Source organism: Gossypium hirsutum, chromosome A09 (genome assembly GCF_007990345.1).
Source record: "Gossypium hirsutum isolate 1008001.06 chromosome A09, Gossypium_hirsutum_v2.1, whole genome shotgun sequence".
NCBI lineage: Eukaryota > Viridiplantae > Streptophyta > Magnoliopsida > Malvales > Malvaceae > Gossypium > Gossypium hirsutum.
In genome coordinates, this window is record NC_053432.1 from 65,641,788 (window position 1) to 65,713,876 (window position 72,089).

General features: G+C 33.2%; 5 protein-coding genes, 1 long non-coding RNA gene and 1 other non-coding gene across 7 annotated transcripts in view; 3 read left to right on the forward strand and 4 right to left on the reverse strand.

Moving 5' to 3' along the window:
• Positions 1–4,730: 4,730 nt before the first annotated feature.
• LOC107889172 (60S ribosomal protein L10a-1) lies at positions 4,731–7,032 on the forward strand. The gene is made up of 6 exons (XM_016813531.2): positions 4,731–5,083; positions 5,191–5,239; positions 5,828–6,047; positions 6,211–6,376; positions 6,505–6,710; positions 6,802–7,032. The coding sequence occupies exons 2-6, from the start codon at positions 5,235–5,237 to the stop codon at positions 6,853–6,855; spliced, it is 651 nt and encodes a 216-aa protein (XP_016669020.1). The 5' UTR covers positions 4,731–5,083; positions 5,191–5,234; the 3' UTR covers positions 6,856–7,032.
• Positions 7,033–7,784: 752 nt separating this feature from the next.
• On the forward strand, positions 7,785–7,874 carry TRNAY-GUA (transfer RNA tyrosine (anticodon GUA)). Its single transcript is given in 2 exon segments — positions 7,785–7,821; positions 7,839–7,874. It is a non-coding gene; the product is annotated as a tRNA-Tyr (tRNA).
• Positions 7,875–10,539: 2,665 nt separating this feature from the next.
• On the reverse strand, positions 10,540–11,482 carry LOC107889173 (uncharacterized). The gene is made up of 2 exons (XR_001681674.2): positions 11,290–11,482; positions 10,540–10,962 (listed from the first exon to the last, which is right to left on the reverse strand). It is a non-coding gene; the product is annotated as an uncharacterized lncRNA (long non-coding RNA).
• Positions 11,483–24,786: 13,304 nt separating this feature from the next.
• LOC107889174 (110 kDa U5 small nuclear ribonucleoprotein component CLO) lies at positions 24,787–30,268 on the reverse strand. The gene is given in 12 exon segments (XM_016813532.2): positions 24,787–25,103; positions 25,235–25,441; positions 25,670–25,780; positions 26,188–26,386; positions 26,478–26,563; positions 26,709–26,867; positions 26,991–27,089; positions 27,216–28,378; positions 28,381–28,408; positions 28,506–28,574; positions 28,898–29,664; positions 30,094–30,268. Coding segments are annotated over 11 exon segments (2,970 nt in total). The 5' UTR covers positions 29,648–29,664; positions 30,094–30,268; the 3' UTR covers positions 24,787–25,004.
• Positions 30,269–30,786: 518 nt separating this feature from the next.
• LOC107889175 (putative pentatricopeptide repeat-containing protein At3g15130) lies at positions 30,787–32,926 on the reverse strand. The gene has a single exon (XM_016813533.2). It carries the CDS (start codon positions 32,759–32,761, stop codon positions 30,965–30,967), a length of 1,797 nt encoding a protein of 598 aa, XP_016669022.1. The 5' UTR covers positions 32,762–32,926; the 3' UTR covers positions 30,787–30,964.
• Positions 32,927–33,579: 653 nt separating this feature from the next.
• LOC107890056 (F-box protein At5g49610) lies at positions 33,580–34,725 on the reverse strand. The gene has a single exon (XM_041076189.1). It carries the CDS (start codon positions 34,723–34,725, stop codon positions 33,580–33,582), a length of 1,146 nt encoding a protein of 381 aa, XP_040932123.1.
• Positions 34,726–67,452: 32,727 nt separating this feature from the next.
• Positions 67,453–72,089, forward strand: part of LOC107889176 (rho GTPase-activating protein 5) — a 4,866-nt gene continuing 229 nt past the window's right edge. The window contains exons 1-5 of the mRNA XM_016813534.2: positions 67,453–68,413; positions 70,334–70,454; positions 70,670–70,789; positions 71,066–71,296; positions 71,514–72,089. The exon at positions 71,514–72,089 is cut by the window's right edge and continues 229 nt beyond it. Coding sequence (XP_016669023.1) covers positions 68,004–68,413; positions 70,334–70,454; positions 70,670–70,789; positions 71,066–71,296; positions 71,514–72,089 — 1,458 coding nt within the window. The 5' untranslated portion in view covers positions 67,453–68,003. The remainder of the gene's footprint in view (positions 68,414–70,333; positions 70,455–70,669; positions 70,790–71,065; positions 71,297–71,513) is intronic.

The window sequence follows — 72,089 nt, forward strand, 5'->3', positions numbered from 1 at the left end:
TTGAAATGGTTAGTTAGATGTTTTTGAATGAAAATGATGATGAAATGGTCTTAATTGGAAACATGTATCTTGTTGAAATGGTTGATTTGAAGTATGGATTGTTTGTACAAGTGTTATAAAAATGGTACCATTTGGACTTTTTGAAAATAAATGGTCACGTTGTGATGTTGGGACCTTAACGTCACGACGAGATCAAGTCAATAAGTTGTGTCGCGACGAGGAACCCCAGAAGTCACGACGTCAACCTGATAGTTTGCAAACTTTACAATTTAATTCTAATTTGACCCTGAGTTAGAAAAAAACGCTTTCGTAAGCTCGTATAAGACCCAGAAATGATTATATAGAATATCGTGAATGTGTAATCTACTTGCCAATATGTGTAAATGGTTAAAGTGTGTAGTAATTGATCGTAGTTGCTGTAGCAACAAATATGACATCCTATAACTCAGACTCGATGACCAGATCTGGTATGAGGTATTACAGTGAAAGGGGAGAAATGGGTTTTTCATTTCCAGTTTTTTTTTCTTTTATTATATTATAAGTATAATAAAAATCTTCATTAAAATTAACCCAATTAAAAGCCATTGAAAAGAAAAACACTTATCAAGTGTTGATTGGATAAAATTTGTATACTTAATGATGTTAAACCTAGATACTTATATGTTTAACGGAAACAAAAAATAAGTACCTAATTGGAACAAAAAAAATGTACCTAAACCTTAAACCTTACCAGAAAAAAAGTACAATGCATATTTATTCCTCCTTATGATAACACCACTTAGTATCTTAAAACCTATGTGTTTGAATCTTGCATAAACTTTTCAAATAATCACTCAAACAAATTTGTTAAATGTTTATATCATCATTTTTTTGGAGGATATGAGTGGTGAAGAATTTTGGGTAAAAATGGTTTGATCATTCTTTAATATATACCATCCTTTCAACTAAACTATGCATATAACATTATATTCATACACTTTTGTTGGACTTTTTATCTAAAAATAGGCCACACATTTAATAGAATATGTGCTATTACCAAGATACGGCAATACTTTTCTAGCACTAAGATATAGTACTTTGAGATCAACTTAGATGTGTGACTTTCAGACCAAGGATTTCTTTATCATCCTATTAAAAATTATATATTTCCTTTATTCACATCTCTCAATCTTATAACCACTGGGGGACTCAATAGATGTGCTTTATCTATATAACATTTTTTAATATCATATTTGTAGTTGTCGATTTATGGGAATGTTTCTATATAGTAAGTGCTCGATATGCAAGTTGAGACAAATTTTATTTTCCACGTTCTTTTATCTTAAATCATTTCTTTAAATAATTTATTATTTCGTAAATCATAACAAACTTTAATCATGATCATTTATAAAAATATATATGAGTAAATTATATCATTTTATAATATTCTTTTAACTATTATTCACATTTACCATATATGCCCAAATCATTTCAATTAGTATAAATACTTATAGGAACGTATTAAACGATTTCTTGAAATTTTCTATATGCTTTTAGGATTCTAGATTCTTTAGAGATTTCAATATCTACTCAACTATATAGTGATTTATATAAAAGGTTATAACAACAACCATTAGACATATGTTAAATTTTTCATGAACTATCAGACAAAAAGATATTTAAAGTTTATTGCATTCACCACAAAAACAACATTGTATCCTTTCATAATCAATGCCAGGACTTTGCAAAAATCATCATATTACAATTCGTGGCTTATATCTTAAAATTTCAATATTCTTATTTTGTTTTCGCAAGATTATCAAATTGTACCCTCAATGACTTTACACATTTAGATATTTGGACTACTAGTTCAAAAACTTCATAATTTAGAAGTGATTTAATTCTACTTGACAAGTTTATATTCAAGTTTCTTATTTCTTTAATTATTTTAACAATAATATTATATGTAAAACCACTATTGACAATTTTTCGTTTCATTCCATATTTTTTCATGATAATATAGCTTATTGAGATCTCTTCATTTTCACAATTTTTGCTTTCATGTACTTAATTCCCTTCTAGAATTCTAATGATTAATTATTTCGTGAATCTCTTCTAGAGCACTTACCAAAATTATATGACCATTTTAATTTATTGCGTGCTTTTTTGAACCAATTAATCTAACATGGTTTAGGCATCCATTGTTTTCATTTATTCTAATATCTGGCGTGTTGGTAATTCAATTCAGATAAAAACATTAGCGTATTAATAACACATTAAACCTACTTTCCATGAAAAAATAACACGTCACCTTTTGTGTATTTAAATATGACAAATCAAACTGTTACAAATAATGCTTATTAATAACTAGTAACATAAATATATTTCTTTTTTTTAAAGATAAATAATATTTTATTACAAAAAGAATTTATATTGGTATGATGAAAAATCGCCACAATTTTTTTGAGATGTCACAAAAATATTTCCCACCAAAATTTTTTAGAGGTAAATTTTTGTGCCAAACATATAATAATGTAAATTTATGACATTTGTTGATATTATGATATAAGATATACTATCAACCATTAAATGTGATGATTAATTGTTTCCATCACATTTGTGGTATATTCTGTGATGGCTGTTTTAAGTGCCACATAGAAAATTTGTCGTTAATTGATACATATGTTGTAGTGTTAATAACATATCATCATCATAAGTTTGTCAAAAAAAATGCCAAGACTCCATGTTTTCTTTCTCCACAATCACAAATGCTATCAAAATGGTGTTTCGGTTCTTGTCTTAAGCAACAACAATTAGAAGGATTTGCGTATAATTACTATACATCCAAGTCCCATTTATTTGGACAATCGGCTTAGAAATTGGCCATGCCTTAATCGATGGAATATTTTCATGCCCTCCATTAGTTGATCGAATGGATCGCATGCAACGAGGGTTTGTAATTCGACTACAGTACTTGGTGCAAACTGTTTCATTGCCACTAACCATGACAACAACTCATTGTACGAGTTGTCTCAATCTTCATATAATCGGGAAATGACCTTTTGTTTCACATACCAAGCTTTCTGATAACTGACAATGTATTTATACCGAGATTGCATGTCGACGATCAGAACAACAACTAGATTAGTCAGGCTTACCTTTACCGATGACAAATTAAGTTTGAATCTAATTTTTGATGATCCTATGAAAGCCGAGCTAAAATGTATGTGTGGGGTATGTTCTATTTTTAGATTTTCCAAACTTTTGTCATCTTCCTTAGCCTAGCCCTCACTCTCCAATTACACCTATTCTCGTATACTTCCAGCACTCGCCAACTTACAAAGTCAGTGAAGATATTGTAGTTTTATAATTAACACCAGCTTTGATGTTATAGTGCTTGATGGCTACTACAACTACATCATTTGATAGAAATCATGCCCATAGATATATATTTTCGAATTTTGCAACTAAACTTATCATATAGCTTGGCTCTATATTAGGATATTTCAAAATTTATAATACCTCAATTTCATTTATGTCAATGTTATGCATGTGAGATGGAGATTCGTGGAGACAAAGAATGATACAACCTCCTTCAACTTTTGAGAAGTTTACAACAATGTTGTCATTGGCATAATTGTCATCATCATCGTTGTCGTCGTCGTCGACGTTGGCATTAGGAACACCTTTGATTTAGGGATCACTAGATTCATTAATATCTTTGTCTTCATCTAAAAGTTCGTATCACTCGTCGTCAATGTTCAAATTAATAGGAATCAACGATGTTGATAGTGCAACATACTAGTACAGACTGTTTAATGATTCGTTCGAGTCAAGATCTAACCTACATATAGACAATCGTCTTCCTATTAGTGCATATGGCAGCTTTGCATATGGGGCCTCAACCTTGTATAGTTCACATATAGTTAGAGAAATATTAAAGACAAGCATGGATGGACTTGAAATATCACCTACTACGCAACCTTGCTAGGCATCATACAACTCAACGTATTGCATCATTTTCGAATGAAAAATGGGCTGATATCATAGTCGCGACATCATAATCATCATCAAGCTCAAGTGTGCCATAGATGAGTGGATTTAACAATGTTTTAAATCTATACACCAATATAGGCAACATCCCCCGTCATTGACCTGCGATTTTTGAATTGATCTTTGACGCTAGTTCATCAAGTTTGACAGTTGTATCGGAACACTTACTTATTTGATGTCTCGATTGAAAAACAATGTCAACTTCAATGTTACAAATTTCTCCATTATAATAGATTGTTACAAAGAATTTGTTGGCTATCTTTGAACCTTAGACTTGTAAAAAATTAATAGCAATAAATTAATATAAATTAACAATACTTAATATAAATATAAAAAATTAGAAATACTTACTTAATATTCTCAAAATTAAATAAATGCTTAAAACAAAATTAAAGGTTGTCATAGTAAGGTGGAGTGAAATTGTAGACTCGAAAATGTGGCTATCTTCATTTTTTTTTCTTGCCTAAAACTCCTTATATGTTTTGAAGTGGGAACATAGAGGGTTTTATATAACTTTGGGGGTAGATTTGCCAATCATATCGACAAAGACTACCATTCCCATACACATAGTTTCACCAATCATATCGAGCTAGGACAAAAGCATCAACCATTCCCATACACATGCAGGCAACAAGCAACATCCTGGGTAGCCCCAAACCCAAGTATAAATTATCACGTGTCTTCCTCTTCTTCATCTTCACCTTCTTTATTATTAGTCTTCAAAAAAGCCTACTTACTTTCACCATTGCAATACACTCTTTCCCTAACTTAAGTATCATACAACATCTCGAAATACAACGTCTGATGAATCTGGGCAGAAAATCCGAAAAAGCATAAATAAAATGTTATTCACTATTTTGGGCTGAAGAAAGTAATTTGGGTAGACCGAATCCAAACCAAAGTCTCAGCCCGAATGAATTGGGTTTAAACTTTCCGTTGGCCCAATTCAATATAATTTCAATACTTAGCTAGGGTTTATTACTTTTGCTGATATTATATATTTCTCCTCAACCGCAAATTTCATAGTGCGGCTAGGGTTTTCTCTTCTCTGGTAGTTTCTCTATATCCCTGAACGACTCCATTTTTCTTGTTAGATCTAGTTCTGATACGTCATTTTTTTTGTTAATTTCTGGATGACTTGATAACTTTGTTTTACAGGTAAATGTTATAGTTTTGTTCGTGGAAAGAACAGAGATTCAGAGATGAGGTAATTTTTAAATTCTGTCGTTTTATTTTTCTTTCATTTTTATCTTTTGGGGTTATCTGCTCATGCTTTGTTTTCTTTGTAACAAGTTGAATCTAAGTTACCCAATTTTATAGATGTTTGTTTTTCTGATAAATTCCTCTTCATTATTAAGTTGTTTATTAGGATTTTAATCTTGTTTTATATTTAATGGACTTGAACTAGACGAGTTTTAGCTCCTTTTAGTCGTTTGTGTTTTATAGGATGACCTGTTTCGTACTTTCATCTCTGAAAATAGGAAATGGTCTTGTTGCTAAGTGGTAGTGGTTTTCACTCTTAGACGACACTTTATGTTTTGGCTAATTGATTAGACTGGTTTTATGCCATTCAATGTCTTTATGTTGGAAAATTTTAACTTAGGCTCTGTAAACCTTGTTAGTTGTGAATTTGGATTACAGTGATGGTTAGTGTTTATGTTATTGTCTGGAGAACTGCGTCGAACAAAGCATAGTATTCGGGTGTTCATTGTATGATTAAGAGTTGTTTATGTTGCTTGTATTGACTTGTTTAGAGTTTTATTTCCTAAAAGATTTTTGGTTTTGTCATTTACAGTAAGCTTCAGAGTGATGCCCTTAGAGAAGCTATTTCAACCATTGTAGCTCAGTCCAAGGAGAAGCAGCGTAAGTTTATTGAGACTATTGAACTCCAGATTGGGTTGAAAAACTATGATCCCCAAAAAGACAAGCGTTTCAGTGGTTCCGTGAAGTTGCCACACATTCCTCGACCTAAAATGAAGATCTGCATGCTTGGAGATGCCCAGCATGTTGAAGAGGTGATTTTGCAGTATTCTCTGATAAAGCTTTGTTCGCTTACATTGCTTGAAACTGTCCTTTGTTTTTTGGACTCAAGCATAGGAGTTATGTGAAAGTCTCTACCTTTGAGTTCTGATTTGTGCAATGAGATTAGTTGTTTAAATGGTTTAATTTGTACTGCAGGCAGAGAAGATAGGTTTGGATTATATGGATGTTGAAGCACTGAAGAAGCTAAACAAGAACAAGAAGTTGGTCAAAAAGCTTGCCAAGAAGTATCATGCTTTTTTGGCTTCTGAATCTGTTATCAAGCAGATCCCTCGTCTCCTGGGTCCTGGTCTCAACAAAGCCGGCAAGTATTGCATCTGTTTTTAGCAAATTTTAGGTGATGCTGGGGAGGCTAAGTTAATGGGATTTGCCTGTGTCTGTTGTGATTTTTGAGCTGAGATGTTACATAGCTGATTTTATGCATGAATGCAGGGAAATTCCCAACCCTTGTTACTCACCAGGAATCGCTAGAGTCCAAAGTGAATGAGACCAAGGCGATGGTTAAGTTCCAGCTGAAGAAGGTTCTTTGCATGGGAGTTGCCGTTGGGAATGTTGCGATGGAGGAGAAGCAGATCTTCCAAAATGTGCAAATGAGCGTCAATTTCCTGGTTTCATTGTTGAAGAAAAACTGGCAAAACGTAGGTTTTCTTAGCTTTTGTTTGTTTAGGTTGCCTGGTTACTCCTTCCATACAAAGTTCATCTTTCTTAATGAATTTGTGTTAATTGCAGGTGAGGTGCCTCTACTTGAAGAGTACCATGGGCCCATCAAACAGGATCTTTTGAATTGGTAGTTACCCATGTGTTAAGAGTTTTGTATGTGGACAAATTTTCTGCTATGTTTTGTCGTTGGAATCTTAGAGTTGTGATTTTGAGACATTGGAAGTTTTGTTTTGCATATCAACATAAAATGTCAATTTCCATCTTTTTTTTTAATGAATGGTGGCATATTGGATTGGCTCATTGGATGGCGGAAAATAGTTATTTGGGAATGGTTGTGGCTGTGGTTTTGCTGGAAAATGTTGTTCTGCATAGTAGAGTTTTAATGAACTACATTCATTACACCATGACCGCTGATAATCATTTAGAAATATCATCTCGGAATTCTAGCTAGCTAGGGATGGTAACAAGACGTCAAAACATATGTTATATAATTTTAAATATTAAAAATGTAACTTTATATTTTTATAAAATTAAAGTTAATCATTAAAAATATAAAAATAATTGTAGAAGAAAAGAAAAAGGATATTTTAATACTAGTATTGAAAATGGAAGACTTTCTGCTCACTAATTTCAACAAAATTTTGCACAATGGATAGGTATAATTGTAGTTAATTATTCAACTAATGAGTTATTTGAAGAGTTGTAGTTAAATTGAAATTTAAAAATTTAATCAAAATTTGTCGAATCTAATATGACAATTAAGAGTATTAATAATTACTGCTTTATAAAAAAAAAATATGAATTTTAACAACTACTGTAGAAAATTCCAAAATAAAATACCATTTTCTAATCGTCTTCGTAGAAGTATATTTCAAAACTAACTTCCTCTGATATCATTGTAGTATGTAAATTAATTATATATTCTTTTTCTACAACTAGTTTTTTAATTCTGTAAGTGATTAAAAATCTCCGTATTTTATATATTTTTCACTTGCAAAAATTTAGAAACCTAAAACAGAATCTCAAAAACAAATTTGAGAAGTTTCTCGTAGCCGACCTTAGCTCAGTTGGTAGAGCGGAGGACTGTAGTGGTAAAAGTCAGAGCAATCCTTAGGTCGCTGGTTCGAATCCGGCAGGTCGGAATTTTTTTTAACTATACTTTTATAATTGGGTTAATATGCGCTTTGATATCTTAATTTTGCTTCAATGTTCAATTTAGCAACCGGGTCTTTTTTTTTTTATCAATTTGGTACATATGTTTGGTAGAGCGGAGGACTGTAGTGGTAAATGTCAGAGCAATCGTTAGGTCGCTGGTTCGAATCCAGCAGGTCAGAACCTTTTTTAACTATACTTTTATAATTGGGTTAATATACTCTTTGATATCTTAATTTTGCTTCAATGTTCAATTTAGCAACCAGGTCTTTTTTATTATTATCAATTTGGTACATATGTTTGATTTCAATATTCATTTTGATACTTCAAATATTTTTGGTTCCAATTAAAAGTTTAGCTTTAATGTTGAAATTGGTATTTGAGTGTTTTAGTCCCAATTATATACTTGTGGTTTTTTAAACTAGAGCACAAGTGTTAAATATTTATTGGGCTATATGATACCATTTAATCTAAGTACCAAATTGAACATTGAAAAACAAGAAACTCAGGTGACAAGTTGAAAAAAAAATTCAGGTACCAAGTTGAGCATTGAAGCCAAACTTAGGTACCAATGATATATTAATCATTTATAATTCTACCATTAAATATTAGGACTTAATATATCATTTGGTACCCAATTTTGACACTTTTTTTTCAATATGATACTTGTGTTTTTTTGTCCAATATTATACTCATATTTGGTAAACACTAAAAAGTTAACACCGTTAGAAACTAAAATTAAGCAAGATTATAAGTGCCATAAGTACCATGAAAAAAAATAAAGACCATCACATTGAAAAACCATAAGTACCATAAATACCACACTGGACAAAAAAAAACATGAGTACCATATTCGAAAAAAAAAGTACTGAACTTGAGCACTGAATAATATATTGAGCCAAATATTTATAAAGTTGAAAAACCATCTCAAATGATTAAAAAAAAAAGTCGATTGAGCTTTAGCTCAATTTGCATCATTGATATTGCAGCAATGAGTAGGATGCAGGTTCGAGCATACTTAAGTTATTTTTCTCTAATTTAAAAGTTGGGGAGAGATTATTTGTAAAAGTAGGCATTATAACACCCTTTGCCCAAGATAAATTGATAACTACAAAAAAATTATTATTTAGGGTAAACTATAAAAATATCTTATGCTTATTTATAATTTTGTATGTATTTTTATAAAATATTATGCTTTTTGTCGAAAAATGAGCATTTGAATATTTTTTTTTATTTTTCAACTTTTTTAAAATTTTAACAATCAAGACTAAATTGACGGAATGCGTAAAGTTGAGGACTAAATTTGTTGAAACTTTATAGTTTTAGAATTAAATTTGTTATTTTTCCAATAAGAGAAGGCCATTGTTAGTGATTTAATGGAGGAGTGACCAAAATTGTAACACCTTGTACTCGACCTGGTAGCCAGGTCTGAGCTACAGTGCATCACGTTCATTGCCGAAGCAACTACAGTCAATTCATAATTAAATTTATACAATTGGCATGATAATTATCAACAAGTATACATTCCTTATTCAAACTAAAGTAGACTTATATTTCATTTATATATGCACCTAATCACATACAACAAATCCACCATATATATATTATTACTAGAGTATAAGATATAACATTTGATTATAACATCATTCAACTACCACAAAACCTAACCTATTAGGTACATGCCAAATATAAGTAATGTTGAAAACTAACAAATATGACTAAGGCCGAGATTATGGATCAAATGCTTTGGTCGATGCATAGAAATCCTAAATTAGATCTAACCTGTGCATAGAGAAAGCAATCTGTATGCTGAGTAAAACATTTATTGGGTTTTCTATAATTTAAATAGATACTATTAACATTAACAATTCTACATAAATAAACGTGTATATCTATATGCTTATATTTACCATATACTTATAACTTAAAGTTACCAAGCTTAACATTGTCGATAATAAACTTGTTATGTGAACAAAGCTAACACTTCTTCCTGCTTCAATACAATTCAAGAGACAAATCATTATACTTGTAATAATAATTTAAAACTAATCTGTATAATAAACTTGTTATGTGAACAAAGCTAACACTTCTTCCTGCTTCAATACAATTCAAGAGACAAATCATTATACTTGTAATAATAATTTAAAACTAATCTGTAACACTTCGTAATTCAACCCAATAGTCAAGTCTGATCGCGGAACCAAGCTACAAAACCACAGATAACAGAATAAAACGCTTACCATTTATAGAAATTAATTTCATTTAAACATCAAATCGTGTCATAATTCCATGATTAGAGTTTACAAAAGCTCTTAGGTTGACCTAAGAACAAATAAGGACTAAACTGGAAACTATATAAATAAAAATGGAAATTTTGCAAAATAAAGATCACACAAACATGTAAGTCACTATGGCCGTGTGAACCAAAATCGATTAATTCTTCCAATAGTCACACAGTTGTGTCACCAACCCGTATGTCACACACACGGCTATGTGGTCAAACCATGTGGTTCCGAAACTCCTACATTCCAATCATTACACAATTGTGTCACCAGCTCGTGTGGTACAAAAATGTACCACTTTGATCCTTAAAGTCAAATATTCCAAAACCTCAAAACATACATTTTTGTAAACTAAAAACCTGCACAAAGCATCTCAAAACCAAGCCAAAACATGTTATATATAATTCTCTTAAACATCTAACCAATATGCCACATTGACACTGTAACAGGCCAATTTGCCCGGCCCCTTTGAAACCCAAAATAAATAAATAAATAAACAAAAACCCAAATAAAATTATAACAGTCCATCATATGTCCTTTTACAGACTTTGACCCAAACTAATACCCCAAACCGAACCCTATACAAGCCCAAATCAATACCCAATCCCCAAATAAAACCCACGGTCCAAAGACAATGGTCCAACACCCAAAAATGAGCCCAAACGGCCCCAAATACTGAAACCAAGACAGAAACCCTAGCAGTTCCTGCTTGCACCGCAGCAGCCCCGGCCTCCGTACCGCCTCCGTACCCTCAGCAGCGCCATGCTCTCGTACACACGCCAACACCACCCCGTACCTGCAAATACAGAAAAACGACAGCAGCAAATTCAAACAAAAATTGTATTTCTTTCTTTTTATTTCCTTTTAATTCTTTTTTCTTTTTTTCGGCTATAAAGCCAGGATCTTTAATCCTTGTAATGGGTTAAAAAAAGGAACGCACAAAAATAGTAGCAATACAAAGCAATCAAAAGCAGAGGAGGTGATTTCCGCTATCCACTTTCCTATGGTCTTTTCTTTCCTTTTACTAGTATTTGCTCACATCTTTCATCGATATATTTCAAAAAAAAAAATAAACAAAAGAGAAGGAAAAGCGAAAGAAATCTTTCTTTCTATCAGTATTTACCTTGCGAATCCGTCTTCGATCCTCTGTCGTTTCGTCGAAATCGAAGCTAGGGGGTTTTGAGGTCGAAGAACAATACGCCAAAACCCGAAACACAAAACGTCGTTCTCGATGGCGATTTGGTGTTTGAGGAGGCACTTTAGGGTTTGGCTAAAGGAAAGGGATAGCAAAGAGTGGGAGAAGGTGGCTAGGGTTCAGCCGAGCAGGCTTAAGTGAGCCTTTATAGCGAATCAAAAACGGCGCCGTTTGAGCATGCTTCAATGGCTCTGAAACGGTGCCGTGTACCAAGGTCCGACCCGATCCGGCTCCTAACCCTCAGGATCCGCGCGTTTGCTGCGGTAAAGGGAAAGTTTCACATTTAGTCCCTTCCTTTCGCGTTGGTGCTCAATTAGGTCTAGTCCAGATTCCTTTATTTTCTTAAATCCGACCTGTAATCTGCGTGCGTTTGCATTTTAATCCGTGCTTGTGTGCTGCGTTTTGGGAGCCTGGAATATTTCCAGTTTGAGCCCCTGCGCTTTTGCACGCTTTACCTATTGGCCCTTTTACTTTTAAGTAACCTGTTTCATTTGTAAATTTCCCCTTTTTTAATTTGATTTTAATTAGGTTTGTATTAGTATACCTTATTATTTTAACGTTTATTTAACATTTTTGTTCGTATGTTAATTCTTTTATTTTATATGATTATATCGAATTTTTTTTCGTAGTAATTGATTCAAATTTTTATATACTCATATATTCGTATTATTTTGATATTCTATACTTGTTATAGATTTTGAGGGTCCATTTAGTTTCTACATATGTGTCAAATTATTTTAATACCTTACTTTATAAAATCATTATCTTGAGATTCGTATTTGTATTATTTTAGTTATTATATATTGTCTCATTTAAATTCTTTTGCGTATACTATCTTAATGGTTAAATCATTATTTTAAAACTCATTTTTTTTCTCATAAAATTATTGTTCTAAAATTTTTGATGTTGTATTCTTTTGGTACATTAATTAGTATTTCATCTAAGTATTTTATTATATATATATATATTCGTACGTATGTAGTAAAATAATTTAATCATGTATACGTTTCTATGATATTTTTACAAATAATTATTTCTAAGTTTATTTATATATATACATATATATACATAATTTGTAAATTTGTTATGTTTTAAAGATTACATCTTATTATACATTTTTATTATTATTTTTATATACTTTACACATAATTTAATTTTTTTTATAAATTGTCAATTTTAAACCAATATTCTTTAATATTTGGTATATTGTTCGATCAAAATATTCATCTCCCTACGTATATTTTAATAATCAAGTATATATCTCTAGTTTTTTTTTAATCCATTCATTCATGTATTACACATTGTGTGTTTATTAGTATTTCAAACTAGTTGTATACCACACTTTCTTTATTCTTATCTTATCTTGTATATCTTGCATTGATCATACCATATTAGGTTTTGTATATTATTGTGACATACTATCGTGTATTGTTTTATTTTGTTTTGTGCGATGCATTGTTATTATAATTTTTGTTTTATATTGTCATGTTAATTATTCTCCATGCATAATTGAAATTGAGCTATATTTCCAAGTTAGTTATACTTAGTTGTAAGTGTTTGTTAGTTGGTTAAAAAAAGTGTATTGCCTCCACTCTTCCATTGTTGTATTTTATGCGTACACATATTACCCCATATCATCTTTTTCCACTTGGTTTATGAAATGTGGTTTTATAAAATCCAAATTTTTATGATTAATTTCGTCTTATTGCGAGTCACATTAATATGTTTTAAGCTATTTTTATAATTATTCTTCTAAAAATCCTTTAAAACGAAGGCAATGTTCGATATTTGGCAATTCGCGGAATTGTGCCCTAACGTGTTGGGTTGCAATTTCTCGTTTGCTCAAAGTAATCGAAGGTCCATTTAGAATTTCACCCATGTCTTTTAAAATCCTTTAAACGAAGGCGATGTTCGATATTTGACAATTCGCAGAATCGTGCCCTAACGTGCTGGGTTGTAATTTCTCGTTTGTTCAAAATAATCGAAGGTCCCTTTTGAAATTCACTTATGTTTTCTAAAAACTCTTCAAAATGAAGGTAATATTCGATGTTTGGCAATTCAAGGAATCGTGCCCTATCGTGCTGGGTAGCGATTTCTTGCTTGGCCAAAATGATCGAAGATTCCTTTAGAATTTCACTCATACTCTCTAAATTCTAAAATAAGGCAATGTCTGACATCTAGAAATTTGAGGAGTCCTGCCTTACTGTGCTGGGTTTCGATTTTCTCGTTGGACTAAATAATTGGGCATCCTTTTGCGGTGTTCAACGTATAAATTATTGGAAGTCAAACTTTGTCATGTTTTCGAGGGCACAAAGGATCATGTCCTATTGTACTGGATGTGGTGCTATATTCCTCTTAAGCAAGAGAACTTTGATGACCAACTCGGGTTATTCAAATATTATCAAAAAGGGAACCACATTTCAAAAACATTTTTAAATCTTAGACATAGGACAGTATTTAATGATTTGGTACTAATTTTGGGCGTAGTGAGGGTGCTAATCCTTCCTCATGTGTAACCGACTCCCGAACCCGTTTTCTCAAAAATTCGTAGACCAAAATCGTTGTTTTAGTAAACCAAAAATGTTTTATTAAAATAACCAAATTCTTAGGTGACCCGATCACACCAAAACAAAAAGATCGGTGGCGACTCCATGTTTTATTTTCAAAAAGTCAATCCCCAATTTTGAAAAAAATAGTTTCGACAGACACTAATACAAATCAAGGTATCATTTATCAATAAAATCAATTTAACTACTTAAACAATTCACGCTTAACCTACCACATTGATCATGTTTTCATGCCAATTCATTATTGCCATTTACACCACATTAGCTCAAACAGGCCACATTCAACATTTGCCCCTTATACATACTTATAAGCATTATGTGCAAGTTTGTTAAAAAAAAAAGCATTATGTGCAAGTTTCAAAAATTCAAGTTGTAAACTTTCAAAATAATTATATGTGCAATACATCCCCTAAATACACGCCACATAACCGAGTCTGGAACAATAAAAAGACTACTAAATTCAACTACCATTATAACACTTCATACCATATTCAAGCTTATTTATAACTTACTTATACTTAACCAAATACTTACACCATTATCATAGTATATAAATCATGTAGAAAAAAGTTATACCAAGATGGCACAACATTTAAGTCATATCCTAAGATCACTAATTTGCCATACCAATAATACATGTATCATCTAACAATTCACCAACAAGTTCATACTTTCTTATAAGTGTTATCCATCCAAAACTACACAAGACACTATTTAGCATTTATCATACCATTTCACTTCTCAAATTTACCAATTCACCTATCTAAGTATTTTAAACATGGTCAAAACATACCTATACCAACAGATCACTAATCATTTATGCCATATTGTCATTTCAACTTATATAATTATAGCATATGATCTATCAACAATAAAGCATATAATCAAGTTATACCAACTTCCAAGTACCTATCCATATTTACCATACAATTCATAGGTTACAATTTAGTCCCTTTTAAGTAAGTTCATCAAAATTACAATTAATCTAAACTAATAAACACTAAATATAATCAAACATATCACAAAAGTTATATAGTAAGTTCCATATGAACTTACTTGGGAAAACATCAACCAACAAAGCATTGGGGACTATTCTGCAATTTTTTTTTCAATTATCTTTCGGTTGATTCAAATCTTGATATATAATAATTCATTTCAATTTATAATGTAGCGACCCAAAATCCGTGGGCATCAGAAAAGTACATTATCAAGCCTTCGTCTTAGTAAACGAAGTCCGTAAATATTTATTAGGAATATTTTTGAGTCTAGTTATGTGTCTAAATATGCTTTAATTAAGTGAATTTAGCTTAATTTAATGTAATTAGGAAAAAAGGATTAAATTGAATAAAGAGTGAAAAACTAATTATAGATTAAAAGAAAGTAAAAAGGGCAAAAATGACAATTAAGCCATTTAGCATAATTTGAGGCGGCAAACATGTTAAAATCTAAGATATTTTTAGATTTTAATTATGTAAATATATATAATTTAATTATAAAATAAATTATTAAATTAATTAATTATAAATATCATATTATGAATTAAATTAAATTAAAGTCAAGTGTATGATGATAAATATATATATATTTATACCAATGTAATAATAGTATGCATATATTTGTAAGATATTTATTTAATTACTTTTTATTTAAGTAAATAGATATTTAATATTTATCATTATTATTATTCTATCAAATTATAATTTATATTATTAAATTATGATTATTATTATTAAAAATAAATTAAAATAAAGACAAATGTATGGTGATTAAATTATACAAGTGTGATGCATATATTTATACATTTGTAATATATTTATTTAATTATTTTTTATTTAAGTAAAAATATTTTATTATATTAAAATATTAAATTATATAAAATAAATAAAATAAGGACAATTGGATAGTGATATAATAGACAAGTGTAAAATATATGTGTGTCCAATTGTAATATATATTTGTTATTAAATAAGATATTTATTATAATTATAATAATTATTATTAAGTTAATAAAATAAAAGAATAAATGAAATAAAATAAAGAAACAAAACAAAGTAAAGAAGAAACAGAATAGCTATTCGAAAACGGAGCAGGGAAAGGAGAAAAAGAAAAGAAAGAAAAAAAAAGGAAAAACTAGAGTTTTAATTTTTGAAGTTTTAATAGGTAAGTCAATTAAGCCCTTTTCTTTAATTTTGATGTTTCAGAAGCTCTAGAATAAAGTTTTGTTGGATTTAAGTTGAAAATTTGAAAGTTAATAGATTTTTGAGTAGGGTTTATGTTGAACAAATGATGGAATTGGGGGTTTATTTGATAGAAATTTTGATTGGAATTGAATAAATGATTGAATTGTAAACTAAGCTATAAGTTTTGAGTTTTAGGGATTAAATTGAAATAAATTCGAAATTATGAAAATATGATAAAAATTAAATAGTTAAATGTGAGTTTGGCAAGAAATTGAGTAGCAAAAAGGTATGAATTGAGAAAGAAAAATATATAGGTTTAGTTAGGATTAAATTTGAAATTAAAGTAAAAGTTAGATAAAAATTTTAGCAATTAAATTGTATTGTGTTAATGATTGTGAAATTATTTTAATTGTTTGTAGCTAATATCAAGCCTGAAGCATCAGCCCAAAAAGGAAAAGAAAAGATCGTCGAGGATTAAATCTGAAGAGAATTCTGGTTTCTATCACTATAATTCAAACTTTATCATTATTATGTGTTTAATTTACTAATTATGTGTGGTAAGTATTTTAAGGTAAGTGTTTAGTAAAATGATAAATTTATGATTGGGTACTGAAATTGAGACTGATACTGAACTGAATTATGGAATACTGAATATTGTTTGGAATACTGCATTGAATTGTGAAGTTACTGAATATTGTTATGTGTACTGCATTGAACTGTGAAATTACTGAAGTAATGAATTACTGCAATACAGTGAAACTAATTGAAATAGGGAATTATATTTGATACTGAACTGAGATGGAAATTTAACTGAAAAGTGAATTAAATACCCTATTAACTAGTCGGGCTAGTCGGATATAGTTGGCATGCCATAGGATATGGAAGAGTACGAGTTTTTGCCGACTTACTGATCAGGCACTTATGTGCCGACTACTGTTACTGTTACCGATTCGACACTTTGTGTGTCGAATACTGTTACCGTTACTGTTACAGATTCAGCACTTTGTGAGTTGAATACTGTTACTGTTGCTGTTACTGCTACCGTTACTGATTACTGTTTAGGTACTGTGTACCGTTAAGGCACAATGTACCGTACTGGTGTGTTGGTTGGAATCCGTGTATCCGCTGAGTCCGAGTCAAGTTAATAGGGACAAATGAAATAAATTTACTGATAAAATAAATTTGAATGATATGGCATATGTGAAATGTGAGAATTGAAATAAAGAAATAAGAATGATATATATATAATCAAATGACATAAAAAGATTGAATTTGTAACACCCCCTACCCGTATCCATTGCCGGAATAGGGTACGAGGCATTACCGGAGTTTACTGAACATTTTCAGATCATTCTGAGTCATTTATTATTCATATTTTGAAAATAATCATAACGTCTCTCTATTGGGCCCTCGAAGCCCCAAACATACATTAGAAACCAGTCGGAATTAAATCGGGATCATAGAAAAAAAAATTCGCAAAATCTTAAATTTTATTTTCATCTAAGCACTTACCATTTCAATGCTCCTTATAATTAAACATGTTACCATTCAATCAATAGCTTGACACTTGTCTAAGCGTTAAACAACATCATTGTTAGTATACTTGCACATATTTCATCTAAATTCAACATTGATATACTTATTTTCTTGACATGTCACACTTGAGTTTAATAATTGTCTTTACTTACATAATTTCCTTGTATCAACATGTCAAAGATAATCATATATGTACATGTCATGAAACATATCATTCTCTTACCATTTCTTCATAAGTATATATCAATCATTTCATTATATCAATATTTCATGCTCCATCATTTCCATATATTTTATGTATAATTATTCCGGTAAAGTTTATATCAAACTTAACATAAATTATATTCCATGTACTTATTCTTATTTCGTTTATCTATCTTCATAATTATTTCATACAACTATTTTGTACATATATTTCCATATGACCAGTTCTTGTAAACATTTCACACAACCATTTCATATAACCATTTGTCATCTGATACATATTACTGAAGATCAATTGTTCAATAGATGTCATAGCGTCTCCTATCCACGGTCTTATTTATCTTTGACATGATGCCATAGTGTCTTTCAACTATGGTCTTACTCATTTTCTATCATGTTGCCATGGTATCTTTCAACCATTGTCTTATTCTTTTCATGTCACGTTGCCATAGTATCTTTCAACCATGGTCTTATTCTTTTCATGTCACGTTGGTCTTATTCATTTCATGTCATGCTACCATGGCATCTTTCAACCATGGTCTTACACATTTCATATCATGTAGCCATGGTATCTTTCAACCATGGTCTTACACATTTTATTTCATGTTGCCATGGTATCTTTCAACCATGGTCTTACACATTTCATTTCAGAAAGCACATTCCCGCGAACCTCATCCTTATAGCGGGATTACCAGTCCATGCTAAATCCCTTGTAATATAAACTCATAGAGTATTATCGGGATTACCAGTCCAGGCTAAATCCCCTGCAACGACAATTACTCTAATGAGCTTGGATCTGAATTACCAGTCCAGACTAAATTCAGACCCTGATTCGGATTACCCGTCCGGGCTAAATCTATTTTACACTTATTCTTCAGGAGGGCTATATCAGGATAGGATCACTCGTCCGGGCTAGATCCTTTTTACCGTCAATTCCTTTTCGTTCAACCGGGATTTCTTCCCATTTTTATCAAATATATCAATGTTTCATCAATTTTCATTCGAGGGATATTTAAATCATATTCACATCAATAACATACATTTCAAATATTTAAGAATATAATTAAAGTTATACGAACTTACCTGGCGAAATTGCAGAAATATCAAGATTCAGGGGTATTTTGGTAATTTACCATTTTCCCAATTTCCACCCGATCTTAAATTCATAATTTCATTAAATTTATTAATTTATATAATAAAACAATTCATTCCCTTCAATTTGGTCATTTTTGACATTTTTGCAAAATTACCCCTGAGGTTTTGCTTTATTCAATTTAGTCCTTAAGCCTAAAACATGCAAATTAGTCATGCTAGCTGAATATTCATAAATATTTTTCTCCTCCTCCTCTCCATTCCACATCCTTAATGTCTATAACACACTTGTACGCAACATTATCTATATTTTTTATTATTTACTTTTATGAATATTCAAGCTGTCCATCTGTGTCATAGTCACTAAATTATTCATATCTGGAGCTATAGAACTCTAAATTAAGATCCGATAATTTTCACTGAAACTAGACTCATATATATTCTTACCATAAAATTTTAAGAATTTTTAGTTTAGCCAATAAGTACAGTTTATTCTTTAAATTTACCCCTATTCTATTGTCTCACAGTTCTGACCCTTCTTCACTAAAAATTAATTAGGTCCTCTTACAGAATTTTAATGATATTTTTGTTTGTTTATATTGAAAATAGACTCATTCAGGATTATAAACATATAAATTTAAAGCCATAATTATTTTTTTCCATTTTTTTATGATTTTCCAAAGTCAGAACAAGGGAACCCGAAATCATTCTGACCTTGTCTCACAAAATTTATTATATCTCATGATTTACAATTCCATTGCTTACATAATTTTTTCTATAAGAAACTATACTCAATAAGATTTAATTTCATATTTTATTCATCCTATAATTCGATTTATACAATTTTTGGTGATTTTTCAAAATTAGACTACTGCTACTGTTCAAAACTGTTTTAGTGCAAGATATTATTTACCATGTTTATAACACCCTTATTTTCTTTCTCTACACTATTTCTCTTCACTTTCTCTTGTTTTCTCTTCATTAACATATCAAGAACATAGGATCATATGTAAGGAAACTCTACATCAACATTAATCTCATGCTTTTTCAATAATATCAAACTTAAAAATATATTGAAATCATGATGTTCTTACCTTGTTCTATTGATTTCAATCTTCATCTTGATTTTCTCTCTCCTTCAATTTCCATTTCTTGAATCCAACTTGATATTCTAACTTCCCATAGTCTCCTTAACATTTTTCTCTCTTGGTAGCTATGGAAATTCTTTTGATTTTTGGGTGAAAATGGTGAATTTTTGGTAGAAGGACCAAATTGTAAAAAAATGAAAACTTCTTTTCTTCTTCTTCTTCTTCTCACGTTGGTTTTGCATGGGAAAGATGGATGAGAATTTCTCATCTTTCTTTCTTTATATACTAATAAAATAATAATAAAATATCTTATTAAAATATTAATAAAATAATATTTATCTAATTAAATAATTATAAAATATCAAAATATCTCTAGCATCATTATTACTTTCTAGATTTCTCTCTCCTCCAATTGACCATTTTGCCCTTCATTATCTTTTAAAATTCCATCCTTGAGTCATCATTTAATTTGATAAAATTGCAATTTAGTCCCTCATAGTTCTTCATCTATTCAATTTGGTCCTAATTCATCCATTTTCCTTAGTTTCTAGATCATTCCACCCTTAAAATATTTACACTATTGGTCCTTCAAATTTTTCATATTTACACTTTAACCCCTCAAATTTTGAGTATTTACTCTTGTGCAACAAAACTTTTCTCACTTTTACAATTTAGTCCTTTCTTGAATTAATATATCATAATATACTTCCCAATATTAGCATAACTCAAAATTTCCCTTTTTGTCACTTTATTTCCTTATTTTACTATATCATGGATAATATTTTACTGTAAAAATTTTCGGGATATTACAGAATTGTTCATTAAGTGATGATAATTGTAATGTAAAAGTATGTGTGTGATTTAATGTATTTAATTATAAATTGAATTATAGTGATACCACTGAGTATATGTATACTCAGCGTACGGTTGTTTCCGTGCGCAGGTTGTAGAAGTCAAGTATTGAACCAGCATCCAAAGCCAGACCCGACTTCAGCAAACTTTTGGTGATGCATATTTTCTTTTGGCAATGTGGCATGTACATAGGATGTGTATAAAGGATATTATATTTTGAATATAAATGGTTAAAATGTTAGTATTACAAGTCTAAGAATTATAATGAAAGAAGTTTATCCATTTCAATTTAAATTAGTACATTGATAAATTTAAATTGATATTATATTGATTGAGTTTGATTAGAAGGTATTTAGAATAGAAAATGAGTATGTGAAATGAGTCGGTTGAATTGGTTATGTTCGAAATAGACACGGTTTTAATTACAGGGGTTTTATGTAAAAACAAGCAGAAATGCTGTCGAAATTTATAAATAAAAAAATTCTGAAGTATTTGAACGAGTCCCGTTTCACTTTTAATACATGTTTTAGACTTCGAGAGTTCATTATAGGGACTTAGTTATTAAATTATACTAGGAATATTATTTTATTTATGAATTATTCGTAAGTTGTCTGATATGTCCGGTAATGTCTTGTAACCCTGTTCCGGCAACGGTTCGGGGTTGGTGGTGTTACATACAAATTCCAAATATCTTATAACAGCCTATTGTAATCATATATTAATTCAATTTCATTTTTCGAAAGCTTCATACACTTTTTTATTTTATTCAATTTGGTCCCTAAAAGCGAAATAGCCATATCTTTCAAATTTGAGTTTCGATTTACAATCTGATTTCAATTACATTCTTCTACAGTCCTCTATTATCTATAATTACAGAAATTTAATGTCATTTTTGAATTTTAAACTTTAGTCCCATGTTCAAAAACTAGCAATTAAACTTTATGAACTAGTCATTTTTCACTTCTAAGCTTAAATTCTAACATTTTATCACCAAAAGCTTCAAGCATTCATCAATAATATCTTTTAGAAACTTTAACAATTTTGAAAAATAACACTCGGGTTAACTAAATCGAACTGCAATAATCTCAAAAACATAAAATTTACAAAGAACAAACTTAAAATCACTCATCATGCAAGGCCAAATGCTTCAAGCTTAAAAATCTATTTTGTTTCCCTTATTGCTTCGTAAAGGAGAAGAAGAAGATGAAACCATGTTTCTTTTCCCCACATTCTTATTTGTTTAATATATTTATTTATATTATACTTTTTTTTGGTATTTTAACTAAAATTTAACATAATTTATAAACATAAACAACACCTAACCGTCCACTTTAGGCTAAAATGATCTATTTACCTTTTTAGACTTTAGTTTGATTACCATCTTAATTATTTAGCAATTAAAATTTATAGCAATTAACTTTCACCATTTATTTTTTGTACCTTAATTAACTACTTGATTGACAAAATTGAGGAGCCAAACTTCAATTAAACTTTATACTAACCTCGTAAATATCAAATAACGATATTTATGGTCTCAAACATTGGAAGTGAGGTTCCAAAACCTTAATTAAATATCAATTAAACAAAAAATACTGGACCAAATTTTAATATATTTCTATTCTAGCCTCATAAATATTAAATATTAATATTTATGAACATGATTTACGAAAATGACATTTCGAAACCATAATTTCTGATACCATTGGAAACCAGGTCATTACAAAAATATTAAATTTTGATAATGTTAGTGATTAAAATAGAAAATTTGAAACTTTGGTGACCAAAACAGAAACACGTTAATAGTTCAGTTACTATTTTCATAATTGACCCTATTATTTATTATCATAATAGTAGAAAGTTAAAAATTTTATATATATTTTAAAATTATTCATGCACTAGCTAATGCACAATATTTTGACTAGTGTGACTAATAAAAACTAAAACTTTAATTGGTGTGAAAAAGTGGGACCGATTCCATCAATTTATTACTAGAATGATATGCACCGATCGAAACAATAGAAACCAACGTGGAACCGACTACATTGCTTCAAACCCTTTCATGCCATGCCATAAAACAAACATGCCTAAAACATAAGATGCAAAATTTAAATACTTGATGCTAATGTTAGTTACAACTATCAGAATCAACGTCAGTTGCAATTTAAAGAATCTCTCGCAAGTTATTGTAACTTGCTTCAACTAATTGTCCAAGTATTTGTGAAGGAATTGGATGTTAATGGATTAATTAATTAAAATAGGTTAAAAGATGGTCGTAGCTTGTGACTAGATTAATTGTTTATTTTATTTTTTTATAATTAACCTAGGTGGTAGATAAGTTAAGAAATAAACTGAGGGAGAGTGCGACGAGATGTTGTCTTAACCTTAATGATCTAATTGAATAGCTACCCAAGTCATTAAGATATACACAAATTGCGAGGCTACTTATAAGATATATACTAACTAGGTAGTGAGGAATTGATGATAGTGGCCGGCAACTATTTAGTTGATTCTTATAAGCTATACACAAACTTACAAGATACACCTTTTATGGAACATCTATTAGGATGCAAGCTATTGTTAAATAGAGTTATTCTTGAACAAGAGTTGTTCTTAAATAAGGGTTATTCTGACATGTTCCAAGCGTTAATTGTTCTCAAAATAGTTGTGTTTAATAGAGATTGTTTTAAACAAGAGTTATTTTGTGGTGATTATTTTTTTTAAAGAGTTTGTTCCAAATAATGGTTCTTCTAAAAAAATACAATTGTTCTGAATAGAAATTGTTCTGAACAATAGTTGTTTTGAATATAGTTATTCTTGAAACGTAATTATTTCGAACATTAACTGCATTAGATGATAATTGTTCTAAACTAGAATCCTATTTTAAATAAAGTTGTTCAGAACTTAACTATTTTTAAATAATGATTAATTTAAACGAATTATTCTTTCAAAGAAACAACGCTACTACTTATTTCAAGGTTAACATTACTATTATCCTTGGGAACGCAGTTAACTAAAACATAATCATTATTAGTGGAACTTTTGTTGATACTAGTCACATTTCCTCTCTTCCTCTCACGAGCTCACGGCGCTGCTAAAAATTTGTAGTTGCTGTATTATAAAGTACTAGCTAATTTAGAGACGGATGCAGGGGTCCGAAATTACAAAAATGTGCCTCAAAATTTCGATCTGACCGCAAATCTAATCATTCTATGGCCAATAGCAAACGACTTTTGGATTAACATGTTTCAAAAGTTCATTAGATTAGCTTCTAATTATTTGTCTAACTATCAACCGGGTGAATTATATAATTAACTCTTTCTTTTAGTTTATAATTTAGTTATTGAATTATTTAAAAAAAAAATTATTCGCACTGTTTGCACCAATCAAAAACTCTCTCTTCCTTTCCTCTTCTCTTGTACAGATTAAGTTTCTTTTTTCTCCATAAAATAGCTTTAGATGTCACAAATTTACGAATCAAATTTCAAATATTTTTTTCTTTCAATCTTTGACACTGATTGTCAAATCAACTTAAATTTAAAATATATTTTTCTATTTATCAATAGATATTGATCTATCATACTAGTCATCGAATCGTCACGTAGAGTTTACTAACAAATTTTTTTATTTTAAAAAAAAACTTAACAATCCAATAGCTTAGATAATAACTTTTAAATAATTTAATAACTTATCTAACTTAAATGAAAACTTTCGAAATAGTTCAATGACTAAATTATAACTTTTTTAGTTGTGTAACCAAAATAAAAATTTACCCATTTAATGACGTGTAATTTACCTTATAAATAATTAAGATGCTTCAATTACACTAATTCCAATGAATCTACTAATTGCAGGCGGCGATTACCCGATTATACTACACGTGTACATGTATAAGTGAAGACAGCGATATACCTAGAAATTTAAACATTTAATTCATCGAGTTCCACTTGATTCAAAAATTAGAGAGTAAGCAAAAATCAATATTGCTATCCTTTAAAAAGGTGTAGATGCCATTGGCAGCTAAACATTAGACTATCCTACAAAGTATATCGGTTCTGTCCAGGCAGTTCAGGAAAACATGGCGATTAATCGTGTATGATGTCTTACTTCATGTCACATTGCTTCTGTTATATCATCTGCTGATGAAGATCAGCTGCCTGCTGAGCCAACTCCACCACCATAGCCTCGTCAAAGAACTTGTTGATGCTCACATCTTCACTCATTCCCTGGAAAGTTCAACACAAATTTCACTCAAATCATTCCTGATTGGATTTTCTTTTTAAGGTTCTTTTGTCCATTTTCAGAAAGCAAATCCCTATTTGTGTGTGTGTGCATGCGTGGATAGAAGCAGCTGTACCTTTCTACGCCTCGTCTTCACCATGAACTCCCGAGCAAGGTGCTGTATTGGTGCAGGTTCAAGAGGCCGCAAAACTATGGTCTTGTCTAAGGGATCTCCAGGAACTATGGCCCAGTGGTCGAATACTGAGAGACAAAAGGCTTGCCCTTGCGTGTGGTACCTTAGATCAGTCTCGAATCCAAACGACTCTATCACAGGTAAAAATGCCTAAATGGAAAAGGGGATCAATCACATGAATTTGTAAGCATATAAATGGGGGGTAGCTATTGGGCAATTGTGTGAATGATTAAACAGGCCACAATATAACCTTCTGGTCAATGAAATTAGGCAAAGCAAATTATGTAATTCATATAAACACTACTGTCAGTAATAAATTTAAAAAAAAAAAACAGTAAGACAAATATTTCTAAGGAAAATAAAACTTTGCTTCCAAACCTTGACAATATAAGCAGGGGTTCCTGGCTGCGGCACATCAGCTGTAACATGACCACGTCTACGGGACAAAACAGTATAGATAGCAGAGACACAGTCGATTGGTGTTTGTATCTGAAACAACAATGACGACTTTAAGCACATATTGTAAGTAGAAGACTCATTTGAGCTAATTGCTTGAGATTAAAAGAGAGCAAAAAGACAGGATTTTATTTAACTTCCTTCAAGGTAGGACTGATAGCTCTGGATAGTTAACCCTCATTCTAGCACGAAGAGAATGCCATGTGCTTAAGAGCCATAGCAACCAAGGCAAAATGAAAATTTAAAGATTGAGAATATTTTCAGCTTAGCTATGCCAAGGCCATTACATTATGGTTACTATTCCTTTTCCATTAAAAGACTGACATGCAGTCTATCTTGATTTCAATATTATCTTGTTTGGTTCCTCCTGCATATTTAATGCAGATAAACCCATAGGTGGAAGGCTGTTAGGCAGTGGGAATGTAATTGAAGGAACATACCTCCACATAATATACAGGTTCCATAAGCCGTGGGGTTGCCATAAGGAAAGCTGAATAGGCCACACGTCGAGCTGTGGGGATGATCTGTCCAGATCCCCGGTGCAATGATTCAGACGCAATCCTTGCGTCCACTATTTTGAACTTTACATTTCTTATTGGTTCATCACAGAGGGGTCCTTCTCTTGCACCCCACTGAAACCTGCACAGCAAAACGTGAAATTTTTAGTCACAAGCAGGAGGTTTAAGTGATTAACAACTTAAAAGATTGGGAAAAGAAGATATATTCTTACCCTTGGACAATAGAATCCCTGACGGAACCCAACAAAGACTTGTCAACCTCAGTTGGGAGTGTATCATCCAATAAAATATTAGGTCCCTGCAAAACAAGATTCGTAACAGCCACAGATGCCAATTATTACAACTTGAATTTCATTGTTCTGCTCTTTAGAAACATGAAGGAACAAGATAAAATCACCAAGTCAGGGATTAAGTTAGAAACAACAGAATTGCACTTCTTTCACCTGCTTATCAGGGCCAAATGCCCAGATGGAACGTGCAGCAAGCAAATCCCAGTCATATTTTGTCTTGAAGAAGTCGCCAAGTTGCTTCCGACTCCAATCAACACTTACAGCACTGTTCTCAATGTCTTCTGCAAGCCCTCTTTCCAATGGCTCTGCAATCTTAAAATCATGGGAAGGTATATGATCATACAGCCTGACAGTAACTACTACCAGTAATTATTCCTAAAAGCATCTAGATTAAAGAAAGAAAAAAAAAAAAAAGCGCTTAGATGGCTGTCTTACCATGGTTATTTTATTCTTCTTGTTGGGTGTTTCAGCAAAGCATTTCATGGAAGAAGACTCCACCACTGTTTCACAGAATGAAACAACAGGATCCGCCACCTATTAGGAGAAGCATAAGAAGTGAAAGCACACATATTAACTTAAGCATAGCCCGTATAATAGAGAAACAAATTCCAGAAAGATATAAATGAAAAAGTAGTACAAGGAGTACGAGAAACTCAATACCTTAACTTCCACCTCAGAATACAGCTCCCTAAGGTCTTTCATGATTGAGTCCAAGTACAATTCTCCAGTACCTAATATGGTGTGCTCACCAGATTCCTCAACTTTAGTAATAGCTAGAGGATAGCTTTTGCTAATCTTCCGAAGCCCCTCCACCATTTTGGGCAACTCACTGGGATTTAAAGGCTCAGTTGCTGTTTTTACAACAGGAAGAGTATTAAACTGTAAAGGCCGCAATATGTATACATCTTCGTCAAGATCCACATTACAAAGCGTGGCAGTTTTCATAATTGAAGCATCAACACCTTCAATGAGAACCCAAGAACCAGGAGGGGCACTGCTAATGGGTATTCTATACCGAGCTTGGTATATCCATAATTTGGTTACTTCTTTCACTGTCATGTCCTCCTCGTCATCTGGTGAATAGCCTTCTCCGAGTACTCTCAATGTTTGTCCTGTTTGAATTCTACCACTGTAAACTCTACCAAAAGCATCAAAAACACTACAATCGGACTTGGGGTATAGTTTGGTCACATTAACCATAAGAGGGCCAGAAGGATCACAATCTACCATTGCCTTGTAAATAATAGAATGTTTAGGTCCAGTGTATATGTGATCAACCTTCTTAGCTGCGACATCCTTAGGAGATGGTATGTGCTGAACCAGCATATCAGTGAAGCCTGAAGCTGAACCAAAAACTGTACTGCAAGCCAGCCTTAGCAAAGGCCTAACATTTAACTTGTAAGCAGCATTGCTAAGAGTGACACCCAACTCTGCAAGAGTCGATTCTACACTCTTCCTATGTTCACCAATCACCTGGCTATATATCTTATAAAGGGGTTCAAGCACGAATTCAACAAATGATCGTTCTCCTCCACCAGCAGGAGGTTTTCTTTTAAAAGCCCTTGTATCAGGATGATAATAAATATCTCCCCAAAGACGAGATGCAAACTTCTCAGCATCAAAAGGAATTCCATGAAGTTTGACATATAATTTTGCAAATGACTGCAAAGTGAAGGACCATCCCGCACTTGCATCAGCAAAACAAACATTTCCAGCAGCAGGATCAATAACAGGAACATTACCAGCAGTTGTAGAGGCGGCAGATATGTGGTTATTGATTACTTCCAGTGTATGCCTTAATTTATGATAAGCATCTTTTGGGGCAACTTAAGTTCTGTTATCAGCCGGTCAACCTAAAATAAGTAAAAAGCATTTGAGTAGGAGCAAGATCTGGAACATCATTTTCATCAGACAACTTATAGAGATAAATCATAAGGTGAAAAGTATTACCTTGTTTATAACAACTACAATAGGTAGGCGCTCCTGTATTGCATGGCGTATAGCCCTCTCAGTGTTTACCTGTTTAAAACAGGAAAGAAAAGGTATCATTTAGAACACTCCATATTGCTCATTTTCATAGTTTAAACATTCTACAGACAGCAGCTACATCATGCAGAAGCCCAAGCTCGATAATTAGTAAGGCAGTCGATTTGAAAAGATTTGATCAAGCAATGCATAATTTAATTGTGATAAACCTCAGAATACTCATTTTTTTCCCAAGTTCTTTCATATGAATGAAAACATTTCTTGTTTGTAGGTGTAAATTAAGTGGGTCACAAGCATAATCATAAGCAGAAGAACAAGTATTAAATACTATAATATGCATGCAAAGATGTACTTACCATCACTCCTTCAGCAGCATCAACAATCAACACAGCACCGTCAGCAAGCCTAAGAGCAGCGGTCATTTCATCAGAAAAGTTCACATGACCAGGAGTGTCCATGATGTTACAAAGATAGGATTTTGCATTACTGTCCTCAAGAACAAGTGACATTGGAATTGCCTTGATAGATATCCTTCTCTCTTGCTCATCAATTCTTGTATCAGTGTATCTCATGTGCTTCTCACTATTTTCATCAAATGTTTTCATATGGTGGGTTTGCTCAACCAACATGTCCATAAACACCGTCTTTCCATGCTGCAAGTGCCCAACAAGGGCAACATTCCGAACCAAACCTGGATTTGACATCAAACCGATAAGAAACTGGGTCGATACATAAGTTGAAGAATCCTTAACTCCAACCTCAAACTTGATATTCTTAACAGGCTTAATAATAGGTTGTTCAAGAGGCTGCTCATCTTCATCCATAACCAATGTCTCAACATCCTCACCATAAACCTCTTCAGCCGTGGGGTAATATTTCTTGTCCTCAGCAAGAACAATCTGATTGTCCATATCGACGTCATTAGCTGCAGTAATCCATCCATTAGACGCACCAGGTGGAGCCTCACCATCAGATTCTTCTCTTTCCTCTTGAGCATGCCTGTCGAGGAGATCTTCATTTTCTTCTTCCTCACCTTCACTCCCCTGGTCGGACTCAATCTCAGGTCCAATATAGTTCCCAAATTCATCATACAAGTTATCATCCATAGCTTAAATGCCTAAATCTGCCCACAAGAAAAACAAATGAATGTTAAACAAATCCCAAGTGAATTTTGCTATTTGGATACAAAAATGGACCCAAAGATTAAGACTAAATAACCTAAATTATTGCCAGGCGTCAACATCAAAACCCACAAATGAGAAACAAAAAAAAATATATAGTCAATCTATATAGACGGTTCATATAGCCAAACCCAGAACTAATTAGAGATCTCACAAACTCTTAATATTTAATTCCATTTCTGGGTTCGTTTAAGAAGCTCCTCTTTTAAAACAAAAGTAAGAAAACAACTCAAAATAAAGCTTTTTTTCAACATGGTTAAGTCGAAACAAAATATATGTTGATAAAAATAAAAATAGCAAAATGTGTGAATCTACAAAGAGAAGACAAAAATAAGCTAAAAAGGAAGAAAAAAAAGAAGATAAGAACGTACCTTGAAGCACTGAACAAAGAAAAGAAACGAAGAGAAGCAAAGGTTTATGCAGAGGTTTTTGAGTGGTAGATTGGAAACACTTGAAAATCAAATCTTCGACAAGCCGCAAGCGAATGCCGAGCGGAGCTGCAGGGCAAGATTGTGTTGGGCTGCATATGGACCTTTGCTCTAATCTTCTTCGACAACAATTTGGGCTTTCAAAGAATAATGTAAAAACTTATTTCGACAGATTTAGATTTGGATGTAATTCTAATTTTTAATTTATTATGCTTTGTTGTATTGAGTTAATTTTAAACTATTTGTATTTATAAAAACTTCTTTTAAAAGTATTTAATTAATATCTAATTAGGATGTGTTTTAATGTTGAAAATTCTGTATTAGTTGTTAAATAGAACACACTATCAATTATCGGTTTAACCAATTGAACCACTAATTTAATCTTATAAAAATAAAAAATCGGATTAGTGGTCAAATAGATTATACCATTATTTACTTTTCGACATTTAAATTTTCAATTTTGATCTAAACAATAGCTATTAAATTTGTTTAATTAAATTATGCTATTTTCAAAATTTTACTTAACAAACCTATTGTCACATATGTGAGCTTTTTATTTCCACATAATACTCACTGAAAGTCTGCATTATTTTAATCTAATTACTTGCACAAAAATGAAAAGATTGCTTCACCCCAGAAAAGAAAACATAGAATACAAATTCTTGTTCATATTATGCGAGAAGTCCTTGATCCATCTCAGAAGAATTTTGATTTTGAAGTTAAATCACTCCCAAGTTTTTTACTGCCTGAATCTCTCTAGAGTTTCTCATCTTCCATCAGTTAAAAGTTTAATGAGCTTGATGATCACCTATTATCAACTAATTTTAGATCCCATACTTGAAAACTTGGGTCCTGAAGTTACTGAGCAGTCTTTTTCTAGTTTGATCCAACTGGTTCCAGGTACTTTCTTTACATCCCTGGTCTCCATTAGTTCTCTCAACTTTCCCACATCGTCCCAATTGTTGAAGCCAGCAAACATGTTTGATAACAGCACATAACTTGCAGGGTCCTTTCTGTCTAGGTTTATTGCATGTTCTGCTGCTCGCTTCCCTGTTTCAATATCCCCATGAACTTGACAAGCATTAAGCAAAGTTTGCCAAACTGATGCACTAGGCTGAAATGGCATTGACAAGATTAGTTCTTCGGCTTCTTTAATATGCCCTGCACGGCCAAGAAGATGTACCATATATATATAATGATCTTCACCAGGAGAGATTCCATGGTCAATGGTCATGGAAGAGAAATATTTCCAGGCTTCATCAGTAAACATTCCCTGGCTGCATGCATAAAGAACGCAAACAAAGGTTATGTAATTCGGTTTTATACCTTTCATAATCATCTCATTGAAAATCTTAAGAGCTTCTCTAGCTTGACCATTTTGTGCACACCCCATTATCATTGTTGTCCATGAAACAAGGGAACGATCGTCCATTACCTTAAAAACACCCCAAGCACCATCCATGGAACCGCATTTTGCATACATGTCAATCAATGCATTATCCACACAAACATCAATATCAACCCCAAGTTTAATTCTCAACCCATGAGCTTTCTTCCCCTCTTCCAAGAAGGACAAATTAGCACAAGCATTGAAAGCGGTAGCAAGTGTAAACTTGTTGGGTATTACCCCCATCATCCTCATTTCTGCAATAGCTTCCAAAGCCTTTGTAGGTTCCCCATACTCTAACCACCCAGCAGCAATTTGTGTCCAAGAACAAACATCTTTTTCACCCATTTCATTGAAAGCTTTCAACCCATCGAAAAGTCTTTGATTCTTTATATACATATCAACCACAGAGTTCTGGACACAAATTTCAGTACCATGGCCAGACTTGACAAGTTGACCATGCACTTGTAAACCCATGTTTAAATGACCAACAGAAGCCAACCCAGTTAAAACACTTGCAAAAGTAAAGCAATCAGGTTTCAGCCCCTCATGATTCATTTGAACCCAAAATTTAGGCAAATCTAAACAAGAATTTTCCAAGTACCCACTTAACATAACATTCCAAGTCACGATATCTTTGTTTGAACAGTTGTCGAAAACCTCCAAAGCTTCCTCTTTTTTCCCATGTCTCATCAAAGCTGTCAAAAAAGCATTGACTAAAAACACGTTTGATTCAAACCCCAAACGTAAAACCATAGCGTAAACTTGGTAAGCTAAATCTAAATTTTCGTGCAAAGAACAAGCTTGAAGAACACTAACAAATGTGAACTCATTAGGATTTGAAGTTCCATCCCTTAACATGTAAACGAACAAAGATAAAGCTTGGTTGAAAAACCCATGTTGGGTAAAGCCAGAAAGCATGGCAGACCATGAAACGACGTTGCGTTGAGGCATTTCATCGAACAGCTTGTGACCGCTGATTAGGTCTCCACACTTGGAGTACATGTTTAGGATGTGGTTTTGGAGGTAAAGGGAATTTGGAAATAACCCTTTGATGAATTTGGCATGGATTACCTTTCCATGAAGTAAGTTTGATGTTTGGGCGCATGAAGTTAAGAATTTGGTGCAAAAGTTTTCTTCTGAGGTTGAGAAATGAGTATAAGAATTAGCAATGGTAGAATAAAAGAGTGGCCTGGCAGATTGAAATACAGCTAGGCGAAGCATTTGTTTGCTATCATTGGTTTTGGGTTTTATTTATGAACTTGATGCTAAGATGGTAACATTTGTTTGAGACCAAACATCTAAGACAGACAAAAAGCTTTTTCTTAATTAAAAAAATGATATTAACAAGCTGAAATTGGTTGAAAATTTGAAATCAATATATAATAATCTTATCTAAAACAGACCAAAAGCTTGTTTTTAATTAAAATAAATAAATTTTAACAACTTGAAATCAATACATAATAATATTATTTTCTTTTTTATAAGAGATAGGAATCTTTCAAATATTAAAATCATCTAAAGACTTGAAAGCAGATTTTTTTTATTCAATCTACAAAATAATATGATAAGAAGTTAAAGCGTTTATACATGGAAATAATGGATTTTGGAAATAGTCCCAATTTTTTCTAAGTGTAATTTATTTAGTTTTAAATGTTTATTTGATTTCTAACTAAATTTAGAGTTGTTGAATCGGATATTTGAATGAAAAGTTAAACTCTTCCCTAAAATATTAAAAAAAAGGATAGAATAACAAATGCAAGTTGGAGGATTAAACTTATAGATTCATAACATAGAGCATAGCATATCCGTTAGCAAATCTAATTTCATAAATTGGTATCTAATGTTGTGGGATGAATCTGATATCGTGCAAAAAACATCATCATTTCAGCAAAAGATAAAAGAAAAAAAAGGACAAAAATAAAGTTCTGGCAGCCTCATGCAAACCCAAACTTCTTCAATGACAGTTCTAAAATGTTATAAGTTTACTTCCTGGACTTTAGATTCTATTTACTTGCAACAAAAAGAGAGAAAAGAGGGTCTTAAGCCTGATCTAAGGGAACCAAACTCAATGAATAGGGAAGGACTGTGCAAAAGGTGGAATGGGTACCGAAAGTGGAAAGAGAACAAAGTAGGTGCATCCTGTTTGTCACGATATTATATAGCATGATATTTCGTGAAACTCTCATTAGCAAATAGCCATCTTTGAAGGCTAAAAGATCAACCCATGGTTCCATGTCAACTGCCAGCCTTTGTGTTACTCTCTCGCGCAAATTGTAAAGGAACATCATGTGTTGTTCTTCCATTTCCTCTAACGTTTTAGAGAGTTTCAGGGACCATTTAGATTCGAAGTAATCCTCGAGGAACCAAACTTGAAGTCCGTATTGAGAAACCAGGACGTAATGCAGCCTGCCATCGGAGTCTCCTATGCATGCTTCAGGGATGCTGCGGAATTCGATGGCTGGAAGTGGAACAGATACCAACCATGATAGTTCATTCTCCACGCGGAAGGTAAGCATTTCATCACCATCAGTCAACCAATGCAAAACCCCTTCCACATAAAACCCTTTGTTCTTGTACAGATTGCTATTGCACTTGCATATTTCTTCTGATTTCTTCCACGCCTTTGTATCCGAAGAGTATATGTCGAATGAGAAGCATAAGGCCTTTGATTCAGTTTCAATTTGCTTCACCCTGATCAATTTGAATTTGGTTGATGTGCCTAGAAGATCTCTACATGGATCAAATGCCAAAGCAAAGGTGTCTTCTCTGTTAGGTTCATCCCATGTAAGCCTCATCCATTCATGGTTCAAGGGGTTGCATATGTAGAGGGAAGGGTCTATTCTAGGGAAGCAACTGCGACCACAGACCAACCCGTTGCATGAAGCGAGCAACACAACATGTTCAGGAAGGAAGTCAAATACTCTCTGAAAAAGTTTGGCTTCTTGCTTTCCAACAGGGATGTAGGTTACAGTAGTGATGTCCTCATTGCCCAATCTAAATCGTTGTTGGCAGAAGAAGCCTGATACTGGTTCTTTCTTTCGGGATTGAACCTTCATGAAAATGGGGTCTGAGATAAGACGATTCCACCCTTTACAAACACATTTTAATCTTGGCATATACTTTGTTGGCAACCGAGACAGCACATCAAAAGGAATGTCACTGTTTTGCTCTCCTACATTACCCATTTCCTAGAACAAAAAATTTCATTTCAAAACATTGAACCTTATGAGTAATAATGTTCCACTCTGAAACAAATAGTGACACTTCTTTGGAGCAACATTACAAACAGTTCACGCCACTTAAATGAAACAGTGAACAGACCAAACATAACATTCTAAATCAAATCAAACAAAATAAGAGAGACAACTTTGGACAACAACATGAACATCCCTTTACCTTTGAGAACTAAAGAGTATAAAGCTCGGATTTTTTACATCAATGAAAGTGGAATATTTAGAAATCAATGAAACAGTAAAAAAGAAGAATGCCAGATATTACATTCTATGTTTATGAATCAAGCAAAAGAAAGAAAGAAAAAAGAAAAACCCAACTTTATTCTTTTCAAAAGAAAACAATGTAAGCATCACTTACCAGCAAAGGTCTGCTACATTTTGCCTGTGTAAAGTTCATATTCATGCATTGATGGAAGGGAAAAGAAAAATGGAGGATGAAATGAAACAAAAGTGAATAAGCAGCTGAAAAGTCAGTCAGCAGAGCGGGGCAATGATGGCAGCATAGAACCAAGACATGGTTTTTATTTGGATGACATATTCATCAGACGGTTCAAATATAGAGCGATGAAATCCCATGGTGATTAAAGGCCGATGGATTGTCTTGGCTTGACTCCCGTATCATTTCTTTTATAGTAGAAAATAAAATTAGTACGTGACTAAATTTCCAGCAAGATTAATGTCCAAGCGAGGCTTCATGCAGCGAAATGTTTATGTCCTCCTCTAGTAGACTTTGCACATGTGATCGTGGATCTGCGAGAACAATCAACTGGTTCATTTTTCTTCCGGCCGCCTAAGTACTAGTATAAATACCTAGCACTTGTATAACAATAGACATTACTGAAATTCATTCCTTTTACTTTTCTTAAGTTTAATAATAAAGGCTAATTGCGAACTTCAATTTCGTATCAGGTATGTCTTAAAGTTGTGAAAATCATATTATTCTAAAGATTTAAAACCAACATTTATACATGTTAAAATTAAGTGACCCAAAGCCTTATTTAAATAAAATACAGTGGTAAAATAAAATAAAAATAAAATCTATATAGAATTATACTTCTTTTATTTTATTTTAGAATAAGATTTTTTAAACCTTATTAAACTCCATCTATTTGATATTTGATTAGAATAAGATATTTCAATCTTACTACATTCCTATTAGAATATGGTTTTACAAGCCTATAAATAGACATAGTCTACTTTTCTTATATTTATTCGAATTCAACATAATGAATTTTCTTTTCCTCTGCCCGTGGTTTTTTTCCCGAAAGGGTTTTCACGTAAAATTTGTGTGTTCTTTATTTTTATTTCTCTTTGCTTTGTGATATATTGTCATTACTGACATTCTATTTTTACAAATTGGTATTAGAGCTTTTGGATTGTTCATCTTGATCACGGTAATGGCGTCTTTGAAGTATGAAATTCTGTTGTTGGATCGCAACACCGGATTTACGTTGTGGCAGATTAAGATGCAAGCAGTTTTGCGCAGATGGATCTAGAAGATGCTCTGCTAAGGATAGATAAGATGCCATCGACATTAACGGATAAAGAGAAGAAGGGTAAGGATCAAAAGGTGTTAACACAATTACATCTGCATTTTTCTAACAAAAATTTGTAGGATATGATGAAGGAGAAAACTGCCGCTGCATTATGAAAGAAGCTAGAACAAATATGTATGTCAAAAACTCTAACCAGCAAGTTGCATATGAAGCAGTGTCTTTATGCTCGTCGTTTGGAGGAAGGTGCGTCTGTGCACTAACACTTAACAGTGTTTAAAGAAATTCTCTCAAACTTAAAGGTCATGGAGGTTCAGTATGATAAGGAAGATCTAGGGTTGATTCTACTTCATTCATTGTCTCTGTCTTATTCAACCTTTAGAGACACGATTTTATATAGCCGCGAGTCTCTCACAATTGATGAGGTTTATGATTCTTTGACCTCGTATGATAAGATGAAGCATCTTGTGGTTAAATCTGACTCTCAGGAGAAGGTCTCATTGTTCATGAGAGACAAGATCAAAATGCTGATGATGATCGTGGAAGGACACAGGAACAAAATCCTCGCTGTAAATCTAAAGGTAGATCAAAGTCTTCAAACAGAGGTAAAACTTGTAATTTCTGCAAGAAAAAATGGCACATTAAATCTGGGTGTTATAAGCTGTAGAACAATATCAAAAGGGAGGTTGTGAATCAAAAGAAAAAATAATCAGAAAAATCCGGTGAAGCTGATGTTGTAGAAGACTACAATGATGGTGAACTTCTAATCACTTCTATCAACAATTCTAAAGTGAGCGAGAAGTGGATTCTTGATTCAGGCTGCACCTTTCATATGAGACCCAATCGGGACTAGTTTACAATTTACAAAACAGTGTTTAAAAGTGTTGTTTTGATGGGAAATAATACTTCGTGTAAAATTACAGGTGTTGGAATGATTAAAGCTAATATGTTTGATGAAGTTTTCAGAACACTTAGTAACGTGTGACATGTTCCAGAATTGAAGAGAAATTTAATTTCGTTGAGCACTCTTGATTCAGAAGGATACAAATACACAACTAAAAGTGGGGTTTTGAAGATTTTCAAAGGTTCCCTCGTTGTGATGAAAGGGCAGAGAAATACTACTAAATTATATGTTTTGCAGAGTTCTACTGTTACTGGTGATGCAATTGTTGCTTCCTCTTCCTTGTCAGATGATGATATTAGTAAACTTTGGCATATGCACCTAAGGCATATGAGTGAGAATGGCATGACAGAATTGAGCAAAAGAGGACTTCTTGATGGCAAGGAATTTGCAAATTAAAATTCTGTGAGCACTGTGTTTTTGGAAAGTAAAAGAGAGTTCGATTCACCAGAGGAATCCATAACACGAAGAGAACGTTGGAGTATATTTATTATGTCTGTGACGGCCATTCAGAGTGCCTTCGAGAGGTGGAGCTAATTATATGCTAACTTTTATTGATGATTTTTCCAGAAAAATTTAGGCGTTCTTCTTAAAGAAGAAAAGCGATGTGTTTTTTACATTTAAGTCTTGGAAAACTATGATTGAAAAACAGACGAGAAAATAAATAAAACATATCGGCACAGACAATGTGTAACGACCCAAATTTTAAAGTCATTGGAAAAGTGAGTTTTTGGGTCTTCGATTCTGAAAATTAGATTCGTAAATATTTATTAGAAATATTTATGAAGTTAAGTGAGGGGTTAATTAGATTTTAATTAAGTAAATTTAGCCTAATTAGGGTTAATTAAGTATATAGACTAAATTGAATAAAGTGTGAAGGTTTAATTATTAACTATAGAAAAGTCAAAGGACTAAATTAGCAAATAAGCCTTATGTGACAAGTGTGTGATAAGTATAAATACATTTGTATTATTATAATTGGTACAAATGTATGTAAATAAATGTATTTACTTATTATTTAAGAAATTAATAATTACAATAATATAATAGTTAATAATATAATAAAAGAAATAATAAAAGAATAAAGAAATAAAATAAAGAAAAAGGAAAGAAAGAAGGACAAAACAGAACAGGAAAAGAAAGAGAGAAAAAGGGAAAGAAAAAGAAAGGAAAAATAGGGTTTTAAGGTTCAAGCTTTAAGTGGTAAGTTAATTTAATCCCTTTTTTTGTAATTTTGGTGTCTATGGAATCTTAGGAAGAAATACTATTTGAATTTTATAGAAATTTAGAAAGTTATTGAATTTTTAGGTGTTGATTAAGTTGAGTGAATGAAAGAATTATTGGTTTAATTGATATAAATTCAAGTTAGAAGTGAGAGAATGATTGAATTGTAAAGATAAATATAAGTTTTGTTATAGTAGGGATTAAATTGTTTAAATTGTAGAATTGATGTTTTATATTGAATATTAAGAGTTGAAACTTGTTTAAAGTAGGTATAAAATGAAATTTATAAGGTTATTTGAAGAAAAATAATGGTTATGGTGGTAGGACCTAATTGGAAATATAGTAAAAGTTACATGAAAATTAAAGAGTGTGTTATTAAATAACATATATTGATAATTTTAAATGTTAAATTTTATGTAGACAACGTAGCACCGGAAACGTCATCGAAAAAGGGAAAGGAGAAAGTGAACGAGGATATCGAATAAACTCGAGAATTTCGGTTTGTATTTCTATAAACTATGCTTAATGATTTAATACAATGTAACTATTATTTTTAATAGTTAGAATGTATAATGAATGACATGATGGAAATTGTTACTACTTCTGTATTGAAATGAAACAATTTGAATACCCTATTAACAGTGTCGGGCTAGTCGAATACAATTGGCATGCCATAGGATTGGAAGTGTTCAGGGATATTCTGACTGTGTGTCGATGAGACACTATATGTGTCGAATACTGTGACTATTCCAGATTCGTTCCGAAGAGGATACCTGATTATGACTGTTACTGTTACTGATACTGTTACCCTACGGTGTATTCCGGTTTAAGTCCAAGTGATGTTAATAGAGGTAAATGAAAGTACTGAAGACTGTCTGATATCGATTAAGTGACTGTGATTGATTTACAAATGTTTAAGTTATCGAAAGACATGAAATATAAATATATATGAATTGCTTAACTATAGGGAAGAGATGTAAAATGAATGTAAGGGATAAACTACTGTACTGAACACTAAAAGATACTGTTGTTACTGTATGATCTTATTGAGTACGATTTTATTAATAAGTGTTATTGTAATTTAAGAATAATTGAATGGTAATTTATAAAGTTCTTATTGTTAGAATTTATAGTTATGTTTTAAATGCATGTTAAGTATTGGTTTATAGAGATACCACTGAATGTATACTCAGCATACGGTTTGTTTTTTCGTACGCAAGATTAGGTACGAAAGAAAGTTAAGGACTCAGCATCCAATTCAATCCTGAACTCAAAGTGGTGAAATACCTTTCTTTTGGTAAATTGGCATGTACCTAGGCTGATAAGATTTTATTTTGTAAATGATAAGAATGGGCATGAAAGATGTTGAAACATGGTATGAAATATGCATATCTTGGAAGTTAAACTTATATGAGTTTGACTATTATGATAATGTAGTATAATTTTGATATGAATTGTGGTACATAATCCTTAAGAGGTATTGAAGTGAATGAATGAATATTTGCTAAGTTTGAATAGCATAATGAATTATATTTGATTTAAGAACTATTAGTAAATGTTTGGGCGTGAATTAGATGTGTTTATCACGTAAAAATAGCTTTAAAATGGTCAAAAATCATGTTTTCACATGGCCAAGTCACATGGGCATGTGCTCAGACCGTGTGGCTCTCTATTTATGTCACACAGGCTGTCCCCACGATCGTGTGTGCAAGTCAGATCTGCCCACGGCCTGGCCCCACGGCCATGGGAACCCCACGGGCTAGCCACACGGCCATGTCTCAAGCCACATTGGCGTGTGCCCCTATCTTCAAGGTAAATTTTCTAAAATTACCGGTTTAATCCCGAATTACTTCTAAAGCATGTATTAGGCCCCGTAGACCCATATTAGGGACTTTATAGTGTAATTTGAGAAGTTTCAATTTAATATGCAAATTTATGACTCAGTTTTGTATAAATGCTAGTGTATAAGTTCGGTAATGCCTCGTAACCCTATTTTGGTGACGATTTGGGGTTAGGGGGTGTTACACAATGGCTCAAAGTTTAGTTCTGATGAGTTTAATGAACTATGCAAGTCAGAAGGGATTGTGAGACACTTGACAGTTCATCATACTCCACAACAAAACAGCGTTGCAGAATGAATGAACAGAACGATCATGGAGAAAGTTTGATGTATGTTGTCGAATGCTAACTTACTGAAGTCATTTTGGCCCGAAGCAGCTTCTACTGCATGTTTTTTTTATCAACTGATCTCCATCCGTTGCCATTGACAAAAAGACTCCACAAGAGGTATGATCTAGTAATCCTGCTGACTATTCTAATTTAAAGATCTTTGGGTGTCCTGCGTATGCTCATGTTGATAATGAAAAAATTGAAACTGAGATCCATTAAATGTGTTTTTCTTGGTTATAAAGCTGGTGTAAAAGGGTATAAGTTCTAGTGTCCTGAAAACAGAAAAGTTATGATTAGCAGAGATGTTGTTTTTGATGAAACTGCTATGCTAGCTAACTTATCTTTTAAAGACTCTTCTAATAAAGAAAATCAAAAGGAGGTGGAGCATCAAATTAATCTAAAATCTACAACAGAGTCGACTCCTCAAGCCAGTACAAAAATTCAAAATAGAGTTTCTTCTACACCACAATACTCTATCGCCAAAAACAGAACTAGAAGAGAAATTAAACCTCCAAAGAAGTATGCCGAGGCTGATCTAGTTGCTTATGCTTTAAATGTGGCTGAAGATATAAATACAAACCAAGAGCCAATTATTCTGAAGAGGTTAGCTGTGAAGACTCAGAAAAGTGGATGTTTATTATGCAATAGGAGATGGAATCACTCCACAAAAACAAAACATGGGATCTTGTAAAACTTCCTAAAGGTAAAAAGGTTGTTCGTTCTAATTAGGTGTTTAAAAAGAAAGAAAGGACTCCAGGATTTGAAGAACTCGAATATAAAACAAGGCTTGTTGGAAAGGGTTACAGTCAAATTCCAAGAATGGATGTGTTCTCCCTAGTTGTGAAGCATAGTTCGATTCGACCTTTGCTTGGTATTGTCGTTATGCATGATTTGGAGCTCGAGCAGTTAGATGTAAAAACGACATTTTTACATGGAGAACTTGAGGAGGATAATTACATACAACAACCAGAGGGTTTTACAGTCTCGGAAAAAGAGGACTATGTTTGCTTGTTGAAAAAGTCCCTTTACGGTTTGAAACAGTCACCAAGACAGTGGTACAAGAGGTTTGATTCCTTTATGACTTCTCATGATTTCAAAAAAAATAGCTTTGATAGTTGTGTTTACTTTAGTGATGGTTCTTTTGTGTATCTACTCCTTTGTGTTGATGACATGTTTATAGCAGCGAAAGATAAAAGAAAGATAAGAAATGTGAAAGCCCAACTAAGTGAAGAATTTGAGATGAAAGATTTGGGACCAGCAAAGAAGATACTTGGTATGGAGATTCTTAGATATAGAAAAACAAGTAAATTGTACCTAAGTCAGAAGGGGTACATTGAGAAAGTTCTTTGCAGGTTCAATATGCAGAGTGCTAAGCCTGTTAGTACTCTTTTACCAGCCCATTTCAGACTTTCATTGACTTTGTTTCCAAAACCAGGTGATGAGATTGAGTACACGTCACATGTTCCATACTCTGGTGCAGTGGGATCTCTCATGTATGCTATGGTTTGTTCACGCCCAAATTTATCACATATAGTTAGTGCAGTTAGCAGATATGTAACAGTCCGTTTTTAGGGTTAATCGAAACAGTGGTTTTGAGGTCACGAAATCCAACGAGTAAGTTTGTAAATATTATATTTAATATTTACGAGTTAATTGTAAGTTTAAAAAGGTTTTTGATATTGTGATTTTTGTTTTATAAGCGATTTATTAAGTTCAAGTGGTATGACCCTAAGGTCAAGTGGGTTTAGAAAATGAGGTATCGAGACCTCGTTTCTATAAACTGAGTCATAAATATTTTTATAAATATTTACGGAGTGGCAATAAAATGGTATTAAAGTTTCGTTGAAAAATTTTATCGTTTTGATAGTTAATTAAGCAAAAAGGACTAAATCGCGCAAAGCGTAAAAGTTGTGTTCTATAAGTTAAAAGAAATTAACTGGCTATGGAATTAAATAGTGAGAGTCCTTAAGTGGTAATTATTTCATAATTTTTTATAGTGGAATTTCATGGCTTGGTATAATGGAAATTATTAATGTATATTAAAGTTAAATATGGTATTTGGTAATTATAATAAAATAAAATAAAACAAAAGCCAAATTACATTCTATCATCTTCATCAATAGCCGAATGTGAGAAAGAAAATAATGTTCTCAAAGCTTTGAAGGTTAGGCCATAGTTGTTCATGCATGTAAGTCTATTTTGTCTCGGTTTTTAATAATTTTTACGTTTTTGAGATCGTTGCTTTGTATTCTAGATAGCCCATAACTCCGATTTCAAAATTGTTAAAGTATTTGGATGATGCCATTGTTGAATATTTGAGTATCTTGATGTTTAGTGATAGAAAATAAATCTTTGATGGTAGATTATTGAGTTTTGTTAAGTGAATTTTAGTAAAAATGTCAATTTTGGACTAAATTGTGAAATATAATAAATTGTGTGGTAAGTGTGAATAAATGAAAAATATGGGCTGATATGCGCATGTATGAAATTTAGATAGTTTGGGCTATGATGAAATTGACTAAATTTGCATTTTACGAGCTTAGGGACTAATTTGTAAAAAGGTCAAAAGTGTAGGGGTAAAATAGTAATTTTACCAAAATATGAAATTGAGTTAAAATGAATAGAATATGAATTGAAATAGCTGAATTTGATTGATTAGATCAAGTTAAGCCTCATACGAGTCTATATCGAGGGAAAAACAAAGTTTCGAACTAGTCGATTCATTTCAACGTTTTGACAATCGAGGTAAGTTCATATGTATTAAGCATTGTTAAATTTATAATTTTAATGCTTGATATTGTATAAATTGCCTATACGTGATTATTGTTATGATTAACGACTTATCGGCTAAAATGGCACTCAGTGTGTAGTTTGAAATAGCTTCGGCTAAAAGTGGCACTTAGTGTGCAATTTGAGATAGCTTTGACTATATATATATAAATGGCACTTAGTGTGCAAAGTATTGAGGATGGCACTTAGTGTGCAAAACATCCAGAATAGCACTTAGGGTGCGAGGTATCGAGTATGGTACATAGTGTGCGAGACATCGAAGATGCAACGGCATTATGTATATGTATGAAATGGTAAGGATCGGTACAGGTATGTACAGAAACTCAACTTAATATGAAATCCATGAATGGTAAGTCCATGAGCATTATGAAATGATGTTGTGTTAATTTCGTGAATAATGATATATTTTTATAAATGTATGGATTTCTAATTGAAAGAAAGGAAGGTGTGGTAAATTTAGTTATTATCATTTCTTACTAAAATAGTTTTGGACAGCAGCAGCAGTCCGACTTTGAAAATAAGCCAAAAATAGTAGAAAGTGAGTTAGAGATTCAATAAAATATGAAATTGAATCTTGTTGAGTCTAGTTTCTTATAAAAGAAACGATGTAAGCAAAATAATTTCATATTATGAGATATTTGAAATTGTGTGAGACAGAGTCAGAACAATTTTGAAATCCCCTGCTCTGATTTGAGAAAATCATTAAAAATTGTACAAAAATATTTATGGGTTATAATTTATATGCCTATAATTATTAATGAGTATATTTTCAATAAAAATATACGGGAACATTATTCAAGTCCCGTACTATGAGATAATTAATTTTTAGTGAAGAAAGGTCGAAGCTATCGTGCAGCGAAACAGGGGTGATTTTAAAGAATAAACTGTACTTATTGACTAAACCAAAAATTCTAAAAATTTTATGGTAGGAATATATGTGAGTCTAGTTTCAATGAAAATTATTGGAACTTAATTTGGATTTCCGTATCTCCAGATATAAATAAATTAGTGACTGTGACTCGAGAAAATAGCTTGACCTGAACATAAGTAAAAATGCAAATATGGTTGTATTACCTTGAGAAGGAAGTTAATAAATTGCTTATTATTTTCATATGAAATTACTAAGCTTTATAGCTTACTCCCCTTCCTTTTCATCTCTTATAGGATTATTTAGCTAGCTCGGGTTGGAGATCGCCGGAGATTCAATCATACTATCAAGCTACCATTTTGGGTATAAGTATTCAAACACTTAAGTCTATGGCATGTATAGAGGTTTTATCTTTTGTAATTATGTCATTACTAATGTGGCCAAATGTGTTTCCTATAATGGTTATAGTTCAATTTGTGTATAGCCATGAATGGTGGCTTATGTTGATTATATAATTATGCATGTGCCTATGTCATGGAGATGAGGCTTGTGATTGTGTGTATGTAATGAGTTATATTTTTGGTGGTGAATTCTTGATGGTTTAACTAAGGCTTAAATGTATGATATGCGAGTAATCTTATAAACTTTGATGCATGAGAATTAGTAAATTTGAGCTTGACTAAGCATGATGTTTTTAGTATGTAAAATATGATATGAGGTTATCATGATCTTGTAATGTTTATGGATGATTGAATGTTCAAATGTGCCATGTTAATGTCAATAAAAGTAAGCATGTGAGTTTGTTATTGAGGGTGGCAATTGGCTTGGAAAATAAAATTATCCACACTGGCCGTGTGTCCCCTGCATCATGTACTTTAGTTTCGAATTGGCCACACGGGCTGTGACACAGCCATATGTCTCAGCTGTGTGATATGTCTCAGCTGTGTGAGGGACACGGCCTAGAGACACGGGCGTGTGCCTTGGCCATATGCCCTTATTTTTGTAATGACGTCATAAACAGAGAGTTACATGGGTTGAGGACACGGGCGTGTCCCGAGCCACACGGATGTGTGACCCTGTTTCAAGATGAAATTTTCTAAGTTTTTCAAAAGTTTCCAAAGTTCTCAGTTTAGTCCTGAACCACCCCCGATGTATGTTTTGGGCCTCGTCGGCCCGTGTAAGGGATGTTATGCATGTGTATGAAAAGTTTTAATTTGGATGAAATTTTATGGCTTGGTTTGTATGAATGTTTTGATGTAAGTCCGGTAATGCCTCGAACCCTATTCCGACGTTGGATACGAGTAAGGGGTGTTACAAGATACATAGCGAATCCCGGTAAAAAACATTGGAAAGTAGTTCAGTAGATTTTAAGATACTTACAAGGTACTACTGATGTTTGCTTATAGTTTGGAAGAACTAAAGATGGAGTCATTGGTATGTTGATACCGATTTTGCTAGAGACTTTGATAAAAGAAGATCTCTCACAGATTATGTCTTTATAATCGGAGGTTGTGCAATCAGTTGGAAAGCCACTTTGCAAACTACAGTCGCTTTGTCTACCACTGAAGCTGAGTACATGGTGATTATTGAGGCTTGTAAAGAAGCTATTTGGTTGAAGGGACTCTTTAGTGAATTAATAAAGACCTTTAAATCAATACAGTATTTTGTGACGGTCAGAGTGCCATCTTCCTTACAAAAGATCAAATGTTTCACGAGAGAACAAAATACATTGATGTTCGGTATCATTTTGTTCGTGATATTATTGCTCGTGGTGATATTGTGTGAGCAAAATTACTACTCATGAAAATCCTGTAGATATGATGACTAAGTCACTTCCTAAAACCAAGTTTGAGTATTGCTTAAACTTGGTTAGTGTTCATTGTTGAAGTTAAACCCTTAAAGGGTTTTATGGAAGAGGTGGAGAACTTGTTCGTTGAGAGTCTGCGATAAAGAACTTGTTCATTGATAATTCGTGTCAAGGTGGAGATTGTTAGAATTAAGTGGCCCAAATCCTTATTTAAATAAAATACAGTGACAAAATAAAGTAAAATTAAAATCCATATAGAACTACACTTCTTTTATTTTATTTTAGAATAAGGTTTTTTAAACCTTATTAAACTCCATCTATTTGATATTGATTAGAATAAAGTGTTACTACACTCCTATTAGAATATGGTTTTGCAAGCCTATAAATAGACATAGTCTACTCCTCTTGTATTTATTCGAATTCAATATAGTGAATTTTCTTCTCTTCTACTGGTGGTGTTTTTCCCAAAAAAGTTTCCACTTAAAAATCTGCATGTTCTTTATTTTTATTTCTCTTTTCTTTGCGATATATTTTCATTATCAACATTCTATTTTTTACAATACAATATTAGAGATTTGATCTGCATAATATTTAGATCTTAAAGATTTTATATGGAATGGCCATTCCTCCGAACCAAACATGCTTTTAGGTTTTTTCTTTTATAATTACTAATTAAGAAGCATTATTTTTTTATGTTTCAAAGAAGATAAAATTTCAAAATTTGTGTTCATCATTAATCCTTATAATGATCTTACCTTTGTAAATATCAATTAATGATCTTCCAGTTACAAGAAATGATCTATCAAGAATAAGTGATACCATTCTATTTCCTCCATATTCAAAATAATGAAATTTGTCAAAAGAATAAATTGTCCACTTTAACTAGCACCTCTACGACGACCCTCTTAAGGTAACACAATTTTATCAACCATCTACAATATGACCGATATAGGCATAAGATCCCCTAAACTTAACTTTTGAGTTTTAAAGCAACATCAAGTTAATGTTTATTCCCAAATTATAGAGTATAAAGTCAATATGAGATTTATGATTCCTCTTTAGGACCATGACATATTCCTCACTTCAATAAGGAAATGTTATTCTTAATGGCACATCGTCACTACTTTGGAGCCAACTCCAATGCCAAATATCATGGTCCATTCTAACTTTCAAGTTATTCTCTATTTTGGTTTATTGGGTCTCTTAGTTATGTCTAATGCCTCACAAGGTTAAGATGATAATATTTTAAAATCAACTCTAGTGAATAGTTAATGTAGAGTTTATTCTTCTTGTTTGAGATCATAGTAAAATAAACTGTTTAGCAGCGAGGAAGTGTCATCTATAAAACAATTGACGTGAATTTATGGGAGTGATCTAAGGAATCAAATGTCAAAAGTTCTTCTAAAACAGTGATTCATTCCGTTCCTCAAACTTTAGAGACAACTTTCGAACAAAAAGGTTTCAAAGTAATTATTACCAACATTTACCCAATCAAAGAGAGTTCACGCAGAAGGCTGAAAATGACTTCCACAATGTTATAGCCATAGGTTAGGCAGTAGAGTTTATGGGATTAAATTTGGGTAGAGTTTATATAATATTTATTATAATTTATGTTGATTTCAAAATTGAGTTTAAAATTTTATTTAAATTTGTTTATATTTCTAAATAATTGCTTAATTTTTTTATTTTATTTTTTTATTTCATATCTAATAATTTTTATTTTTATGGATATTTTAAATACAAATCACATGTTTTTAGTATTCATATTATAATATATTCTATTATTATAGATATAATTTTCATGTGATATAAATTATATAATATTTAAAAATATGTTTAGTTTTGGTCTTAAATGTCGAGCTCTAATTCAACCTATATTTTGAAGGAAATTAATTTTTTTATTCAAATCTATTGTTTTTTCAACTTAATATTTGCTTAAACTCTTTTAAGTTTTATTCTACCTTTCGTAGAAGTATTATTTTTTATGCATATTTTAGTATATGAGTGGACAATAGATTATTCCAATTGATAATATTTAGTCATTTCCATGACTTACTTTTAGCAAAAAGAAGGAACATTATTTTTTTAAATTGAAGAGGTATTTTTTTATATAAGAGTTTTTATTCATCTTTTTAATTTTAAGTTTCAAATTGTACTAATTATTATTTATTTTCTATCTAACGATTGTAATACATATATAATAAATAAACATTTTCCTCATATTATTAAATTAATAACCAAACGAAGCATTCTTATTATAGGTTAAAAGCAGTAGAAAAATTATTGGATTGAACTTATGAATCAGCATATTGATGTAAATTTTAATTTTATATAATTATACAAAGTTAATTTGCTTAACATCAAAAACAAAAGAATACTACAATATATATAATTTAAAAAAAATTTATTTGATACACTATAAAAAAACAAAAGTTTTGACAAGTGTATTATAAGGTATAGTAAAAAAAATTATATAAATATAACACTTGTTACACTTTCAACCTACTTATAGAATCTAAAACACTCTACCGATTGCTGACAATATAACAAATAATCACATTTTTTAATCAATTAAAATAAATTATTATAAATATCTAATTCAACGATAATTAACTAAACAATCAACTCAACTCAAATTAATTAGTCTTAATAAACATAATAAAAACACCTCCATATAAATTACACACCATAAAACTTAAATCTAAATCTTCAAAATCCTAAAAACTCACACCAATCATTAATCAACACAGCTAAATCTTCGTTGACATAAAGAAACAATCTAATTTAAGAGCAATGTTGGGGTTTGTTGGATTTTATTGCTTAACAAACACTTAATTCGTCTAAAAAAGATACCATTTTTTCCTTAGATTTTGCATCCAAGTGGACGGCTTAGAAGGGCCCCATGAGTAAGAGTTTGGTTTGGTAGATATACTCATATACAGTAGGACCATAGCTCACCAAACGCATCTACAAAATTTATACTAAAAAGTTTTTTTTTTTTTGTTAAATGCATGGTTTTTAATGAATTTTGATATTGTATAATTTTATATATTAAATTTTAATTTGTTCATTAATAATATTATCAAATTAATATCATTTTACAATGATATACTGCATACATAAACTATTATATTAATTTAATAAAAAAATAAATCTAGATATTCATTTCTTTAAATGAGAACAATTGAATCAAAATCAAAACTCCACGTATACATATGAACTACAACTCATGGTTCTTGCGTATAATTACACCAAATTAAAGTTCATGTATCAAGTTGCACAATAAAACAAAGTTCACAAATAAATATTTATCTCTTTAATTAATTGCTAATTAGGTATTTTACTTTATTATTATAATAAAATATAGTTTTTTTCAAAAAATATTTTTTAGAGTTATCTCGAAACTAATGTCTAGTTTAGGAAGGTTTATTTTATTGTCGAGCTCTTCACACCTCGTTAAATTATAGCGACGTAAAAATTTTAGCTTAGCTTGGTCGCTAATTGTGGCGATTTATTGAAAAAAGTTTGAAATTTGACATTTGATTTTTGAAATAAACAGGGAGTCGCCACAATTAGCGACCAAGCTAAGCTAAAATTTTTACGTCGCTACAGCTGGCGACTCCGCTGGGGACAGCCTTTTTGAGAGTCGTGTCTGGAATTAAACACGTTTTGTCAAAATTTTCAAATTTCCTTGTTCAAAGTAAATATTTGGTCGTGATCCGAAAATTTCGTTTTCAAAATTCATGCATTTGTATCGTGCTGTAAATATTTCTTCTAACTTGCTTATTTGGTTGTTTTTCAGTTTTCAATTTTTATGGTTTTAATTTTGGTTTAGTTTCTTTAAGTGAAACGTAAAGGTTTATGAGTTGTTCCCCACACACCGTGCACTTGCATTTTCGCATAACATGAGCTCTCTACCTAGGCTCTGTCCGTTTAAGTGAAAGTAAACGCTACGCCTTCGTGAGTTAACTCGTCCCTCCGCACAGGCTAGTGAATACTTTCGGGTTACATATGACTTATGCTTTCGTGAGTTAACTTGTCCCTCCGCATAGGCATAAGTAAATGTAATCCCTCGAATTGAACTCGTGAGCCTGTGATAGGCTATGACCGAGGCACCGTGTTAATCTTAGCAGATGATAGTACGGGCAATTCGAGTACCTATCTAGAACCAAAACCGCGTATAATGAACCATACGAGCCACCTAACTAGAGCCATGCCGAACCTCCGCTCGTTTAGTAGTCACCGAAATAAGTACACGGGAAAAGCACATCTTACCTTCTATTTCTTTTACATTTGTGCTTTCTAAGCAAGGGAATCGAGTCCACTGAACTAAGTAGCTTAATTTGTTAGATTTTCTACAGTTTTTCTCTGTTTATATGTGTTGCGCTAACCAAGGTCGTTTGTCTGTATTTTTATTTTTCATCATGCATCGAAGGCATCTTGTTAGGAAGGTGTTGATTAGAGATTGGTTGCCAAAAACGGGTTTCTAATGGAGGAGTCAATTATACGAGTGACCGAAACGTTGTGCCTAAATAGGGGCTATCTTGAAATCAACACCAATTTTTTGCATTCCTTGCATAACTAACATTTTGACATTCATGCATTCATTCATGCATTCATTCATACATTGCATATCACATACTCGGTCGCTGAAGATAAAATATATAATTCGCAGTTGTAATACCATAAGACTGGAACCACGTCATCCGTATAAAACGCGCCGACAAGCTAGAGTAATGGAGGCTGAATTCAATGAGAGAATGGAAAGGATGGAAAGGGCTCAAAAGGAATTACAAGAGCAACTGGCCAAATCGCAACAAGAGACGAGAGATCTAATGGTGAGATCTCGAGAGGAATCACTCGAGCAAAGAGATCAGATGGCCAAAATGATGGAGATGATGACAACTTTGGTCAAAGGAAAAATGCAGAACCCCGATGTTATGGAACCTCGGTCAAGAATTCACCATGATCAGGATCCACTCTATCCCCCGGGATTCACTCCACCACCCGCATATACAATACAAAGAGGGTATACTCAAGAGGAACCCACTGGCTTGGAACATCGACCTATGCCACCTGCTCCACCCACTAATTTGGGGCAAGGAATGTTAGCGTCAAACCCAGGGGCTAGTTCTGCTAATCCACTAGTTCCAGATCTGGATGACCCAGCAGAGGTAGCCAAGTTGAAATTGGATAACCATGACGCAAAATATAGGAGTCTAGAGGAAAGACTCAAAGCAATAGAAGGCACTGAAGTCTTCTCCGCACTAGGTGCCAAGGAACTCAGTTTGGTACCTGATCTAATTTTGCCTCCGAAGTTCAAAGTGTCTGATTTTGAGAAGTATGATGGGACAAGGTGCCCGAAAGCACATCTCATTATGTTCTGTCGAAAAATGACCGGTTATGTGAACAAGGATAAACTACTCATACATTGCTTTCAAGATAGTCTAACAGGGTCAACTCTTCGGTGGTACAATCAACTTAGTAGAGAAAAGATTCGATCTTGGAAGGACTTGGCGTCAGCATTTTGCGAACAGTACAAGCATGTATCGGATATGGTGCCAGGCCGTATGACCTTGCAAATGATGGAGAAAAAGCCATCAGAGACCTTTAGACAGTATGCGCAGAGATGGAGAGACGTCTCAGCTCAAGTGGAACCCCCACTAACAAAAACGGAGATAACCGTTCTCTTTATCAATACTTTAAAGGCACCGTTTTATGACAAATTAGTGGGAAGTGCCACGAAAGATTTCGCGAATATTGTAATATCCGGGGAACTCATAGAGAATGCCGTCAAGAGCGGTAGAATGGAAGGATCAGAAGGCTCAAGAAAAGCAGCACCCTTAAGGAAGAAAGAGCCAGAAGCCCACATGGTGGGAACTAGGAGTCGTTACATTCCCAATTCGTATCCTAACCAACCCCGACCTCAAAATTATCCACCCTCGAATTCCTATTATCCCCCTCAAACCCTTTACTACCAAGCACCACATCCGTCCTGCCCCGTATACGCCACGAACAACCAAAGACCCGTCACCACTTTCCCACAAAACACGGTACCCGCCCAAAACCAATCAAGGCATAATCCCGAGAGACCACAATTTACCCCCATCCCTGTGTCATATGGGGAATTGTACCCAAAACTTTTAGAAAAACAGCTAATTTCTCCCCATTACATGGCACCCCTTAAACCTCCATACCCAAAGTGGTACGATCCAAACGCTAGTTGTGCATACCACGCAGGGAACCAAGGGCACTCTACTGAGAACTGTCTTGCTTTCAAAAGGAGAGTTCAAGGACTCATTGACACGGGTATCCTACGATTCGATAGTGCTAGTAACGTCACGAGGAACCCATTCCCTAACCATACCGAAGGGAATGTGAGCACAGTGGGGAAAGAGGATGAATGGAAGGTCAGAAGATGTGTATCAGAAATAAGGACGCCTCTGTAGAAAATCTGGGAGGTATTGGTTAAGAAATGATTGCTCTGTCACTCTGATAGAAGTTTTGGAGAAGAAGGTCAAAGTTTTTGCAATTTTCATTGGATTGTTGGACATGACATTCAGTCATGTGAGGACTTTAAAAGGTTACTTCAAGACCGGATGGATAATAAGGAGATCAAGGTCCTTAACAAGAGTGAAGATGCCAACGAAAGAGAAGTATGCATCTCTGATAGCCAATCATCAGGGCCCCCTTATAATGCTGATCGACCGTTGGTAATTTATTACGACGCGATGAGAGAGCCATTGAAACCACAGATGGTAATTGAAGTACCATCTCCTTTCCCGTATAAGGACAACAAAACAGTACCGTGGAGATATGATGTTAATATCGTTACACCGGAAGTTGAAAAGTCCAAAGCCATAACTGAAGATGTTGGGGAGGTAGGTCATTTTACTCGAAGTGGACGATGCTATTCTAAAGAAGTTGAACCGGTAAAGAAAAGTAGCGACTCGAAGTAAAAAGGGAAAGCAGTGATGTACGAGGTCGAAGTCGAGCAAGAAATTCCACCCGTGCAAGAAACTAAAAAGCCTGTGAATGAGGAAGAAGCTCAAGAATTCTTGAAATTTATTAAGCACAGCGAATATAGTGTGGTGGAACAATTGAGCAAGCAGCCAGCACGAATCTCAGTTCTATCTCTACTGTTAAATTCAGAGCCACACCGGAACGCTTTATTGAAGGTGTTAAATCAAGCTTACGTGGCCAACAACATATCTGTCGAAAAGCTTGATAGGTGGGTAAACAATCTGAATGCGGACAACTTCATCTCTTTTAGTGATGATGAGATACCGCCAAATGGTAGAGGCTCGGTGAAAGCGCTGCATATCACGACCCGCTGCAAGGGCTACATAATACCGAACGTACTCATCGATAATGGGTCAGCGATAAATGTTATGTCATTGGCTACGCTTTCCAGAACACCGATGGATTTGTCCTACTTAAAGCCCTGTCATTCCACGGTAAGGGCATTCGACGGGACGAGGCGCGAAGTCATGGGAAAGATCGAAATCCCTTTGGAAGTGGGTCCCTACATCTATGAGGTCGAATTCCAAGTCATGGACATTACACCCTCTTATAACTGCCTTTTGGGAAGACCTTGGATTCATTCTGCTGGAGCAGTCCCATCATCCCTCCATCAAAAGGTGAAATTCATCATGGATGGCTGTTTGGTCACAGTCGAGGGCGAAGAAGACATCGTCGCATCTATCTCTGCTGATGCGCCATACCTGGAAGTAAGCAAGGACGCAGTGGAATGTTCCTTTCGATCCCTTGAATTCATCAATGCCACTTTCGTCGCTGAGGGAAATAGAATTCCGATGCCAAAACTGTCGAGAAATACCAGAATGGGTGTCAAGTTGACCGTAGGAAGGGGAGCTCGTGCGAGAAGAGGTTTAGGGAGACATCTGCAAGGAATAGTGAGGGCTTTAAAGCCAGTGCAGCACAAGGCCCGATACGGTTTTGGGTTCCAGCCTGACATGCGCCAAAGAAGAAGACAGTGAAAGAAGGATCAAGAGAAAAGAATTGCAAGAACTTTGGGCCGAGAACCAGAATGGGAACCAATAGAGTACCCTCATTTGTCAAAAATATTTACATCTGCGGGAATGATGTACCCTGGACAAGATGATCCACGAAACATGCTGGGATTAATTGAAAGGGATTTTCAGAATGCCAGTATAAATGTCATTGACAAAGAAGCTGGTGCAAGTAAAGATGTCTCGAGGATACGCCCTTGCCCTCCTGGTTTCATGTTGAACAATTGGATTGCTGAGGAGCTTCTTGTAGTTTATAAGCCTTCAGAGTAATGCTAAACATCAACCTTCTATTGTGTCCTTAGATATAATAGAATTCTTTTGTAAGAGTTTGCATTCGCCCTTTATCGTTTAAATGAATATCAATGAAGATGCATTTTGTCACGATTTTTCGCATTATCACTAATTTCATAATCATTTTCTCATACTTACATTTGCCTCATTGCCATGACATAACATTTGTTTGTTGTTTCCAATACTTGGATGTCCCCCTATAGTTTCCTTTTCCATTCAACTTTCAGGTGCTCAGATATTGACGACATGAATAAGCCCGTTACGAATCTTGAAATTGATTTTGAGAAGGCTGTTTGCTTAGGAGAATTTGAAGCCAAAGAAAATGCTGAAGATTATGTCTCGTCTCCTGAATTGTTAAGGATGGTGGAACAAGAGGATAAACAGGTTCTGCCTCATGAAGAATCTGTGGAAACAATAAATTTGGGCACTGAAGAGAGGAAACAAGAAGTGAAGATTGGGACTTCTATTTCAGAAAGTACCAGGCATAGTTTGATCACTTTACTCCGCGAATACAAAGATGTTTTCGCGTGGTCATACCAGGACATGCCAGGGCTAGATGAAGATTTAGTGGTCCATAAGCTCCCATTAAAGCCAGAATGCAAGCCCATCCAGCAAAAATTAAGACGGATGAGGCCCGAAATGCTGTTGAAAATAAAAGAGGAAGTCAAGAAGCAATTTGACGCTGGCTTCCTACAAGCCTCCAAATATCCAGAATGGGTGGCTAACATAGTCCCGATACCAAAGAAAGATGGAAAAGTACGAATGTGCGTGGATTACCGTGACCTGAATCGAGCAAGCCCAAAAGATAATTTTCCCTTGCCACATATTGACACGTTGGTGGACAACACAGCAAAACATTCATTGTTTTCTTTCATGGATGGATTCTCGGGGTATAATCAGATCAAGATGGCCCCTGAGGATATGGAGAAAACTACCTTCATAACAATGTGGGGAACGTTCTGCTACAAGGTGATGCCATTCGGGTTAAAGAATGCTGGGGCAACATATCAGAGGGCTATGGTGACATTATTCCATGACATGATGCATAAGGAAATAGAGGTCTACGTCGATGATATGATTGCTAAATCTCGAGGAGAAGAAGAACATGTGATGAACCTCAAGAAGTTGTTCGAAAGGCTGAGAAAGTTTCAGCTAAAGCTTAATCCAGCCAAATGTACATTCGGGGCTACCTCGGGAAAATTGCTAGGCTTCATTGTTAGTGAAAGAGGTATCGAAGTTGATCTAGATAAAATAAAAGCCATCCAAGAATTACCTCCCCCGAGCACACAAAAGGAAGTCAGGGGATTTTTAGGGAGGTTGAATTACATTGCTCAACTTACCAATCAGTGCGACCCAATTTTTCGACTCCTTCGAAAACATAACCCGGGAGAATGGAACGAGGAGTGCCAAGTGGCCTTCGATAAGATAAAACGGTATTTATCTAATCCTCCTGTGCTAGTACCACCGACCCCTGGAAAACCCTTAATTTTGTACCTGACCGTGTTTGAAAACTCAATGGGTTGCGTACTGGGGCAACATGATGAGTCAGAGAGAAAAAAAAAGGCGATCTACTACCTCAGCAAAAAGTTCACTGAATATGAGGCAAAATATTCGTCCATTGAGAAATATTGTTGCGCTCTGGTTTGGGTAGCTCGGAGACTCAGACAATATATGTTGTATCACACGACATGGCTAATTTCAAAGCTGGACCCAATAAAATACATGATGGAATCGCCGGCACTATCAGGAAGAATGGCACGATGGCAGTTCCTCCTTTCGGAATATAACATTGCCTATGTAAGTCAGAAGTCAATAAAAGGGAGCGCAATAGTTGACTTCTTAGCAACTCGAACGACAGATGAATATGAGCCTTTAAGATTCGATTTCCCAGACGAAGACTTAATGTGCATCACAAAAATAAAATCCGAGTCATCAAAAGAGAAGTCATGGAAGATGTGCTTTGATGGTGCGTCAAATGCTTTAGGGCATGGAATTGGAGCAATCGTGGTATCACCAGACGAGAATCATTATCCGTTCACTGCAAGACTGAACTTTTTCTGTACCAATAATATCGCAAAATATGAGGCCTGTATCATGGGGCTTCGTGCAGCTATCGAACGAAACATCGAGATCTTGGAGGTGTACGGGGACTCAGCCCTAGTGATTTACCAAATTCGTGGAGAATGGGAAGTGAGGGACTCAAAATTGATTAAGTATAGCGATTTAGTGGCTGGATTGATCAAGGAATTCAAAGAAATAACTTTTCATTACTTCCCACGAGAAGAGAACCAACTAGCTGATGCCCGAGCCACTTTGGCTTCAATGTTCAAAGCAAGTTGAGAAGCAGAAATAATGCCCCTCAAAATGAGCATATACGAGGTCCCCGCACACTGTTGTAGCATTGAGAAAGAAGTAGACGGACGGCCTTGGTTCCATGATATCTTAGAATATATCAAGAATCAAAGGTATCCCGAACAAGCGAATGAGAACGATAAAAGAACAATTAGAAGAATGGCAGCGGGATTTGTTCTTGATGGGGATATCCTGTATAAAAGAGGAAAGGATCAGATGCTTTTGAGATGTGTGGATGATGTTGAAGCCAGAAAAATACTTGAAGAGGTCCATGAGGGAATTTGCGGAACGCATGCCAATGGTTTCAATATGGCCAGAAAGATCATGAGACTTGGTTATTATTGGCTGACAATGGAAAGTGACTGCATCAATTTTGCCAGAAAATGCCACAAATGTCAAATCTACGGCGATAAAATTCATGTAGCCCCTTCACCCCTTCATGTCATGACTTCTCCGTGGTCTTTTTCTATGTGAGGCATGGATGTCATAGGGCCAATTTCTCCAAAAGCTTCAAATGGACATCGATTCATTTTTGTGGTTATCGATTACTTCACAAAATGGATTGAAGCCGTTTCGTTTGCCAACGTGACGAAGACTGCAGTGTGCAAGTTTTTGAAAAAGGAAATCATTTGCCGATATGGTTTGCCTGAAAGAATCATCTCAGATAATGCCACGAATCTGAACAATAAGATGATGAAAGAAGTGTGCGAGCAGTTCCAAATAAAGCATCATAATTCCTCGCCCTATCGCCCAAAGATGAACGGGGCTGTTGAAGCAGCTAACAAGAACATTAAGAGGATCATTGGGAAAATGACTGAGACATATAAAGATTGGCACGAGAAACTTCCATTTGCTTTGTTTGCATATCGCACATCTGTGCGAACATCTATGGGAGCAAATCCTTTCTCTCTAGTCTATGGAATGGAAGCTGTGCTACCTATCGAGGTTGAGATCCCCTCTCTGCGAGTATTGATGGAATCAAAGTTAGAAGAAGCAGAATGGGTTCGAGCTCGATATGATCAGTTGAACCTCATTGAAGAAAAACGTCTAAGGGCAATTTGTCATGGGCAAATGTACCAAAAGAGAATGATCGCAGCCCATGACAAGAAGGTACGACCAAGAGAGTTCCATGAAGGAGAACTCGTTCTGAGAAAGATTCTTCCAATACAAAAAGACCTACGAGGAAAATGGGCACCAAATTGGGAAGGACCATACGTTGTAAAAAAGGCATTCTCAGGAGGAGCTTTAATCCTGACCGAGATGGATGGGAAGGAGTTACCGAATCCGGTGAATTCAGATGCGGTGAAGAAATATTATGCTTAAGATGAAAACCCGAAAAGGGCATCTTAAAAAAAGGGATTATGGCGAAAACCCGAAAAGGACGTCTTGATTAGTACAAAAAGATTAGGATGAAAACCCGAGAGGGCGTCCTAATGAAACAAACCTGGCGGTCGAACGATAGGTCAAGTAGTGAGACTACAGTATTTAGAGCACTTCTGAAAGCTCGAACTTTTCTACGCAAAAAGCCATGCTCGAAAAGATTATTGATTGAGGAACGTGGAAGAGTTCATGTGTTGAATATCTAGAAAATTTGTATCCGTTGAATACGACCTTTTCTTTCTTTTTGACATTTTTACTCTCATTGGTTAACTTTCTTTGTTTGCCACATTTGAAATAAAGGAATATGAGATATCCTTTTTGTCCCTACCTGACCATTTTCATGCATCTCATTATGTGTTTATTTAATGATAAATAGTGAAATGACATACTCTAAACAAAAGAAATGTCAAGCATTACCCGGATAAGAATTTGATAAGTGCAAGATCTTCAAAGCAAGAACAAAGTTTAACCAAGGGCAAAAGGGTGATATCTGAGAAACGTCGATTGCTCGTAAAGCTCGAAGACAGGTATGAGGCCTGAAGAGAAGGTCGAGAATCAAAACAATGAACGCAGATCCTCAACAATCATGGCGAAAATGACATACGACCAATATGCTTAAGGAGCACTACATAATCATGTAGGCATAAAGGCATTTAAGACAAACATATGCATATCATGATGATATCATGCATGGCATATACAGGTAATCCAGTAAAGCAAGAAATCTTGAATGAGAGTCGCACTGAATCAAAGGAAAAGATACCCAAGTTCTACCAAAGGACTGGTTTTGGTATTTTGATGTTTAATATTCATGCTTTCCAAGAAAAATCAACTCATATTGCGAGAGATGAGTTGAGCCTCAAGACACGTTGAGGTATTTTTAATTTTTTTTTCAAAATCAACTCATATTGCGAGAAGTGAGTTGAGCCTCGGGGCACGCCGAGGTATTTTTAGTTTATGTTTTAAATTGACTCATATTGCGAGAGGTGAGTTAAGCCTTTTAATTTTGTTTTTCAAAATCAACTCATATTGCTAGAGGTGAGTTGAGCCTCAGGACACGCTGAGATAATTTCAATTTCTGTTGTTAAAAAAAATCAACTCATATTGCGAGAAATGAGTTGAGCCTCAAGACACGCTGAGGTAATTTCAATTTCTGTTTTCAAAAAAAAAAATCAACTTATATTGCGAGAGGTGAGTTGAGCCTCGGTTCACACGCTGAGGTAATTTAAATTTCTGTTTGTCAAAAATTAACTCATATTGCGAGAGGTGAGTTGAGCCTCGGCTCACATACTGAGGTCTTTTCAATTTCTGTTCTTCAATTTCTGTTCGTAAAAAAAATCAACTCATATTGCGAGAGGTGAGTTGAGCCTCAGGACACGCTGAGGTAATTTCAATTTCTGTTTTCAAAATTCAACTTATATTGCGAGAAATGAGTTGAGCCTCAAGACACGTTGAGGTATTTTCAATTTCTGTTTTCAAAAAAAAAATCAACTTATATTGCGAGAGGTGAGTTGAGCCTCGGTTCACATGCTGAGGTATTTTCAATTTCTGTTTTTAAAAAAAAAAATCAACTCATATTGCGAGGGGTGAGTTGAGCTTCAGATTACACATTGTGGTATTTTTTCAATTCATATTGCGAGAGGTGAGTTGAGCCTCAGGACACGATGAGGTAATTTCAATTTCTGTTTGTCAATAATCAACTCATATTGCGAGAGGTGGGTTGAACCTTTTAATTTCTACTTTTTCAAAATCAGCTCATATTGCAAGAGGTGAGTTGAGCCTCGGGGCACGCTGAGGTATTTTCAATTTTTGTGTTTTAATTTCAACTCATATTGCGAGAGGTGAGTTGAGCCTCAGGACACGCTGAGGTATTTTCAATTTTCGTTTTTTTAATTTATGTTTCAAAAAAAATCAACTCATACTGCGAGAAGTGAGTTGAGCCTCAAGACGCTGAGGTAATTTCAATTTTTGTTTGTCAAAAATCAACTCATATTGCGAGAGGTGAGTTGAGCCTCAGGACACGCTGAGGTGGTTTTAATTTATGTTCATCAAAAATTAGCTCATATTGCAAGAGGTGAGTTGAGCCTTGGCTCACACGCTGAGGTATTTTCAATTTCTGGTTTTCAATTTCTGTTTTTCAAAAATCGACTCATATTGCGAGAGGTGAGTTGAGCCTCGGGACACGCTGAGGTAATTTCAATTTCTGTTTGTCAAAAATTAACTCATATTGCGAGAGGTGAGTTGAGCCTCGGCTCACATGCTGAGGTCTTTTCAATTTCTGTTCTTCAATTTCTGTTCGTAAAAAAAATCAACTCATATTGCTAGAGGTGAGTTGAGCCTCAGGACACGCTGAGGTAATTTCAATTTCTGTTGTTAAAAAAAAAATCAACTCATATTGCGAGAGGTGAGTTGAGCCTCAGGACACGCTGAGGTATTTTTAATTTCTGTTTTTCAAAAATCAACTCATATTGCGAGATGTGAGTTGAGCCTTGGGTTCACATGTCGAGGTATTTTCAAAATCTACTTTTGCGAGAGGTGAGTTGAGCCTTGGCTCACGTGCTGAGCTATTTTCAATTTCTGTTTTAATGTCTAGTTTTACAGAGTCAATTCATATTGCGAGAAATGAGTTGAGCTCAGGATCACATGCCGAGTAAAGAATCAATATTAGAGCTGATTGAAGACACCATATTTTGTCTCCCTGAAGTTGCAGTGGAGTTAATTGAGGATATCAGATCTTGCCTTTCTAAAGTGGCAGAAGAGAAGACCCAAAACCTTATCTCACTGAAGCGATAGAAGAGCATATTGAATTACATTGGAACATATTGAAGCTACAAGGCATATCTCCGAATTTGCAGTGGATTGAACCAAAGCTACAAGATGCGATGGACTGGAAAGAGACTACCTGGATGAGAAGAGCACCAAAGAAGTCCATACTTAGCAAGACCGGGCAAAATTGGCCTTTCTTTATATCTTTGCTCTATTCTCGTTACACGATAATAAGCAAAGAGGGGCAGCTGTTGTAGGCCAATTTTAGCCCATTTACATCAAAACCCAATTTAGCCTTACCTAACCCACTAAAATTAAACCCAAAACCCAAAATCTTAACTACCTAAAGCCAAATTTACATCAAAACCCCAATGGCCCAAACCCTAAGCCCAAATCAAAATAAAAAACCTAGCTCACAACTTAAACTTTTCTCAACTAGCCACTCCTTTTCCACCACCAACTCCACTAGCCACACCTTTTCCACCACCAACTCCATTAGCCACTCTTTTTCCACCACCAACTACACTAGCCACACCTTTTCCACCACCAACTCCACTAGCCACTCTTTTTCCACCACCAACTCCACTAGCCACACCTTCTCCACCACCACTTGTACCTACAAATGAAGACATAAACAATAAAAAATATTTTGTAAATGGCTATATAAGCCTTCTCATATTTTGTATAGGGGGAGATTTTTTGGAGAGTTTTTGGGAGAGAAAGTTATTGTAAAGGATTTTTGGAGAGGTTTCTTTTTAAAGTAATCAAGAAGAAGAGTTATTATGAAGGCTAGTTTTTGGAGAAGCTAGTTTTTTTGGAGATTAATCAAAAATCAAAGCAAAAGAGGTTTCTTTGTCTATTCTCATTTTAAGTTCTTTGTTTACTTATTGTTTTCCTTTCAATCTTATTTTGTTTCTTTTATACGAAAGTAAAAAATAAAAGGAGGAAGCTTACCCATTTTTACCGAAAAAGCTTTTTTGAGGTCCGGCTGCCGTGTACGGTGGCGCCGGCGGCAGTCCGGCGACCGGACGATGGCCGGCCTTGTGGCCGAAAATCACCCACCCTCTCCCTCTTTTTTTTTTGTTATTATTATATTTCTTAATATTATATTATATACATTCTTTTAATATATTAGGTATATTTTAAATTTTATATTACGTATATATATATTTTATACTATTTTATGTATATATCTTTAATATTATATTATTTATATATATATTTTTACATGTTATCTTATGTATATATCTTAACTATATTATGTATGTATTTTTAACACTATATTATGTACATATTTTTAATATTATCACGTATTTTTTTATATATGTACATATTGATGTAGTATTATTAATAGTATTGATTTTTAAACATCATTATTATTTCTAATATATATTATGTACATTTTTTTTATTTCTATTTTATTTTTTATTTGTCAATATTAATTATTATTATTCTAATATTTTGATAGTTTGATATTTTATATTTTATATATTTTATTATTCACATCATTATTCGCATTTTTTTGACAATAATATTCTTGGATTTTTTTACTATCATTTTAAAAACTTTTTACATTTTAATTTTAAGAATAAGGCAATGTACCGATTTTAACATTAAGTCATTGATTTCATCGCTATGTTGGGTGAAATTAATCGGCTCGTGTTAAAAACGGGACGTCCTTCTAAAAAACAAAAAAACTTGCAACTTCTCATTTCCTTCAATCGGATCACACTTAAATGTCAAATTGAATTCGTATTTTTGAAAATCAAGACAACATGTGTTTAATAAGATACCAATTTTGGGCGTCGCGAGGGTGCTAATACCTTCCTCGCGGGTAATCGACTCCCGAACCCTAAATTTTCTCTGGATTTCAACGTAGACCTAAACTTAGCCTTTTATTTGTTTTAATAAGAGATCTAATAGGTGTCCGATCACACCTAGGAAAAAGGATCGGTGGCGACTCCCTGTTTATTTCAAAAATCAAACGTCAAATTTCAAACTTTTTTCAATAAATCGCCACAATTAGCGACCAAGCTAAGCTAAAATTTTTACGTCGCTACAGAAATAAGATAACTATTTTGAAATGATTGCAATATCTTAAATTTTGCAGGTGTCATGTTCTTTTTAAAATGTAAAATATAATTTAATTTTCTAACAATTGAGGAAAATATTTAGACATAACTTGACACTATTAAATATCGAGTTCCACTAAAAAAAATTTTAAAAAATGTATATTTGTAATATGAAAATTTTTAAATAAAAATTTAAATTCAACTCGCCAGTAATGAGTGTCAAGATTCTATCAAAAACCCTGTAAAAACCTTAAACCTTATAAATAGGATTCCAGCTTATTAATTTTACACTAAAAACAAAAACAAATCCTTTTCTATATTAACTATACTAACCTGCATAACTAATTATTCCAACGTATAGTTTTTAATCATGCCTAATGACTATTCGTTTATTGAGATTTGAACAAGACAAGTTGAGAAGACATCGACATTAGAATATTTGTTGTGGCTTGAGCGGAATAAATCTTAAAGTGACAGAATAATTCCTTAATTAATACAAGATGATTCTATCACACTAGTCAATTTGAAAAAGTTACTTTCATGTTGTCATTTATATCCATTCTCATTAAGCAATAGAGGCTCGAGACTCGTATGTTCTCCTGTGCAAAGAAGCGGCAATAGCATTAAAAAATGTAGCATTGTTAAGGGACTTCTAGTGGACAAATATCTAACTATCTAAGCGAATGGATCAAAGTATATATAGGAAAAAAAGCCAACTCCCATGGTTGTTGACTTCTTTGCATTAAATGGGTTACTTGAGCAAATAGACAAACAAATACCCTAATCAAACTTTATAATCTTGAATTTAACTATCATCAGAGTCAAAGTACCGTTAATTGTACTTTGCAGTCATTTCCTTCTAACATACAAACACATGCTCCTATGATGATTTGATATTTTTTTTTAATTCAACCAGGAATCGAAGTACACCTTCAAAAATATATTTTTTGAAAAGTAATTTTTAAAAAAAATATATTTTGATAAATAATAAAAAACTTTACTAATTATTAATAAAGTTAATATTTAATACATTAGTGAAAACTTTTTATTTCACAAGCTATTTTCAAATATGCCATGTACTTTTTTTTAATAATTTTTTCCTAAAATATGTGTATTTCTTTTATAAAAATTTAAACTTAAATTTATATAAATAAATATTAAAATTATACATAAAGTTTGGTTATATGTATTTGATGTGGTGCAATTATACATATTAAACTTTGATTGTAGTTCAAATGTATACATAAAAATTTAATCTTTATTTTAAAGAAATAAATATATAATTTTATTTTTATATTGGATAAATATAATTATTTGGGTATGTAATATATTGATGTAAAATGATAATATATTAATAAGGATGTTAATCATTTGTGAAAATTGAGTTAAATTAATATTTTATTAAAAAATTATATAATTCATTTATAATATTATTTATTAAATTAAAATCCATATAAAATCTAACTTTATCACTAAATTTATACTGTATCTTCATAATATTCCATATTTATAATTACCTTTTTATTAATTAAAGCTTTCAAATAGATGAATTTCTTTGAATCTGTCACCAAATGTTAATCAACCCCCAAGAACTAGGTGAACTGCAACTTCACCTTGTTTCTCAAACCCCTATGAATCAATCATCTGAGAAAATCAGTTTGGTCAAAGTTATTTACATACAGATAGCTGGGATTGGTAGTTAAGTCGATTAGATCATTTGTTATCTATTCATTTTATTTGATTAGTTCGATTAAATAAATTATTAAATATTGATAAAAAATTAAAATTCGGTTTAATCATTTTTTAACTTAATTTATCAGTCTATATTGATTGATAGCTCAATTAATCTAAAACATTTCTTTGAACTAATACTTCAATTGATTCTTGATTCGACCGACTAATTTAATCCAATTCAAATAATCATGACATTATTTAATTTAATTTTAATTTTATTGATTGTATACGAGAATTTTAGTTTAATAATGTAAATTGAGAGGATTTGTTTAACATTGAAAACAATACAATACTGCAATGTGTGTAAAATTTAATTGAAAAGGAATTATGGGTTATTTGATTAACGTTAATATTCCATATATCATAACATTAATGAATTTAAATTAATGTTTTTTTGAAAATAAAAAATAATAACATTTTTTAACATTTAACTGTACTAAAAAATGACATTTTAATTTCCTCATAGCATATTTTTACAATAATGTTAAATATTTAAAATTTTAAAGCTTACTTTTCAAAAATATTTTTTACAACCTTTTTAAAAAGCATTTTTTAAAATCATAATGACTTGATATTGAGTTTAATTTGCCTTTAAGAAATTAATGGGTTGACTTTACTATAAAATGGATAGATTTCGAATTTTAATTCAAATTAATAATTTAAGTATAGAGTTAATTATGCCAAATATTTTTAAACTATAAATTTTATTCTAAATTGATCTTTAAAAGTTCTGGTTATATTTCTAAATTATTAATTTTATATTAATTAAGTTCTTTCATTATTAAAATTGTTCATTTAACCGTTAATTGACACGTCAAATATTATGTAGTTAATTTTAAAAAGAAAATTTTTAAAAAATAAAATATTACCACAAATATTTAAAAGAACCCCATGTGATGGCCTGATGATTAAGGGTGTTTACCGCTCCAAGGGTGGCCTAGGTTCGAGTCATGCTGGTCGTGTTAGTTGTTTGGTCTTTGCCCTGTTGAGAGGAAAAAAAGAGTGAACAATAAAACTTAATAAAATTTTTTAAAATCTACTTTTACAATATTCATTTAAAATTTTCATTTTAAATTATGTCACATAAGATCTTATTTGTCATTTAATAGTTAAATTAATTAATTTAGTAAAGAAATGACCTAATTGATACAACCTCAATAGTTTGGGATGTAATTAAAATGATTTGAAGCTTAGGGGACAATTTAGAATGAAGGTCATAGCTTGGAGATGTTTAGTGCAATTAACTATTAAATACAATATTTTGGGTTGTAATTTTATCGTTTTTAAACGCCACAAGTAGATTTAAACAAACGAGATATGGTTGTTTTGATTAATGTTTGAAGAATTAGACCAATGGTCAAACTTATTTCAATTGGTTCAAAATTAGTTAAAGCTATTGTTAAACAACCCATTTGATATGGTTCGAATTGTGTTATTTCCATCCCTTACCCCTAATATTATATAAAAAATTAAATGTAATATTTAAATTAATTTAAATATGATTCGACTGGTTTTATATTGGTTCAATCTTCCTCTAATTTTTTGGTACCTATTGAACAAGTTGAACAATCCATTCTCTATTTAACTAATTCGACCAATCAATTTGATTTAATTCTTTACCATTGATTTTTTTGATCTTTTTAAGCACTCTCCTTTGATGATCATAACTTCGATGTTTGGTGGTTTTGTTAAAGTTGGGCTTTGACTCATTTTAAGTGAATTTTTTTTTGTATTTTTTTGAGTTTTTTATAGGTTAATTTTGGTAAAAAAAATTTTTTGATCCTTCTCAATTTTGATATTGAGTAAATTGATCTTTTTAAAAAAAATCAAAGAATTTTGAAAGTGTGTAACCAATGAGAAATAATCACAACATTAATATTTTTGGCAATTGTAACTATTTGTTATTGGTATAATAACAAATTCAACCTTGAAGGTTTACACATTCTATCAATTTGGTCTTAATTTAAAAAATTTAGCCCGTCACATTTATAAATTCCATTAGTTTGAGGAAAAGCTAATTTTTTTTACGGGAGACCGAAATTAAATTGTAATTTTTATGTAAATTTTATCATTTTTTGGGGATTAAAGTACAATTTTATTTTTACTAATTTAAAATTTTAAAAAATTTAAAAGACCTAAATAAATAAATAAAAATTCATTTTAGGGGGCTGAGACCCTTGTCAGCCCCTCCTAGCTACGTCCCTGATTTGATCATGATTTAGTAAATTTAAATTACTAACATATACACAAAATATATAAATATCAAAAACTAAATTTATTATTATACCAAATAAAATTAAATATAATTAATATTATCCTCAATTACTCAATTTCTAAACATATTTTAGAACGATTTGAATTTCCTCTGTCTTTTTATATTTTTAATGCATGCACATGATATCCTTCTTTACCGAAAGCTTGATGTATGGAAGAAAAAGGAAAAGACACTCAAACTCAATCCATTTCCTTTTTCTGAACATAATTAAAAAAAAAAACAAACACACACACACAGTATCTTAGCAACATATGCATAGTAATAACAACAATATCTTATGGTTATGATCAAATGATTGGAAATCCTTATATTTAAATACAATTATAATTTTATCAAACCTCTCAAATTATCACTTAGATTTTAAACTCAACCCTCAGTTTTTGAGTGTTTTAATTAAGTACTATCGTGTCAATTAGATTTTTTTTACATGCAAGTTCGGATGTAATTGGAGTAGATTTAGAATATTTGGGTTAAATTATAAGCATTGGTGTACTTATTATATTGGCTAAAATTTAAAATTAAATGCAAAAAAGAAAGGGAAAGCAAGCACTTTGGTTTCAATATCACTGTTGCTGACATGAAAATGTGAATACTTATGAAGAAATTAAGAGAAACTTTAATTTTCCTGTTTAATCCCCACCAACCAAGAAAGAAGATGATCCAAATAAAAAAGCCAAGAAATCAGGTTAAATGCCATCAATCTCCATATAAGGCTAATCTATGTATAGACCCAAGTAATGATAAGAGAGAAGGACAACTAAAGTCAAATTTTGTTCTACTTTTAGTTGCCTCAATTTATACTCCCATCAATTACCCTCTCTTAATTTCCCACCAAATTTTGCTTCTGCAAAGTTAAAATCCCATAAAAGAAAAATCAGTCTCACTTGTTGTATATTTTATTTGTGAATTCAGTTAATGTTTCTCACGTCCCACATTGTTTGAGAAGACTTCCTTTTCCTTCAATCCAACTCCACCTTCTTTCTGAAATCTCATAATGCAATAGAAAAATCTCTTCTTTTTTGGGGCTTCTTCAAAATATTATAAAAAAATCCAGGAAACGTTGCTGTCATTGCCAGCCATGACCGAGGTGCTCCATTTTCCTTCACCTCAAAGCACTAATACTTCCTCTCCTTCCTCTTCTTCCGAGCCTGCCTTGTCGTGTGGTCCCCAAACATCCTTAGCCTGCACTCATGACAGAGATGGGTTTGTTAATGAAACAAGCTGTGGTGGTGACCCAGAGGGAGAGGTGAAGGAAAGACAGAAAGAGGACACAGATCAGTTGCCTTTGTTGGCTTTGCTTGTCACCCTCTTTAGGAAATCTTTAGTCGCTTGTAAGAGTACTGATAGAAGGGAGCTTTGTGCTATGGAGATCGGTTCGCCAACCAATGTCCGCCACGTTGCACATGTTACCTTCGATAGGTTCAATGGCTTCTTGGGTTTGCCTGTCGAGTTTGAGCCTGAAGTCCCCAGGAGAGCTCCTAGTGCAAGGTTTCGCCTTTTCCTTTCTTCTTTCCAAAAAAATTATTAAATGTTCCTTCTGGTTTTGGTTTTCTTTTCGCTTTGTTTGGGGTCTATTAGCTTTGTAGTCTCAACATTTGCTGCATTATGGGGTTTTCTCTATGATACTATTTGTCTGGCATGTGGAGTTGTTTCACCGGAAGATGGTGAATTTCAATAGTTGGACTTCGGTTAATGCCACTAGCTGCTCTGTGATTATATATATAAAATATGGTTTAGACAATTTGAAAAAAGAACAAAAAGAGAAGGAAAATTTTTGTCTTGATTTAAGCCATTTTTAAATTAAAAGAAATGGTTCCTGAAAATCTCAACTATTTGAACTTCACGTTTCCTTTGGGGAGTTGTATTGCCTTATCTCTTAGAAATGCTATAACTGGTTGTATGTTTTCGGAAGAAGAATGTGAGATAACATGTTCTTTACCACATTTGCTTATTAGCTTGTTCTGTTTGACCAAAATGCTTTCCTTGGAGGAAAATGTTGGCACTATGGATGGACAAAGGGTATTCCATCCTTTTGATGGGGTGAATACACACACATACATGTTATGATATGCATATATATATCAATCAGTTCTATGTCATTGAGAATCTTAAAGTAGTTTATTCCTGGTTTAGATAGACATATACCAGGTATGACTTAACTTGGAATGTCTTTGAGGAGGATTTTTGAGTAATTGGATCACTTTGTTAAATTTCTTGAAAGTTAACAAATCAGAAGCTTCTCTTTCAAATTTAACTAATCAGAAGCTTCTCTTTCAACTCCTCAAGTTCCTATAGCAATAAGTCTTCATTATCTGGCATTAAAAAGGTCGACTGTCTAGGTGAGACATGCAGGAACCAAATTTTCTCTACTCGTTTTCCGACTTTTCATGGTTGGCTGGCTAGTAGCTTATCTGGCTGAGTCGTTGTTTTTTCCTAAGTTTTCTGGTGAATCATTTCAAAGATCTGGATGATTTCTCTTCCCTCAAGTTTCATCAAGACTGAGATGCATCTATCTAGTAATTGAGCTAGCAGGAAATCTGTAGCCAAAATTTAGGTAAATTCAAGAACGGGCAAGGGGAAATTTCACAGAGGCCGCTATATTTGGGGGAAAAGGCCTCTCTAAGTTTAAAATTGTTTGTATGATGCGACAAAATGATTAGAGTAGCCAGTTTTTCATTGTCTTCTTACCATATGGAGTTAATGGTCTGAACTGGGAGGTAAACATGTAGGGTATAGTTTCTTAGTACAACCATCTTAACGAGCTAATGTAATTGGGCAGTTTAGTTTACTGTTCTAGATTGCTGCAGAACTTAATTGCCGACGAATGTTTGAGATCTTTTCTCACTCTCTACTTCTTCCATATCTGTTATAGACAAGTACTAATGCTTCTAATGTTGGGTTTATTCCTTCAGAAAAGTTAACAAATTAAGAGGACAGTGAGCTTATATGGCATCTGTCTTTATTGTTTGTTGAAAGAAATACAGGGTTAGTTCTATCCTTTTTTACCTTCTTTGTAGGTTATATGTTTAACATCAGGATTTATGAGGATTAAAAAAAGCAATTCATTGGAAAAAGATTAAAGACACGCTCAGTGTGGGTTCTCTAGTGCTTGGAATTCCTTTAGTGCGGCAAACTTTAAAGTTCAAGTTGGATTTGCTATGTACACCCATAAACATACATGCTAAATGTTGAAATATGTGCTTTTGATTATAGAAACCGGAACTTCTGCAATTGTATTCAGTAGTCTTCTTAATTTCCATAGTGCCAGCACTCAGCATCACCGGTGTTTTATTTCTTCATGTAAATTATTGTGTTGTAAGATATTCATGGCATGTATAGAAGGCTAACACCTGAAAACAATCTCTTTCGATTATTATGTGTCATAATTTGTTATTTCGTTTTTGGCAGCGCAACTGTCTTTGGAGTTTCCACAGAATCCATGCAGTTATCCTATGACTCCAGGGGTAACAGTGTGCCAACAATACTCCTGCTAATGCAAAGGCGTTTGTATGCTCAAGGAGGCTTGCAGGTTGTCTTTCTTTCTTTTTTTTTTCGATCCTCCCTCTTCCATATGCTGTATCTATGAAAGTTGGAGAACATAGAAGTCTTGCAGTATTTTCTATTATATTATGACCAAAACTTATTGTCTTACATGTTCCTAGTTTTGTTTTAAGTCATACAGATTTCTTGAAGGTTTTTAAGTTTTATGCCATGAGTTGTTACCATTGACTTCAACACATGCAGGCAGAAGGAATATTCAGAATAAATGCTGAAAACAGCCAGGAAGAGTATGTTAGAGAACAGTTAAACGGCGGAGTTGTTCCTGAAGGGATTGACGTACATTGTTTGGCAGGACTAATCAAGGTACAAAATGCCATTTTAATCTTACTTTATCTTTCTTTTACTTATACCTGAAGATGTATATGAAGTTGAATGAAAAAGATGAACTTACTGCACATAATTTTTTAAAATGTATCCCAAATGTAAATTTTATCTTGTAATTTTAAGCATGCATCTTATGCTTGAATATCCAGTTATATCTGGGGGGAAGCGGCTTCAGCTGTATCTTCTTCTAAATTTACCCATTTTTTGTTCTCTTATGAAACTCTGATATACTAATTTGGTGTTAGTTATTCTTAGGCTTGGTTCAGAGAACTTCCCACTGGAGTTTTGGATTCATTATCTTCGGAGCAAGTAATGCAATGCCAGACTGAAGAGCAGTGTGCTGAGCTCGCAAGACTTCTACCCCCAACAGAATCTGCTCTACTGGATTGGGCTATCAATCTCATGGCTGATATTGTTCAGCAAGAACATCTAAACAAGATGAATGCACGTAATATCGCTATGGTTTTTGCTCCAAACATGACTCAGGTGAGTTTATTTGAGTTTTCACATGTTTATTTCACCACTACATATGCCGCTCAGGTTAAATACAGCAAAATGGATCTAATCTACATTTGAAAAAGTTTGCATCCACATTGGGTATCCAAACTTAGTACATCTTGAACAAAGCCTTCATTTTTCACATTAATATTCATGGTCCGCATCTTACAATCCGGTGCTGCTGAATTTTGTGTTAAAATATCAGATGGCAGATCCTTTGACTGCATTGATGTATGCAGTCCAAGTGATGAACTTCCTCAAGACACTTATCTTAAGGACCCTGCGGGAAAGAGAGGATTCAGTGATAGAACCAACTCCGGCATTCCATCTGGAACCTTTCGATGAGAATGGAGATCAAACCGCTTCATTCTCCTGCATTCAAGATACTGAAAAGGATAATGAAGAGAAAGAGCTGGCCTTTCTTGCTGAAGAACCTTTAAATGAAAGTTTCAGGAATTACAGTCAAAACAACGAGATGCCAAATACCGAAGATCACAGTCCGATACCAACCATCAAGAAGCAAACCACTGACACTGCTGATCATTCTGATGACATTTCAGCTGAGGTTGAAACTTCCATCACTGAAACAGATGCCATTGTAGCTAACCACCTGAAACCTGGAGCTCCAGTGAATGCTGGAATGAACAATAATGTTGGTCAATCAAGTAATTCAAGTCTCAAAGAATCCAACAAAATTAGGGGCCTGCAATCGATACTTCAGATTACAAACAGTGTTGAGAAGACCAAAGTAATAAGCAATTTGAGCCGTGTAGATTCAAGG

What these genes read in the sequence shown, in the direction of transcription:
- LOC107889172 (XM_016813531.2), top strand. An exon ending in ATGCCCAGCATGTTGAAGAG is followed by an intron (nt 6,048 to 6,210) that starts GTGATTTTGCAG and finishes TTTGTACTGCAG; the next exon opens with GCAGAGAAGATAGGTTTGGA. An exon ending in TGAAGAAAAACTGGCAAAAC is followed by an intron (nt 6,711 to 6,801) that starts GTAGGTTTTCTT and finishes TGTTAATTGCAG; the next exon opens with GTGAGGTGCCTCTACTTGAA.
- LOC107889175 (XM_016813533.2), bottom strand. Translation starts at nt 32,761, where the DNA reads ATGCTTCGCCTAGCTGTATTTCAATCTGCCAGGCCACTCTTTTATTCT.
- LOC107890056 (XM_041076189.1), bottom strand. Translation starts at nt 34,725, where the DNA reads ATGGGTAATGTAGGAGAGCAAAACAGTGACATTCCTTTTGATGTGCTG.